The sequence below is a fragment of the Schistocerca piceifrons genome, chromosome 1 (assembly GCF_021461385.2).
Source record: "Schistocerca piceifrons isolate TAMUIC-IGC-003096 chromosome 1, iqSchPice1.1, whole genome shotgun sequence".
Lineage (NCBI taxonomy): Eukaryota > Metazoa > Arthropoda > Insecta > Orthoptera > Acrididae > Schistocerca > Schistocerca piceifrons.
The window spans coordinates 638,662,395-638,734,483 of record NC_060138.1 but is presented as its reverse complement, the minus strand read 5'-3'; the positions used below and the strand labels follow the sequence as shown (position 1 = coordinate 638,734,483).

The following is a 72,089-nucleotide window of genomic DNA, read 5'->3' as shown; positions in this document are numbered from 1 at the left end:
TGTTTGATTGATGAAGGTAGCCCAATTTGTGGTATATCTGAACAATTTAGGGACAAGATCAAGTGTAGTAAGAATTATGTGGAAATGCCCATTGTAAGGTAAAGATAAAAGGAGCTACAGGTAAGCAAACAAATTGGCAAAATCTCAGGTACTTTTAACTTTTAATATAGAAGACAAAATCTTTGAACATGGATGCTAAGTGATCCCTAGTCTGGAAGAAAATATACACTATATTTGCAGGTTCATACAACTATATCATTGTTTTGTAATAGATTTGCCCTTTAAAATTTGATAAATGGATAGATTCTTTTACAATTTTGAAATGGGACAATGCAATTAAATATCTTATTTCTTATTTTAGAAGGTTATTAGTGTTAAATGTTATTATTCCTGTGTACTCTGCAGCAAAAAAAAAAATTAATTGTTGTGAACTCTTTTGGGTAAAGTCATGGGTGTTGTGATAAATTGGGTGAACATTTGTTTTATTCATGCGTGCTGTAAATATTAGGAATAGTATCTTAAAGTTTCATATGAGCAAACCAAACACATATATATGTTAAACACAGAATTCTTACATCAGTACTTCATGGACTATAGTCCATACCTCATTTTGTAGGCATTTTTCAGATGCTCCATCTGTGCAGTCCAACTTGTCTTGCTTGTGTACATAATCTCTTCTAATCTGCTAATCACTAAATAAATGTTACTTTGAGATGTCTTTAGCATACCTGTGTATATTACCTTACTAATTCATTTTTTCATTGCATTTAGCTCTATTAATGTACCATATATGTGAACCCTGTGTACTTCCTTTTTAAATATAGACAGACAAAACATTTGCCGTGTCATGTGAGGGAGGTATTGAACAACATACTTAATACACAAAACAATGTTTCAGGATTCGATGTGAATGCTAGGCAGGAAGTTACCTATCCACTGCAGCATGTGATGAGAAATCTAGGAAGGAAACTGAAAGATGTGGGTGGATCCACTCCCACACTTCTGTATGGCTGCACCCTTGTTGGTGCAGTTGACTTACAAGAGATCATAGGTGCTGGGTAACATACTCAAGCATCTGTCAACTTGAAATATTCATGGAACTGTTTGTTTAGAAAAGTAGTCACTGCCATGAGCAGTGTTATTCCACATAAATGTATGTTTTTTCAAGTGGGAGCATAAATTTCCCAATACATATGTAACTTTAAATAATTGTGTGGAAGGTCGATGTTCAATGACTGATGATTTGTTATGTTCAACACAGAAATGTGAAAACTTAAAAATTCAAGACTACACTCTATGACACACATTGTAAATAATTATCAGAACCTGATAAAATTAAGCACTGTTAGGTTAGTAGTCATACATTTCAGTGCACTTTCTTATCTCAACAGTCAGTATGTATTTTTTTTATCAATAGTAAATGAATCTTCTAGGGTTCTATGTATTTAGGTTAGTTTGTATGAACAATTAGCAGGTTGGGTTGTTTGGGGGGAAGAGACCACACAGCGAGGTCATCGGTCTCATCAGATTTGTGAAGGATGGGGAAGGAAGTCAGCTGTGCCCTTTCAAAGGAACCCTCCTGGCATTTGCCTGGAGTGATTTAGGGAAATCACAGAAAACCTAAATCAGGATGGCAGAATGTGGGATTGAACCATCATCCTCCCGAACAATTAGCAAATAGTGTGAAAGACGTTTACAATTGTGATCATAAATCGAGTATAGACTGTATAACAAGATGTATACATTTCTGATTTCACACACTGATTCTGGTCCTCGAGCTACTCGATTATGTAATCATTCAAAGCTATTTATGACTCTGAATACTGGTATTTATATTGAGTACTGCATTATTGTCTCTCATTGCAACTTGAGCAATGCTCACTCGTCATACACTTGGGCTCTAATTTTTTTCTGCTCTTTTGATGATTTTGAAGGTGTGGCTGTATAGATGTAAACTTGCAATTTGTAACTTTAGTAATTTACATTGCCTCTGCACTTATCTCCATAGTTTAGTGTTGTAATATTGTAGTTTTGACTTTCTATTATTTGTCTTGAGACAGAATGTTCCACAGATGTGAAACTTTGAATGCCATGTTCTCTTACATGAATAGATTATGACTTGTATAGTAGAAATTTTTCTTACATTTTCTGTAACATGTTATTTATCATATACTTCTATACATCTGTATTCTATCTTTCGGCATCATTTTCTACACCATTTGGCAAACCTTATAGTAGGTCACAAAATATTGTAAACACATTGTTTCCATATTAAGTGATGGTGATATTGCAATGGGACATCCTCCTCTACCATTACATTTCCTCAACAGTAGTTGTCAATACCAGTATTATCTTTCGAATTTTGGACTGGTCGATATTGTCTCAGCTGCTTTTCTGAAAACTTTCATGTAATTTTATACTCAATACATTATATTTCAAGCTAAAATTTGTGAGAAAGAATTACTTTATATACAATGTTACTATCGGTAAGTATTAGCTTTGAATGTACAGTTAAAATTATTTTTTTAGAAACATTTGAAATTATGAATTATTTGGCACACTTAAAATTTCTATTGTTAATCACACAAGGAAGTAGGGAGCAGATTACAAGTTGCCCCCACCTACTGCTGGCACCACCAACACTGGTCACTACACTGTTACCAACACGCCAGTGGCTGACGTCCCCCCTGATGCTGTGTCCAACACACTACCAGCCGATGCCACCACTGACGCCACCCACAGCCTGCCCCTGTCCAACTATGTGACTGACACACCTCCCAATGCCTGGAGCCCTGATGTCACTACCACTGTTTATTAGTTTATTTCTGGATTAATTTATGAAATAATAATCGAAATTAACAGAAATTCATTTGTCAAGAAAAATTGTAAACCCTTTGGAATATGGTTGTTACCGCAGAATGAAGAGTAGTAGGCATGCTTCTGATGTGATCGGACATATTGTTGTATTTTGGGAGAACAATGTAATTTCAGCTTTTTTAATATGAAAATTCAAAAGACTGTATGATATACTAAAATGTGACAAAATACACTAATGTAGAAACAAAAACTCTGCAACAACAGTCTTCAAAATTACTTGAATCAGTTCCACCATGAGGACCTAAAGCTCAAGAATCAGACCCTTAGATAAGAAGAACTGGAGCCAACTCTACAAGAAAAGCCAAGTAAATTAAAAAGTTTATTGTAATCGTACTCCTCTCAAATCTTCAGGAAAGACTATGCTTATTGTGGAAAATAGCTGGAATTAGGAAGGAGGGGGCAGATTACAAGTTGCCCCCACATACCACTGGCACCACCACCACTGGCCACTACATCTTTACTGACATGCCACCGGGCGACGTTGCCCCTGATGTGTTGTCTGACACACTAACAGCTGATGCCACCCCGACACTGCCCACAGCCTGTCCCTGTCCAACTATGTGACTGCCACACCTCCCAGTGTCTGGAGCCCTGATGTCACCACCATTCTTCCCTTTTTGCAGCCTCCGGCTGATACGAACGCCACCCTGACTCCACAGATGCCCACCTCTCCTGATGTAATGCTGCCACCACTGCCACTAGCACCCATACCCAAGGTGCAGCAATGCCATTTCACACACTCCCAATGCCACACACAGGAGTTGCCCGTGCTGCTCCCCTCACCAGGAACTACAACACTCGCATGAGACAACAGTGGCGACCTGTCCATGCCCTCCACCAAGCATCCTCAGTCAGCTCCAAACACACCTCTGTGCGATTGGCACCAGCAGTTTCCTCTCGGAAGGGGAGATCTGTATGGCAACACACTGTGTTCATCTCTACTTGTAGCAGTAACAACATGTTGTCATAACCAAAACTCAGTGATCAGCGTAGCTCCTGCCAGCCAAGGTACCACTGCATCTCCCCAGCACCCTGCTGGTCATTTCCACCACAGGTAGAATGCTGACTGTCATACTTTCCAGGCACCATGCACACCAAACCATCACTCAGCCAGTCTCTGCTCCTGCTTTGCCAAGGCAACTTCTCCCAGTGGTGGTCTCAGCAGCTAGTCTCGCAACGCAATGTAGCTCAAATATATTTCTGCTCCAACTCGCGGGACTTCGCACTAACAGCAGGTTTTCACACTTGCATCTGGTTTACGTGTTTTCTCGCAGTCCAGTTAACAGGAGGAGTGCCACTGTGTGTTCTGCTTTGCCTTCCCAAGCCGTGTTCCCTCAAGAACCTTTCCAGGACTGACGCTGCACAAAGTGTGATGCTGGATGCCTGATAGTGGAAATACTCGTGAACTCATATATGAAACAGGGACACACACTGGCTTCACAGCTATCAGACAACTGCATGTGGTATAGCTCGTAGGAACATACTCGACATACAAAATCTACAGGACAGGCTGAAATGAGAACATTCAGTTTATGAGGTGTGACAAAAAAGTAACAGGAATTTTTCTTAAAGAATCTTTACTTGGTCATCAAAGTCAACTTTGTCTCCTTCAAAGTAGTCCCCCTGAGATATAAGAAAGTCATGCCAGTGCTTTTTCCAATCTTGAAAGCACTTTTGGAACTCACTTTTCATTATGGTGTTCATCTCCTTCACCGATTCTGCTTTTATCTCATCAGTGATGGAAAATAATGTCATTTTGTAGTTCTCATCGGCCTCAGGAATAGAAAGAAGTTGCAGAGGGCCATGTCTGACAAATACGGGTGCTGAGACAACATAATTGTTTCATTTTTTTCCAAAACATCATTTTTTTGTGATGCAATTTCAACAAGTGGTTTTACCACAATTCTGGTTGTTTTCTTCAGATTGCTTCACATAAACAATACACAACTTCCAGATAGCATTCTTTATTGGCCATAAGGCAGGAATTCATGATGCACTATCTCCTTGTAATCAAATAAAACACTGAGGAGAACCTTCACATCTAATCGAACTTGTCATTTTCTTCCCCCCCCCCCCCCCCCTCCTCTCTCTCTCTCTCTCTCTCTCTTCATGTAATTTCCATTGAGACGATTGGGCCTTGGTTTTGATATCATATCTGCATACCCATGTTTTGTCGTCTGTTATAATCTTGCTGATGAAATCTTCCCTGGCTTCCATCTGGGTATCTGTGTCGATAATCCGCAATGTTTCAATGAGTGTCATTCTCATCATCTTCGCCAGAAGATGAAGAGAATGACACTCAATGAAACATCGCATATTATCGATGCAGCTACCCGGATGGAAGCCCGAGAAGATTTCATCAGCAGTATACGCTGGGAAAGCCTGCATTCACATATGTTATAATCTTGTTTAGAAGTTCTGGATCGGTCAACTTCACTCAACAATTCCTGAGTGATACCTATGTGACATCATTTTTGATCAAAATTTCACAATTTTGGAACAAGCTTTCCTGCCATACATTTCGTGCTCAAAACATTTGAAAAATTGCTTGACATGAGCCAAAGGATATGCTGACATCATCAGCAAGCTCTCTTCAGCATCTTCTTGACCCTCTTTGAAACATTTATACGACTTGTAAACTTTTGTCTTACTCATAGTAGATCCACCAAAAGCTACAGTCAACATTTCAAATGCAGTATTCCATTTTTCAAGCAAAATTTAATCATAATTCTTTGATCCATCTTTTATGAAAATAAAAATTTGCTTATCACTTGAAAACACACATAAACTTTTTGACTGTCAACAATAAACTAAATATTCAAAACAGCTGAAAACGTAAATACACATCAGCAACACATGTACTAACAAGGTTTTTTTTTAATTGAAAGTTAAAAAATTCCCATTAGTTTTTGATCACACCTCGTGTTTCCATGACATGATGCATGCAATGGATTGGGCTGATAAAACAGATCTGTTGCCAACAAACACCATAATGTTTGAAATGGAAAACCTGACTGAAAAACTGGTGAAAGGATCAAGAGACTGCAATGTGCTGCAGTTTACAACTAGAGTACAGGGCACCTGACCACACTGGCATGCTACAGAGGTTGGCCAAATTAAGGTGAAGACTAAAATGGGTTTAACTGCTCATGTTCTATACAGAATAGATAAGGGTGAAAAATGCCAACAGCAGAGTTTTGGCATCTAGTAAGAGAAATTGTTAAACTTTACACCCCAAAATGAAGGCAAACCAACAGCCGAGAAGTCTCTCTCTCTCTCTCTCTCTCTCTCTCTCTCATTCAGCTGGAAGATTGGTGTGCAGCAGTACACCATTTCCCTCTTCTGTCTGTCTCCTTGTTCATTTCTGTGTATGTAGTGAGTGCATTCCACATCCCACATCATTCACAATCTTCTGTATATATGACATCCCTGTTTGTCCCTGGCAATTTTTTCTGGTAATAGCTCCTTCTGGTATTGTTCCAATGATGTTACTGTGTGTTAACAAATGTTGTAGGAGTTTGTCTCTTCTTTTCCTGTGCCTCCACAGAGATTTAGTTTTTGTACTCTTCTCAGAACCTCTTCATTGGTAGCTTTGTCTATTCAAAGGATCATTGCCATCCTTCTGTAGCACCAAATCACCAAGGCTTCCAGCCGTCTCCTCTCTTGTTTTCCTAATATCCAAGTTTCACAGACATATAGGGGCATACTACAAATACTTTCACAGTCTGTTTCCTTATTTCCAGAGTGATCTTCTTGCTGGTAAGTTCTCTCTTAAATTTAATGCAATTTTGGCCTGTTGTATTCTGCTCACAATATCTTTCAAGTTTCTGCCATCCCTTGTTGTCCTGTTTCCTAAGCAGCTAAATTCCTCTATCATCTCTAGTTCCTCTCTTCCAGTTCTTGTTCTGATAGGTTAATATTCTCTTTTGGCATTGCATACCATTACTTTAGTCTTTCTCTTGTTTATTCTCATACGAAACTTATTGCAGAAAATCCTTTCCATTGTGCTGTGGACCTTTTCTAGTTCTTTTGTCTCCATGAAAACAGCAATATCATCTGTGTAACACAGAATGTCTATCTTCTGTCCATTCATTTTAATCCCCACCTCAGTAGTTTCATGAACTTGGTATATAGTTTTCTTGATGCAAGCATTGAATGTAAGAGAAGAAATACCGGTAGTGCATCCTTGTCTCACACCTTTTCTGATTTTTGATTCTTGTTCCTGATGAAAATTACCAACCCTAGCCACTTCATTCTTATACAAAATTTGTATCACTTGCATAGCTCTGTATTTTAGACCTGATTACTTCAGCAATCTGAATATCTCTTGTCAGATAACATTTTCAAATGCCTTTGCTAGGCCTCCAAAGACTGTATAGGTTGTTTTTTTATTTGTTTTTCAATAAGAAGCCTCAGAGCCACAATTGCTTCTTTTGAAACAAAATTGAGCCTCACTCAGCATATCCTCCACCTTCTTTTACAATTCTCTTGAGGATTATCTCTGTGAGAATTTTTGATGCATGCAATATTATGCTTAAGGTTCAGTACTCATTTTGTAGCTGCCATTTTCTTTTGTATAGGAAACATGATGCATTTCTGGAAATCAGTTTTTGTATCTCTCTTGTGGAGTAAATGAACATCATCAGTTTCAGCAGGATCATTTTTATGTTGTCACCAACATTCTTGACTGGTTCTGCAAGAATGTCAGTGATACCTGATGCTTTGTTCCCTCATAGATCTTTAAGAACTTTCTCTAATTCTTCTTGCAGAATGTTTTCTCCTTAGTCATCTTCATCTGCTTCATGTTCTTTTCCTATTACATCCTCCAGTACAGCTGTTCTGCCATACAATTCCTCAATGTATTCTTTCCATCTCTTCACCCCATCTGCATGAAACATCATTTTCCCCTCTTTATCTTCTACTCTAACAAGTTTGTTGTTTTGCTTTTATTAAAAAATTTATTTGCCGTTATATAGGCTATTTTAGTTCTTCCTTTAGAATTTACTTGGAAACAATTTCCACATGGAAAGAATTGCACATCAATGCAAAGAGACTCAGTTTGTGTGAAGCAAAGTACACTGACAAACCATAACAGTCTATTTTCGATATACAACTAATATTTTGACACCAACAAAAGCTATTAAGAAATCTTGATTATTTTGTCCTGAAGGCTGCCTAGGGACATTTTATTAAGTTTATGGACTTGAAATATAATGTTAAACTTTCAAAGAATTTTCCCTACACAGATTTATTTCCTCAAAAGTACTTGTAGAAGAGCTATCACACTAGCACAAACGAACAGAACATTTCAGGATGAACAGATATTTCATTTCCTACGATCTTTATTTTGTAAGTTATTTGCAAATAACTAAGAATTAAGTATTTCTGTATCAAATCAAGTTCCAGTGCAGGGAGGCAACTATTTACAGTTCATATGAATTAATGTGAAATTAACACTGCTCACATAGTAAACTCATTATAGACTTGTGACTAAGCATCTTATATGAAATTACCAAACTGCCATCATGAAATTCATCAAAGTGGAGCAAACAGTTTTCACTGTAGTTTACACTAGATGATGTACTGGAGTGATATGACAGGTGGGCAGAAAATGCCTTTCACATATGAATGGTGTAACAGACCATTCTAGCCAACAAAAACACTCTAAAGTAAGGTGTGCCTTATTTCATTGTTTCTTGAGTCAGCATAGTAAGGAAAATAGCAGGTATTAATGACAAATAGCTGAGAGGGGACATTGAACTACTCAGAACAATCTAAAGATACACATCACTTTCATCATAGGCTAATAAAATTATGTTGACAAATACAGAAAAGACTTAATTATAGTAAAGAAATTTCTGGCAGAATTTACATAATTTAGGAGTTAACGAGATCACTGACTAAATAAAAGAGACATTAAACTGTTGACAGGTAATAAATGAAAAGCACCAGCTTGCTTTTGTTCTACAGTTCTGTTAACATGGTAACTTTTGGTTTTCAGAATAAATCCCTTGTCACGTCAGAGTATTCTCTCTCTCCCTCTCTCTCTATTTCACACACACACACACACACACACACACACACACACAAACACACACACACACACCTGTGCCTCTACATTTGTATATTTGATAGCTAGATACAGAATTCTGGGTGAAGTTTCTGTCTGATGGGGTGGATAGAGTGAGAAAGAGGCAGGAAGCAGAAAGAGGAGCTTGGGATGGCTAGCTAGTGGCTCAGAGAGAGATAGCAGGTTTGCTGGCTGGGAATGCAGTCAGTAGGATGGCACTTGCATGGGGGGCGGTGAGGTGCAGTGAAGGATGAAGGTGACATGGTGTCTAGGTTGATAGGAGGTGAGAGGTCAGAGGGACAGAAAACTGGTGGGTTAACTGTGATTAATACCAGGAGGGTTGTGGAAGTGAACGATATGTTGCACAGGTGACACCCATCTGCATAGCTCAGGAAAGCTGGTGCTGGATGGCAGGATCCAGATGGCCCAGGTTGTGAAGCAGCCATTGAACTCTGCCACCTTGTACTTATTTGCATGTTGTGTCAATGGTTGGTTAATTTTGTTCTTGACCAGCATTTGGTGGTGGCCATTCATTCTGGCAGACTGCTGGTTGGCTGTGCAGTGATTGCAGCAGAGTTGGTGTATGACATGGCTGCCTTCACAAGAGGCCCTACCTCCAATGGGATATGATAAGCTAATGACAGGACAGGAGTATGAAATGCTGGGTGGGTGGATTCGGCAGGTCGTGCAGCTGGATATTCCACAGTGATATCACTCGTATGGCAAGGTGTTGGGAGTGGGAGTGAAATAAGGATGGACCAGGATGTTGCATGGGTTAGGTGGATGATGGAATACCACATTAGGAGGAAAGGATATTGGACAGGATGTCCCTCATTTCCCCCAGGTGCAAGATCTACCCAACCCAACCATCAAGCACTACATCATACTCCAGTCACATCACACGCTTAGCCTGTCCCATGTGAAAGCAGCCATGTCATATACTAACTCTGCTGCAATCACTGCACAGCTTTTTATTGTGGTATGACAAAAATGGCCACCACCAAACTATGGCCAAGAGCAAAGTTGACCACCCAATGCACAACATGCAGTTGCTCCCAACAATCTCAAGTTCAATGGCTGTTTCACAGCCTGGGCTATCTGGATCCTCCCCTCACATACTAGCTTTTCTGAACCACGCAGATGGGAGTTGTTCTTTCAACACATCCTTCGCTCCTGCCACCTTCCTAGCCTCAATCTCTACTAACACTCTGTCCCCACAATCTCACCCAACAATATCCCTTTCTCCTGTCATCCCCTTCCCCATTATCTTCATCGTATATCGCACCTCACTGGCTCTGGTACCCTTACATCATATGCCTGCCACCCCTACCTCTCACCCACATTCATATACGTAAAATCTGCTGCCTCCCTCTGAGCCATCAGCTACCCATTCTTAAACCCTCTTCTTGCCTTCAGTCTCACCCACCCACCAAACCACCCAAAACAACCACCCACAGCATATCTTTTGCATGTGCCTGCCAATGAATCAACACCTCTGACATTCAGCAAAGATGTAATTCTTGTACAACAAAACAATTTTAATGACTGTGTCAGTTTCTGCAGTAATTCATGCACTAAAAAGCTTCAAAGACAAATGTTTTAGATGTCTGGATAACTCACACACTTACTGAACATTGGAAAATTCAGGATAGAATAATGATAACATTGTGAAAAGGATAGTTGCTACCCACCGTATAGCGGAGAGGCTGTTACGGATAGGCACAACGAATAGACTGTCAAAGCTTTCAGCCAAAGAGGTCTTCATCAGAAATACACTACACACACACACACACACACACACACACACACACACACAACGTTTACACCACACACACACACACACACACACACACACACACACACACACACAACGTTTTTCATTTCAATGACTGCTTCACAACCTGTGCCATCTGCATCCTTCCCACCAACAATGGCTTTTATGAATTACACAGGTGGTAACACTCTCTATGATATACCCCACATTCCCGTAACCCTCCTGGCCTCAATCTTTGTTAGTCATTGTCCTTTACCCACCTATCCCCTTCCCTGTTCCCATTCCAGCACTACACAGCCCTCTATTTGCCCACCCCACCCACAGTCTTTCTTACGTCTGTCCTTATCTGCTGCCCCCCCCCCCTTCTCCCACCTCTCCTCCTAATCTCCCGACTGCGCCTACCTGTCGTACCCTCTCCCCAACTCATCCTTGTATGCACCCACAAGCAGCACTTACCTTCCTCCAGACCTACCCTACTATGCCTCCCCTCCCCATCTTCCTCCTTACCCCCACCACCCAGTTTCCTTCTCCCGTCATGCACTGCTACTCGCAGTCTGGCCTTGGCAGCCAGAAACTGTGGTCATGTGTGTCCAAGTTGCATTTGCATGAGACTTTTGTTGTTTTTGTTGTTGTGTGTGTGTGTGTGTGTGTGTGTGTGTGTGTGTGTGTGTGTGTGTGTGTGTGTAAGTCTAATTCTGAAGAAGGCCTGTTGCGCCTATCTGTGACTCAACATCTCACCACAACATAACTCAGCCCAAGGCAGCAACCAAAGTACAAGCACATGGCTGACCTGGTAGCCAGATAACTGATGTTGAAGCAGCATTCTACAACGTCAGTATCAAGCATGTCTGCAGCAGTCAAATGGTTAAGACTGTGTCCAAATTCTTGTCTGCATTCCAAACTATAATTACATGTCATCTTCACTAAGCCCTTTTTCTCAAAGAGCCTAAAACACAGGTGACATTTCTGAACCTGCACAACATTTTAAAGATGTGGTTAGTTCGCAGTCATTACCTAAAGCGTTATGTACTAGTTCTGAAGAACTAAAGCTGTTGGAAACATCTTGAATCCAGTTATAATACTTGCAAGACATAGTTGTTTTGACTGATTTAGTGAACTTGATTCCAGTTAAGTCTTCCAGTCTAACCCTGATATTAGTGCTGTGAACAGTGAACGGCACTTAACAAATACGTGAACTCTTCCCATGAAAATGCCAAATCAGCCCCCAGTTTCAAGATTAACTACTCTTTTTCAAGCCTTGTGTAGTGGTAGTGATAATCACTGCACAGAAAAAGGCCAGCATTAACTTAGAGTAAGTTGTAGCCCTATTTCCAGCATTAAAAACAAATTCTTCATCTTTATTTCAGTTTCTGGTGATTCTGTTGTAGTTTCCATATTTGTTCAGTTCTATGGTAGAAATAAGTCTCTCTTATTTTGAAGGGAAATCAAAACCAAGATAAACACAAATAATTTCTTTTGCCTATAGAAAAAAAAACATAAATAACAAAATTTTTCAGTCAATTTGAAAGATAACATCTCTGAAAAGACAGTCATTACTGACTTGACACACTTTTCAAGGCCATGCAAGAGTTATTAAAAGCATGTAAATTGATAGGGATGGATCAGTAGTAAGCTCTGGACACATTTTCTATATTCATTGAAAATTTAAGGTAGTGTGCATAGATTTTAGTTCTTAATGTGGCCCTCTGAAAACAACAGCAAGTACAATCATATGATATTAAATCTTGGGGCTCAACTGGTGTTAGCACACAGACACATCATGTGATTCGGGAACATCTCAGACACTAGTAAGAGTAAGCAATAATGAGAGGTAGTTGCCATCCTGTTCTGCTAAGCCTCATATCATTTTCAATTTCATCTGGTACTGATTGCAAAAATTTCTTTACCATGTCACAAGATCTAAGGTTACAGTTGCATTCAATGTCATACCTTCTATCTCCCTTCAACAACATGTACCGAAACAAATCTGGCTACAGTGTACTATTCAGATGCAAGGACCACTGCAACTGCTGCTTCAGAAGAAAGATACAATCTTTTTGTATGCATGCATCCTATAACCTAGTACAGCTTTCTTCTCACACTTTCAGTGGCAATGTTATGTTTCCTAGCACAAGCCTAGAGATAGATCAGCTGAAGGTCACTCTCTACAAAAAAATCATACATTAATTTGTTCTGGGCCTGACAAAGTGCCATCTATTTTAATGTTAACACAGTAGCTCTTATATGTGAAGATCATAGGATTCAGTTTCAATTAGAAGTGAAAGCACAGAAGGATATTTTCATCAGGATCATAGACTTGCTGCTATTCAAAATTAATTCAACAATAAAACTAAAGCATTTGCAAATGAAAATGTTACAATTAAACAATAAGGAAGATTCTGCCATTGTACCTTATGCACAGCCCGACTAATGTGATCCCTCAAAATGTGAAAATCATTTTTACAAGTCCCACATCTATTGAACCATTGCTACATAATTGTATGAATAACACTGTTCCAGGTTCAGTACTAATCGAATTAAAGTTCAAAAATAGTCTTTTTATCAAGAGAGGGTTATAACTATTTCCAATTTTCTGAATGTACCATATTTCAGTAACAATTTTCATATTTCTAGAATTTTACTCAGTAATCTTACTACAATTTGAAAACGTAAAATTCCTCCAGAATACACCATTAACTGACATGAATGTACCACTTGGTAATGAGGACATCAACATGTACAAAAACTGTCATACTACTACATCCACACTTTTGGCACAATGTGGCACCCAGTTGTGTGACACTGTACCAAATTACAGTCCTGCTGTATCATTTTGGTGTCATGATGTATGCAAAAATCGTACTACTTGTGAAGAACAAGACAGCAAATTAGTGGTAAAGTACTGTACACTGTTGGAGATTGCACTGAGTATGCATAACTATTGGCATATGCATTCAGTAAAACAATGTCAAGGTGTGATTTGATGGAATAAGACATTTTTGATGTCCCCTTCCAAAAAGGCCAGTCAGATTATGGTGCTGAAAATACTGATCTCGCGTCATTATGGCAAAGATTCCTCCATAGCAGTGGAAATTTTTGAGGTGTGCAACATCAGGTACCCGATACTGCCACCCAGCAAACAACAGAGTAATGCCTTTACCAGGAGACAGGAAACTCATGCATCACATACTAGAGGTAAGAAAAATAGATTAGTAGTGTGAATTTGACACTACATCACTGTAAAATAATTGAAGGTAAAAGATGTGGCAAAATCTGTAGCATACTGTGAATGGTTTCAGTCATTCATTGTCAATAGAGAGAGGATTTTTAACATGACATGGCCCATGGACAATCTGGTGTCTCATTTATAATGCTACTTCATTTCCCACATTGCATGCATGGCCAAAGCAGGGCAGAGGTACCAGATTTTTTATTTAATTGCTAAGATGTATTGAGTTTTGATCAAATGCTCCATGTATACAACAAAACTAACCCAGTAATGAATCATTTGTTTGATTTAAATTGTGTCACCGTTAAAACAGGAATATTCCATAAGGTCTTGTCAAATCTTCAGTCAAAGCCCTCCGTACAGTATGTATGTCCAATCCTAAAAATATTTAACATATTGACTGAGACAGTATAATATCTGCCATCCTGCACATTGGCTTGGTCTGTGAACTGCTGTGGAGATGAAATGGAACAATGTACAGACCCGAAGAATAATGCATAGTTCTGTCTCCATTAAAATGTGTTCCAGTGTAGGTAAGACAATTAATTTGTGTCCATGTCCAAGATATCATCAGTCCTTTTGTTTCCATACAAAACAAATGTTGTCCACCAATGTGCTCATTGTGGGTAGTTTTGTTAGACATAAGCACAATATATTACCCTTGAAATATCAGAAATAAAAACTGATGCATTATATTCACCTTACATTACTTCTAATTCTTTCAAAAATCAATATTTTATTTCCAATTGTACTTGCACCAAAATTGCTACATTAGAATCAGCATTCAGGGAAGTGTTAAATTTAGGGCAGCTAGAGGTGGAACTTTCATCATATTGAGAGTATTAGAATTGCCTCTCTTATGTTACTGACATTCATTCAGGTACTCTGAGAGAATGAGGTATTGTAGGCTGACCCAATGTGTTGTCATAATACAAAGTTCAGTTAAACTATTTAGTCTATCATTTGAGATTGTCATACAGCAAGAGATCAAAATTTTGAGAATCATTATAGAGCATCTGCAGAATGAGCTCCACTAACAGCGCAGAAACAATTCATACAGTAGAATATCTCACACCACTTGTAAAGAAAATCAGAAGAGGAGGAAGGGGAGGTATATGGGGTCAGGAGAAGTAAAACTGGAGGAGGACCACACAAATCAACATGAACAAAAGCTTTTACACTGGAATGATTTTACATAATATACTGATGCATAAAACTGGACAACTCATTTTCACTCCACATACTTACAATTAGTTTACAGCACAGTCACACTCAACAATTGATGCAAAAAAAGGTTTCAAACACTTTACAGTCATCAGCCCGTCAACTACAAATAACATTTCATATTATTTATGGCAGGACTTTAGAGAATCTATTGTTATTAAACAAACTGCTAACACAAAGGTACAGATGTGTTGTTATTAATTCCATGTTTGTAGTGGCAACTACTATAAATATATAGATCAAATGTCCATACCCACCCAAAACTTATACAGTTTGCATTTTTACGTCTGAATCTTATACTTCTAGAAGTAGAGCATTGCTACTCACGAATTAAAGATTAAACTAAGAATGTAATCTTCTCTTCTCGACCCTTATTAAGAATGCTATTGTTTGTGTATTTTCCTTTCTGTTGTTTAAATTAAAAAGTAATCTGTCTCTAGTTCTAAAAGTTTGAGATTCAGTTTTATCTTTTATGCGATGCTGTCAAATTTGAGTCTAGGTATTTGAGTTTTCTTTAGTACAATTATTTGATTGCTTGCATAACACCTTTGACTCATGGAGTTCCCACTTGGATCAATCAAAACAGGAAAAATTAATATTCTTTGCAGTAGCACAGACCAATAAATTTACAATAATCACATCTCATAGGCTAGCAGTTATTTCACATCAGTACCTCTGTGATGTTAATCCATACAGTAGTCAGCTAGAGTATAAAACAAATTTGGAAAAATTATGTTTTTATTTTCTTAATGGGTTTAATCACAGCGGCTGCAGAAGATGCACAACACAATTGTCAAAGCAGTGCAAATGATATTTGCACGGAAGACACTTTTAAGAAAAGTTAAATAATGAAACATGCACAGTTATGAGAGCAGTCCTTCATTGAACTGCACATGTTCAGCAGGCTGCCACATGCCTATCCTTTTTTTTAAAAAAAAAAAAAAAAAAAGAAAAAGAAAAAAGGAAAATAAAAAGAAAAAAAATTTGGTCACAGTTATGATTTGCCCATGATACAAATAAAATGACTATGATACAGAATTACATTGTGAATGCATAAAATTTGATACACTTGAGGTTTTTACTATTTAATGGCCAAATTTTGATGGCCCCTATTTAGAACAAAATAAGTTCATCATCACAATTTACATTTAAACACTCTTAATAAAATTTTTAAGAGTTGTCAAAATTGTAAATATTGATACAAAAAAGTGATAGCCTTACAACTAAGATAAGCTTTGTCATTTGCTACATGTGATAGTTTTTGTATATTTTATGTATAATTTCTACTTACAGAAATATTTTTATATTCAAATCATTCAGCTAACAAAATATATTTGTGAAAAACAGAGAGAGTGTATTCATACACAACCTTCATGAGTGAAGTGTAGTGATTAATTCCAAGACAGTCAGTTATTACATCACATTTCTTCAAAGTTTAGCTCTCACTATATTAGTTTCAATTCTTGTTTGTAGACTTCCTTACCCTTTGACATTTCACAACAAATACATTGCAGAAATTGTCTCTGTAGACATGATGTGACACATATGTAATAAGTTCTTAAAAATTAATGTGATGTGTGAGATACAGAAATTTCGCCATTAAAGAGATTTACATTCATTGATGCAATAATAAGATGCATGAAACAAAAAGGCATTAAATAATTTTTGTAGTGTATAACATGTAATTAAAAGTCTCGTTATTCTGATACTTGGTAGAAATATAACTACTGTACCTATTGTGGGAGACTGCACAATTCGCTGTTTGAGATGGGATAGTAGGGAGGACTGGTATGCAGTGGGATTAACAGCTCTTGTGCCCTAACATAACAAAAGTTAATTAATGAAAGATGAGTGATGCTAATAAAAAATACCATTTTTTTTTGTTATCTGACCCTCCACAAACGGAATGTTCTACTATAGTAAAAGATAGACAGAAACAAAGAGTGGCCAGCTCTCAATCCACAATGACAATTTTTGTGTATAATCAAACACAAGCAAATATAAATTTCCTACCTAAATGTAAAAGTATTTGATGGAAGATTGAATAATTCCATACCTGGAAGGGGAGGACTGTCAATGAAACTGTTTTTTAAATCCTTGATTCTAGTTTTTTAAAAGTTTCTAGCAAATAATGATAAAAATGAAGTAACAACAAAGATACTGCAATAAATCGATCAACTTCTGAGCTTCACACAGTTATAAAATGTCAGATATATACAATAAAGAAACAACTCCTCCTGTGATAAAGTAAGGGGTAAGCTGTGCTTTCACTGAAGATCAGTACAAAAATATCAAACATAAATTAGGTTCAAAGATAAATTCCTAGCAAAATATATTTCATGGAATATCCTGAAAATCTAATCTCACATAAAATACTTAAAAAGATTTCTGCTACATCATCTATAGATCACTTTGGGTCAAAACATGATACAGGTAATGCAAAAAAAATCATTTGAAATGCCTTATTTTCAAACAGTTTTTGCAGAAAAACTGGTTCATGCAGCTTCTTTCCGTATACCATATAAAGGTGTAATTGACATACATGCCTATTGGATAACTGGTTCACACTATGCAACTTTACTCACCAAGTAAAACTCTCTCTCTCTCTCTCTCTCTCTCTCTCTCTCTCTCTCTCTCTCTCACACACACACACACACACACACACACACACACACACACACTCTTTCTTCTGTTTTTCAAAAACATCTGCTGCATGTATTACATTGCACATCAATTTCATGTGTGTGCAGTGAAGAATTATTTGTCAGTAACGAACATTAAGAAAATTTTATCACAGAGAATGCCATCCCAAACACACATCTGGGTCAATATATCTCTTGACAAATACTATCCAGTTTCAACTAGGAAAAGATATCCAAAAACAGGTCACATCAGATATTTCCCAAATAAGGACAATAAAGCACTAATGTTCATATCTGTATGAATAACATTACACAAAAAATGAGCAACGGTCTCAAGACATTCATCACTATGCTATTGTTTATGGTATGCATAAATATCATGAGTAATAATTTGGCAAACATTATGTTCATTGAACATAATGTGCACAGACTGGTAATATTTAAATTGCATTATCAATAACAATCAGTTTATCTTACTGAATAAAGACATTATATGAAGCTTTTTGAAGACTCTTCACTTCTACCCAACTGCATCAAAAGAAAGTTGTGAATATCAACTCGTCAAAAAAATTTGGAAAATGTAACAAAACCACAACGGATCTGAGCTCTTCTTTAACAATGGATGGTGAGGTGGCATCAGGAAAACACAAGTTCAGCCTATCTGATCCATTGGAAAAAACGAGGAAAGTGTAATAAATTAAGGACAATAATGAAGATGCATGGAAGCTCATCAAACCATGCCCTATTTCTTAGTTAATATTGGGTTTTGTTATAAGTAAGACAATGAAAAAATTATATATATCAAACAAATATGTAATGTAAAATATTATCCTGCATTATTTAACCTCTCTGTTCCAGGGATCTTTTTCCCCCCTTTATCCACTGGTATGCACATAAAGTAAAAGTTATGTAGACATCATTTTCCAAATTAAAAAGTGGCATCTCAGTGTCTGTAATGCATCTAATTTGCCAACATTCCCCTTCCTAGCAATGGAACTAAACAGATGATAGCTATTTTATCATTGAAACTAACTAAGCAAACTCACATTATCACTGGCCTTCTTTGTTTGCATTATTATTTAACTCTTTTCATATATATGCCATTTGGTTTTTCAGCTACTTGTCAATTTTCTCCCTTATCTTCCCTTCTTTCTCCCAATTCTCCTTCCCTTAAATTTGTCTGTTGTTGTTTGTCTTTCATTTCATTCATGAAATTATTACTTTGATTCTGTTAAGCTACTTTACATACAGTGAAGTTCTTAATTGTTTCACAAAGGGATCGCTGAAATTCACATTCACATTGACATTCTTGTAATTATTACTAGCAAGCAGTGCTCTAGTATATGACACTTGTAAAACGTCTAACTTTCTCAGCTGTATAGACTTAAACACACCTATCAAGATGGCAGTTTTGATCAGTTTTCCACCGAAATATCTCTCTGTCCTCAGACTCAATAGTTTCTTTCTAACATGTTCTGTTTACTTCATCTACACTTCCCATATTTTATATCTGAAAAGGTAGTTCTTTTTGTTGCTGGTACAACATTGGTTACCATCATTATTCTGGTTTCAAACCAAGTGAGTAATTTCCCCCTTTTTCCATTTTTTGTTGTTTAATATTAACTTCTGTTTTTCTTATTTGTAGTTGTTAACTGCTAATAAAACAAAAGCTGTCAGGATGTACAGTTGCAATGTCACTGGTAAGAATGAAAAATCATATCATGGTTATAGTAGCCATATTCAAAGGGATAATGGTTAACTCCTGGTAACATACATTGAGTGAGATCATTATAAATTTTCATAATTTTTCAGCAGTTCTGATTCTGAAAAACTACTTAATGCAGATTTTCTTATGTTTAGGGCAATATGTCGAGTAATAAATCACAAAATAAAAGAATAACTATTAGGAGGATTTACTGACTTCATAATGAATATTGATGTACACTACTGAAGAACTGTATCAAAAAATCACTTGAAAGATAAATCAAGTGTTACTACTTCAGTTTCTAGCAGTAATATTGCAACAATACACTCAAATACACCTCTCTCACAAATTGTTTAAAAACATAGATTGAATTTTATTTTTAATTACAGGGCAATGGTGCAACCAGCCAGACACTGATATTTTTTCTGGGAATATCCTACATGCACAATGTTCATCAGGAAATATATAGTTTTATTTAATAACAAGACTAAGTGCATTCACATATCATTTAATAACTCAATATATAAAGAAAACTGGAATAATAAAAAATAATTTGTTCATGTCCCGAGAAAGTTGGTAGCGACATAAAACTTTCATAATGATTTCTCTAATACTCTGAGAAACCACAGGGTTAAGACTTGATCATTGTTATCTACAAAAACAGTAATAAATACAGTTGCCATTTTAGACAGGCTTAATAGAAACAATCAATTTTCTAAGGCAATTATCTCATGTACTACATTCAGCATAACTGCAGCCATGAACACCCACAGCTACACAACCAGGCAAAACAAAACTGCAGACTCATCTCCACTTCTGAAATTTACTCATCTATGAAGATTTGGTGGGTAACCATTACTTTCTTTCCCTTAAAGAGTTGTGCCAAAAAATGCACTACTGAGTCCAGAAGCCATCCCTACGAGAAATGGCTGCAAAGGTAATTTTACATTATTTACAGACGAGATATTAAAATTTGTTTCTTACACACAAATTTGCTCTAATAATATGAAATTAATCAATATGTAACAGATGTGATTCATTTTCATATGAAAAAAGGATCACTTCTGGCCAGGATGAGAGTGTAAAAGTCAGTCAGCTTGGACGTAACACTATATTGCAGCATCACTATCACAAGTACACTCTTCATGAGCGGCCCCTGAATGACACTGGCCCAGTGGATTTCCTTGCCTATACGTTGCTGTCGTCATGGCCTATGGAACCTGAAATAAAAACAGTAAATCCAATTATACATTTCAAGATCCAAGCACTCTCTCAAATAAACAGTGTAAACTAGAAAAAAAGTACGTAGAGGACCATACTCATCAAGTACACAGCAACACACTTTACAGATTAAAGAATTCATGTCTTTGAAACAAATGGTCTTTTCTCATTGAGTTAAAAGGAGAGAAATGAAAGGAAAGTATATGAGTAAAAGGGGTCTTGTAACATGAAACTACCATGTCAGTGAGGCTGGCATCACGAATGAACAACTAAATATAAAATGTAGATGAGCATACTTTTTCAATTTTTTTATCCACAAAAATCTGTGAATGGAGCATAAAGGCAGTTGAACAATATTAGTATTAGACAACTTTCCCTATACAATATGTGTTGTTAATAGAGTTTAAGAACTGATTTGCTTATATATTGCAGGCTGTTCCACAAAACTTAATTTCAATCAATTTAATATTTCAATTATGTGACATTATAGAAAAATAATTTCTTCTACAGATATTCATAGTTCCAAAATTATTAACCATGAAAGAGAGAAAATTCATTTGCTTCCATATAACTACCTGTGGCACGGACTGCTATTTCATGACCTGGCAATTATTTATGAAGTTCATGTGTGCTATCTGTCTGCAAACCACATAATCTCTGCTCCATGTGTTATAGTGTTTTAACAGTTTGTTTATCATCTTTTCTGAACTGCAGATTGAGGACCGGCCAGGCATCTGCCTAAACATGTCTTAGAAACTACCTAAAAATCACACTTGAGCTGGATGGTGTACCAGGCAAATGCTCAGAATGAGATTTTCCCTCTGCAGCAGAGTGTGCGCTGATCTCGGTCCGGCACACAGTTTTAATCTGCCAGGAAGTTTCATATCAGCGCACACTCCACTGCAGAGTGAAAATCTCATTCTGGAAACACCCCCAGGCCGTGGTAAAGCCATGTCTCCGCAATATCCTTTCTTTCAGGAGTGCTAGTTCTGCAAAGTTCGCAGGAGATCTTCTGTAAAGTTTGGAAGGTAGGAGACGAGGTACTGGCAGAAGTAAAGCTGTGAGGACAGGGCGTGAGTCATGTTTGGGTAGCTCAGTTGGAAGAGCACTTGCCCGTGAAAGGCAAAGGTCCCGAGTTCGAGTCTCGGTCCGACACACAGTTTTAATCTGCCAGGAAGTTTCAGGCCAATGACCAATAACACAGTACACATGGATTCAATCTGGGTCTGGCACAATTTCCTGTGTATTAAGCTAGCACAACACACACTTGAGAGCTCTCGTTTCTTATTACATAGACTTCTGCTATAACTCAATAACATAATATTATTTTCACACAATCAGGAAATTTTCTTTACTACGTATCAGTGAGTAAAGTCCGGACAGGTGTGAGTAGGACTTTCATTCTACGGGTTTTGTACACACTTTACATCATGTACATAGTTAATAATGATCATTTTGTGTGGCTCTGTGGCCTAGCAAAAGTCTTTCTACTGGATGCCACTTTGGCAATCTGTGTGTCCCTAACCAACCTCAGTCATCCAACTGAGGAAAGAGAACCTACAGTTTAACATGGAATCTGAACCATGTCTCTGGAAACTCCTCACATCATAGAGGTGAAGGCCAGGTTAAAACGAAGACTGAAAAATTAATCGTCCGATTGAGATTCAATTCTGCGACCTTTCAGTTTCCAGGCATGTGCTTTACTGAAAAACCACCAGGCCCGACATGTGAATAGATGGCTAATCTATAGATTTTGATGAGTGAGTTTGCAAGTATCAAAATATGTGACATATGTGGCTGTACCTTTTGACTGCATTGACTTAAAAGCTTAAATTATTTACACTACCAAAGGAAGATAGGTATAAATTTCAACTTTAAAAACAGGTATTTACAGACAACAGTATCTTTTGGTTGCAATGATTTAGAAGCTCAATTTTTTTACATCCCCAAGACCTTGGTTACAATTGTGTCACTGCCATTTGGATTAATGAAATTACATTTAAATTACATCAAAAGGAAACACTGGCATAAATGATGCAATAAACATAAGATCTTAAGTGTTACCTTGTGAGGTGACGGCTTTCTTCATGCACTTCCATTTCAGAACTTTTGAACTCATTGAGTTCCTTACGGATGGCAGCCTTATCCTTAGGTGTGAGGCGAGTCCATGGTTTATCTGCCCTCCTGTCATATTCGTGTGCCTGTGTCACTTCAATGTAATCATTAAATCGAATGATCTGCAACAAAACGTACACAAATCTTTAACTTAGTCCAATCCTTCACACAAAATACTGAATCCCATACAACATCAGTAACTTTATATCCACTAAGCAATAAGAATATTTCATGTTATGTTATTTTATATTGATAGTGACATTCATTCACAAATGCTCAATAATTTGATTCACGTCATGTCTCACACTTCACTACTTTGTTCTTGACCTCCTGCATGGCATTTAAGAATTAATCCTGGTGTTCTCAACTTCAGAGCCTCTATACCTTCTATGTTATCGGTCCTACAGGAAGTATAGGAGTGCTGCGAGGAAAAGCATGCATAAAGTTTTCTTCTTAATTGGCACTTCTCAGGTGGATATATTCAAAAGAATGAAATAAAGAAAAATCTCTGCAGGATGCAAGAAACTTCTATGCAGATTAATATCAAATGAAACTGTGAAGTACAACTACAGAGTTAAAATGGAGTCCTGCAAACTCCTGGTAGCCCATACTTAAAATAGTTACTTTCAGATGCATACCAGGTTGATCCATTAATGGCATCTTTGTAGTCAATAACAGAAATTACTTGCACATTTCACTTGGCTTCGGAGTACTACATCTTCTTCCATTTCAAAATTAAAATTACTGGAAAGCAGGAATAGTATCCAATCTACACAGATAGCAGAATATGGAGGTAGGATAATGTGGAACCAATACATGTCTGTCAAACATTATAATGACAGCCTGTCTATTGAAAGCCTATAAAAAGTGTCAACAACACTTATCCCATTAAATAAGAATGTGGAGCTATTAATTACATGTCGAAAAGTTAGAATAAGTAACTGCAAGACAGCATAAACCATAATGACAAATTTTCTGGTTCAGCTGCTTCTTGTTATGTCTTTGTGTATTAACTGAAATCTGTTTCATCTTACCCAGCCACTCAGTACATTCGTGATTTTAACAATGGAATTTGGTGTAGATGAGCAGGTAATATGCTGCTACAAAATGGAGAAAAGTATCATTAATCTTCTGATGAATCTTAAGGGATATTCTACAATGTAGGAAAAGATACTGGGTGATCAAAAAGTCAGTATAAATTTGAAAATTTAATAAACCATGGAATAATTTAGATAGAGAGGTAAAAATTGGCACACATGCTTGGAATCACATGAAGTTTTATTAGAACCAAAAAAAAGCAAGTATTGCTAGACATGTGAAAGATCTCTTGCGCGCGTCGTTTGGTGATGATCGTGTGCTCAGCCGCCACTTTCGCCATGCTTGGCCTCCCTGGTCCCCAGACCTCAGTCCATGTGATTATTGGCTTTGGGGTTACCTGAAGTTGCAAGTGTATCATGATTGACTGACATCTCTAGGGATGCTGAAAGACAACATCCGACGCCAATGCCTCACCATTAACTCCGGACATGCTTTACAGTGCTGTTCACAACATTATTCCTTGGCTACAGCTATTGTTGAGGAATGATGGTGGACATATTGAGCATTTCCTGTAAAGAACATCATCTTTGCTTTGTCTTACTTTGTTATGCTAATTATTGCTATTCTGATCAGATGAAGCACCAACTGTCAGACATTTTTTGAACGTTCGTATTTTTTTGGTTCTAATAAAACCCCATGTCATTCCAAGCATGTGTGTGTATTTGTACCTCTCTCTACCTACATTATTCCATGATTTACTCAGTTTTCAAATTTATACTGACTTTTTGATCACCCGGTAGATTGCTACTACCTGGCATTCAAGCCTGAGCTGCGAGAGTTGGTGATCATGTATCTGTGCTTGAGATGTGCTTGCTTCTGAGAATGAACAGTGTGTCTTTTTCTTTTTCTGATGAAGGCTGTGGCTGAAACGTTATGTGTAAGTGTCTTAATCATACCTGCCTGCAACTTGATGTTCGTCTTTACGGTAAGTAGCAATCTATCTTTTCCTACATTGTTGACATTTCTACATGGAGTTTCGATTGTTTAAGAGATATTCTGCATCTTCATACTACTTTCAAGTAATGAAAGTCAGGATTTGATATTAATGGTCGATGTTTTATGTTCTATGTCTTGCAGTCTGTCTTTCAAACAATCACTTGTTGGAAGGACAATTTTTTTTTATAGAAAATAGATTTTTTTGAGAGTAATGAACATTCTAATTTTAGTATTTGAATTTTGGTATGTTTCATCATCATTATTAACAAACCATTCGAGCTATTAAATGATTGTGCCCTGTGCACACATCATGATTTTTTTTATTAATCAAATTACCTTGTGGAGTGGGGGCGGAGGCAGTTTGTGAGTCATACGCCAAATTAATGAAAACAGTAAACAAACTTCAAGCAACACGAAACTGAGTAAGAGTTATTATCATACATATCTGAGAAGGTCTACAACTGATCAAAACTTAACTCTTAACTGAATATAGGAATACTGAGAGTTTTGTTTAATGTGTGTCAATGGGCACTTGTTGTGATCACGAAATGGATTGCATACAGTTTGATGAACAATTTTAGTAGATCAGTTTATCAATATATAAATCCTGCCTAGCTCATTTGTAAATGAGCTGTACCATGTAAAAGTGATAATATATTGCAGATATAATTTACTACAAAAGGAATGTTTGAATTGTAGCATACACTATGAAACATAACATAAACAGTAAAAGATAACAATGGAAATTAGAATAACCTTTTTCTCCTTGAGCTCTTCAACTGTTGGCCTGAAACTAAGCTTTCGCAGAAGCATCCTCTTCTTTTCTTCTTTCATCTTCTTTTCCTCTGCTGCACTTTGTTCTGTACAAGAATATAAATACAAGTTAGAGACAAATACTAAGCCTGTTACATCACTCTTTTCTGTACAGTAACCAAGATAAATACTTTATGTTTTACTTTAAATGTTCAGTTTTTGCCATTGTGAAAACTCAGTAACCTCTTCAAACATTAAAATCAGATTGATATTCAATTTTAATGAGAGATGAAGAATGATGTTAATTTAATTTCAAGAACGATGCTTTTTGTTACTGCTTGACAGCTAGGAACAAAAGAGTGTGTTACTAGTTATACCTAGTTAACTTCTACATTCTGTGTCTGTAGTATAAAGACTGAGCTCTACATACATATTCCAGTACTCTTTTTCGAATGTCATCAGACATTTGATTCCGTATCATCCATGCCATCCCATCTTGTTCTATTATCTTCATCTCTGCATATTAACCAGACTCAAAATCCTAGCTAATCTGGTTTACGCATTCTAATCGTATCCTGCCCCTATAACTTCTTATGCTCTGTTGCTTGTACTAATGCCAAATAAACATTTCTGGATGTGTTATCTCTTGCTCCACTAACTTATCCATTGTTCTGGCATGAGATTTGCCAAGAGTTCTTTCCTGACCAACTCTCTTCTGACATCATCATTTAATTTAACAGCATTTGAAAATATGCTTTTGACAAGTAAGCGTGATGCCTTTGGATTAACAACTCTCAGCTTTTCTCCCTGTTTTTGTTCTATGTTCCAATACAGTGGGTAAATGAATTACATTTAATATTATGTTAAGCACACTTATATTACACATAAACCATAAGGAGGTATTCCTTTGTCTCTTAGAAGAGTGTCACACATGGAAGTGAAATCTCATGTTTCTGGTGATGCTGATTATTACAACATTGAAAAGTTTATTATATACATGAAAACATAGATTTTCACAAGTGCTCTCACAAAAATATAAAAACACTAGCTGTTACCTGCAGCTGTGGTCACATATCATTAGTTGTGATGAGTGACATTGAGTAACTACACTATTGTACATGTAATAACATCAGCTGCCCTCAAATTTTTGCCTGTTTGGGTAAGCATAGTTTGTAATGAGGGCCAACCCTCCTCCTCCCTCTCCCTCCTCTCCCAATGCAGAACAATGAGCTAGCTATATTTTATACAATGTGTACATTATACAACAAGTTTAACAGTTTTTCAGTGTAATTTATTTTCACTGATGTAAAACAGAAGTTACCCTCATTCACTACTTCACCACTTTTAAATATACATACTATCTAAAGTAGCCTATGTTCTTCCTCAGGGTTCCAGCTATACCCATACCAAATTTCACTGAAATCAGTTCAGTGGTTTTGTCACAAAAATGTAACAGCCAAGTTACTTTCCAATTTCTAGCATTAGTACGGATCTCACATGTTTAGGTTGGATACAAAGAGAGAAACATATTTTGGTTTGATTAAATTACAAAATCAGTAAACATCTTAGCATAAATTCACTGGATTGCAATAATGATCTCTACAATGAAGCTTATGTACGTAAAAATACTGTTCAAAGTAAACTGTTTATTTGGCATCTGTTGGGCACAAAGGCTACATATATCAAATGTTACTCTAAACAGTAAGAGAAAACATACATATGCAATGGGCTATTTATTTTAAATAAGAGACTGATAGTATGTAAATAAACTAGGACTGATGATGCTAATTCACAGTATTATAGAGGCGTTTATTCCTATCAACACTTTTATTATTCAGTGAACTGTCACCCTCACTCCTAAATTATTTGGATTCTAAGAGCACTTTATATAAGCAGACTATGGATACTGAATTATAGTTTGCATTGGAGAGCTAAGATACTTACTCTTGCCCTAAAACATTAGCTTTTACTTTCAGGGTCTGCATCAGGAATACAACAGTAGAAATCGACTTATTCATCAACAGACTAAAATGCTAGAAAAATAAGTGTTAGCTAACTTCAAGCAGTTGGTTTTATTTTTCATGCTTTTCTTCCACCAACCTTTGCACATTATCCTGGAAACAAATTTCAACTCGACTTGCATTTTATGCACTGTTTATTGATGTTTGGCTAGCTTTTTACCTGTTCTTCACAATTCTCTAGGCTTTATCGATGCAAATTACTCAATTTTCACATAAATTTTTCTACATAATACTTTCTTCAATATTTCCTCATATATGACCAATGTCCCCATAATTGCCAAAGATAAAAATAAAAATGTATAGACTTTTTTAAACTAGTATCTCATGAGTTTTTGCTTCCTCACTGTATCATCACAGCAGAGATATGAATAAAAAATAATGAATGTGAGTGATCTGCACTTATGGAGATGAACCACTGAACATCTGATCATTTGGAGCTATGTGTTGCAGTATGACTAGCAACAAAATATCTAAAGAATAATTTCACATGGCTAAGAAAAACAGAATGCTCCAGAGATTTCTTTGAAAGCAGCATTCAGTCACTGTAGAAAATACTTACTTTTTAATATATTCCTTTCTTCCAATTCTTCTTGTGTTGGTCGCATGCTCAGCCGCCTGTCAAATGTTTAAATATACATACTTCATTAGATTTTTTTATCTTACTATTTGCCCTAAACAAACAAACAAACAAACTGAGGAGAGAGAGAGAGAGAGAGAGAGAGAGAGAGAGAGAGAGAGAGAGAGCATAAAAAAGTCACTAAGCCTACAAATATTTCAAATTTACACAAATTTAAAACATGCTGGAGAGAGAGACAAAAAGGCTTCCGATGACAGAGATGTAGAAAATTATCAAACACACAATAACACAAAGTAAGCTGCTACTAGATATCTGTTTTTCATAAAGTAATATTTGTTCTTTTTTAATAGAGAGCAAGAAACATAAAAGGATAAGATAGAAATAAAAATATGAATAGTTGGATCAGTGAATCTAATATTTTTCACAGCGCAAGAGAGAAATCAAATGACAAAATTAGTTTTGAAATTTTGTTTCTGCCTTGTACAGATTTTGTCTTTTTATCAAATTTTCTACACAACTTCACTTGAATTCTTATCTGTTTCCAAACTCAAATGATCAATCTGTTCTGACACCTTGATATCAGTCATCAGTTTGTGCATGTTAAGGTGGCTACAATATCTTGTGTTAAGTGGATGCAATCTATTTCTATAGTTTTACAGTATTTCAGAATAAGAAACCCCTGATACATTTATATCGAGTCAAGATTTCATTTCTTTCTTCATTGGTGACACACTAAAAATTCACATTTTAAAACCTTTTATGACAGCTGTGTTTGAATAAAACTGAGTATACACTGATTACTTAAATGCATAAAGTAACATATTATACAGAACATTATTTGAAGTATGACACACCTTATCAGCCGTGCACCAATTGCTTCCTTTGTCTCCATTCGTTCATTTTCACTTTCTTCGTGAATTATGTTGCGAGCAATCAGTTCTTGCCTGTTGGGCCGCAAAGCAAGTTTCAGAGCCAAACTATCTTTCCGTGCAATCTTAGCAGCAAGGCGACCTTTACAGGAGTAAAAATGTTTTTGTCTTATGTAAGAACAAATGTAAAATCACAGTATATGTTTGAGTTTCTTTATTGCTATATGATAAAGCAAGAAAAATTTTAGTGCAAGTAAAATTCCATAATCTGCATTTTTGATGCATGATCATTATCTGTGCAACTTTATAGTATGTATTCAACAAGAAGTAATAATTCTTTGCAGGAACTTTATTCATTGTCTTCCTCACTATGCATATAAGAGTTTTAAAGAAATCTTTACTCTAAGATGAGCTGCTGCAACTTTTATTGTGTCATATCCATTTTCTACTGCTAATTAATATTTTTCATGGCAAAATCCCTTATTAGTTCCATCTGCATTTTTTTCAAAATCTGTTAAGTTGATCATTAAGGACAACAAAACTGAAGTTGCAAGCAATGATTAAAATTACTACTGGAAATTAAGATTGCTATATAAAGTGCTGAACTAGGAGCATGTCAACACCGAGTACTATTTATTAGATATCACACAGAACAGCATCACTTAACTAGCAGTGTTAAATGTGAGACAGTATTTTAAACAAATATAAATAAATTACAGTATGGTCAACCAGCACTGACATTACTGCTTACCATTATGAATTCTGTATTAACAGACTCACTGTATTTATTTTTTCCCAGCTGCATTGGAAATATTTCTATATTGTGCAACAATGTTCTAGTTGGTTGCATTTTCCTTCAACAATCTTTAATCAACCCTTTCTCAAAATGCAGCTGAACAGAAGAAAATTGATATCAAGCAGTCCTTACAGATACTACATACAAATGTTCTAATGTTCGTAAAATACGTCCTTTCCAAAAGCCTCACAACCATCACATAACACGAATGATAATGTAATTGTGGTATATATTGTGACTCACATGGAGGAGTCTAAAGAGAAAATCAGAGAATCAACTGAAGAGGGATTTCTGACAGCATAGGAGACACATCTAAATGGGCAATTGCTTCACTGTCACAAAACAACAAGTGTAAAAAATTTCCCTATCGAATAGCCTCAAGCTGCAAGGCTTCTAAACCAACCCTCCTAAAACCAAAATACAGGATATTTCAATGATTGTGAAAATAGTGTGGATTTAATTATAAAAACAAAAACACACAGTGACTAATTAAAAAGAGCTCTGCTGTGTTCTGCACCGAATCACAGCTGCCTTGCAATTCTGAAATAATGTTTTTCAGTATAAAACTGTAACAAAACGCAATATGTTATTGTTGGATTACTAATGTGTAACAAAAATTCAGAAATTATTAAAAATTTATAGAAACTTAAAGAGGTGCACAATATTATGACAATAAGCCTTTTTTTATTTTTTGATACATATTTTCACGTGATTGATAATAAATTACACTACAGAAACAATGAGATTAAGTTCTTTACCCAGCTATATTAATCCATGCTTTGTTAATTACACACATATGCTTTTTTATTTCCACTTAAATGTCAAGCAATATTAGAAAAAGTAATAACACAAATTTACTTTATAACAATATCCTCTTTCATTTTAACATGAAGCATATCACATACTTTCCTCATCACTGTCAGCATCTTCTCGATAAAGGACTGGTCCATCAGCATCCTCTCTTATCACATATGGCCTTGTGTTCTCCTTATTTTCCATTGTACATGGCAGAGGGATTCCGAATCTCACAGGACGAGCACTGAAACATAATGTCATATTTTTTTAGAAATATTTTTTTCTATGTTAACTGTTATTGTCTGACAATTTAATTTCAAATTTAAGTGTCAGCTATGGGTAATGTTGAAGCATGTGCAATATACAAGACTATGACAGTTTAAAAGAAATAATATTTATTTAGGATTAACACTTCTTCCTTCTTATTTTTCTGAAATTTCCTAACAACTCTTTTATTCTAGAATTGTGAGAATTAGTATGTAGACTGCAGAAAATTGCAGACAGAAGTTGTTGATCTTCTCCCAAGAATAAGGATTGAGAAAACCAAACCCTCCCAGTCAGCATAGTGTTACTTGCCTGACACCATGAAAACAGTTTATCAGAATAACTTCCTACAAAAACTTGTGTTCCAATAAGTATAACCTCCTGGTAGTTGTTTCTAAATCAGGCTCTCACAGTAGACTTTCACTGTAATAATGATCAAAATGGGTATCAATAAAAACACTCTCTTATTTCATTTTCATCACATTTATCATATCTTTATTGCAGGGTCTCAATTTCTGCATCTTTGCTTATCAGATGTCTCCCACATGATTGTGGGCAGGTGCCCTTCGTGATGTTGTAACATTACTTAATTTAACAGAAAAAATACAATGTAATTCTGCAGCCAATAAGCTGTTTTTCAACTGCCTTTATGTTTTTTCTGAAGTGTGAATAGACAATTAGACTAAAATTGCGTGTGGTCAAAGTTACGAGGTATCAGACAAAATGTCATTAATCCAGCACTTTGACTCTATCTGGTTTTCAAACACAGTATGTCTCACAGGTTAATGTTCTATATGTCACACTAGACAAGAAGGGCATTTAGATTATAAATAATCAAAGAAACGTTTCTCCAAGTAGAACTTCTATGTAACAGGAAATATTAGTCAGCAGAACATACTATCATCCTGCAAGGCATTGACTACCATCCAACTGGCCCTGCTTCTTCCTCTGCCAAAGACTTCACTGGAAAGTAGTACTGGAGGGACAACTGCTCAGTACAACATTCTCTCTCTTTCAAGTAGTCCATAAATTGACATCTCACAGATGAGTGAAAAATATTCCAGTTCACTCAGAAAGGCAAAATCCTCAGTGGAAGCACTGACTGAAACAGTCTATTTCACTTGACTGTCAAACATCCCAACTACTCATCTACATCTACAGCTATATGATTACTCTGCTATTCACAATAAAGTACCTGGCAGAGGATTCAATGAACCACCTTCAAGCTGTCTCTCTACCGTTCCTCTCTCAAACGGCGCACGGGAGAAACGACCACTTAAATTTTTCTGTGCAAGCCCCAATTTCTCTTATTTTATCATCATGATCATTTCTCCCTTTGTAAGTGGGTGCCAACAGAATGTTTTCACAATTGGAGGAGAAAACTGGTGATTGAAATTTCATGAGAAGATCCCTTCGCAACAAAAAATGCCTTTGTTTTCATGATTTCCACTCCAATTCAGGTATCATGTGTATGGCACTATCTCCCATATTCAATAATACAAAATGAGCTGCCCTTCTTTGAACTTTTTCAATGCCATCCATCAGCCCCACCTGATGCGGATCCCATACTGCACAGCAATATTTCAGTATAGGGTGGACAAGTGTATCTTTAGTAGACCTGTTGCACCTTCGAAGTGTTCTGCCAATGAATCACAGTCTTTGGTTTGTTCTACCCACAACATTATCTATGAGATCGTTACAATTTAAGTTATCTGTAATTGTAATTCCTAAGTATTTAGTTGAATTAACAGCCTTCAGATTTGTGCAACTTATCACATAATTGAAATTTAGTAGATTTCTTTTAGTACTCATATGATTAACTTCACACTTTTCTTTATTCAGTGTCAATTGCCACTTTAAAGATATCTTATTCATATCATTTTGAAATTCATTTTGGTCGTCTGATGACTTTGCAAGGCGGTAAATGACAGCCTCATCTGCAAACAATCAAAGATGGCTACCGAGATTGTCTCCTATGTCATTAATATAGATCAGGAACAATAGGGGGCCTGTAACACTTCCTTGGGGAATGCTGGATATTACTTCTGTTTTACTTGATGACTTTCCATTTATTACTACGAACTGTGACCTTTCAGATAGGAAATCATGAATCCAAGCCACACAACTGAGGCGATATTCCATAGGCACGCAGTTTGGTTAGAAGACACTTGTAAGGAACTGTGTCGAAAGCCTTCTGGAAATCTAAAAATATGGAATCAGTTTGACATCCCCTGCTGATGGCACTCATTACTTCAAAGAGCTAGTTGTGTTTCACAAGAATGACATTTTCTGAATCCATGCTGACTATGTGTCAATAAATCATTTTCTTCAAGGTGCTTCATAATGTTTGAATACAGTGTATGTTCCAAAACCCTACTGCAAATCGATGTTAGTGATATGGGCCGGTAATTCAGCGGATTACTCCTACTTCCCTTCTTGGGTATTGGTGTGACCTGAGCAATTTTCCAGTCTTCAGGTACGGATCTTACTGTGAGCAAGTGGTTGTATATAATTGCTAAACATGGAGCTATTGTATCAGCATACTCTGAGAGGAACCTGACTGGTATACAATCTCGTCTGGAGGCCTTGGCTTTATTGATATAAGCTGCTTTGTTACACCAAGGATATCTACTTCTATGTTTCTGATCTTGGCAATTGTACTTGATTGGAAATCGGGAAGATTTACTTCATCTTCTTTGGTGAAGGAGTTTCAGAAAACCGTGTTTAATAACTCTGTTTTAGTGGCACTGTCATCAGTGACTTCAGCGTTGTTATCACGCAGTGAAGGTATTGATTGCGTCTTGCCACTGGTGTGCTTTATGTATGGCCAGAATCTCTTTGGGTTTTCTGCCAGATTTTGAGACAGAATTTCATTGTGGAAATTATTAAAAGCATCTTGCATTGAAGCAAGTGTTACATTTCCAACATATGGAAAACATTGACAATCTTGGGGATTTTGCATTCTTTTAAATTTGGCATTCTTTTTTCGCTGCTTCTGTAACAGTGACCTGACCCGTTTAGTGTACCATGGGGGATCAGTACCATCATGTATTAATTTATGTGGTATATATCTCTCAATTGCTGTTGACACTATCTTTTTGAAATCATTCCACAACATTTCTACGCTTACATGACCAGATCGTAAGGAGTGAAGACTGTCTTTTAAAAATGCATTAAGAGCATTTTAATCAGCTTTCTCAAATAGATATACTTTGTATTCTTTTTGATGGTTGTAGGTGTTATGGTATTCAGCCTAGTAGCAACTGCCTTGTGGTTGCTAATCCCTGTATTCATCACAGCACTCACTATTTGTCCAGGATTATTTGTTGCTAAGAGATCAAGCATGCTTTCACAACCATTGATGCTTAAAGTGGGCTCATGAACTAATTGTTCAAAATAATTTTCTGAGAAAGCATTCGGTACAATTTCGGATGACATTTTATGCCTGCCGCCTGCTTTAAACATATAATTTTTCAGCACATTGAGGGTAGATTGAAGTCACCACCAACTATCATTGTATGAGTGGGGTACCCATTTGAAATGAGACTCAGGTTTTCTTTGAACTGTTCAGCAACTGTATCTTCTGAGTCAGGTGTCAGTAAAAAAATCAAATTAATAGTTGTCTGATTGTCAGGTATAGCCACTACCCATACTATTTCGCAGGAACTATCTACTTTAGTTTCACTGCAAGGCAAACTACTTCTGACAGCAATAAACACTCCACTACCAACTTTATTTAATCCATCCTTTCTGAACACTGTTAGATTGTTTGAAAAAATTTCTGATGAACTTATATCTGGCTTTAGCCAGATTTCTGTACCTACAACTATTTGACTTCAGTGCTTTCTATCAGGGCTTGGAGCTCCCTTTCCCAACACAGCTACGACAATTCACAACTACAATACTGATCGTTTCTGTAACTACCTTACTGTATTTTACCTGCCCCCTTTTAGATGGATGCCCTTTCTGTGGTTCCCTGAGTCCCTCTAACCTAAAAAAAACTGCCCAGTCCCTACCACACAGCCTACCTGTGTAGCTGCCTCCTGTGTGTAGTGGGCTCCTGGCCTATTAAGCGGAACCTGGAAACCCACCTTGGCACAAGTCAAGGAATCTGCAGCCTACATGGTCACTGAACTGCCTGAGCCTCTGATTCGACCCTCCACTCGACTCTGCACCAAAGGATCACAGTCGGTTCTATTGATGATGCTGCAGATGGTGAGCTCTGCCTTAATCTAATCTCTAAAGCAAGACAGGCAGTCTTTACCATTTCCACTAGCCACCCGAAACCATAGAAAATCTCCTCCAATCCAAAGCGACACACATCATTGGTACCGACATCATACAGAGACTTGGGCAATATCATCGTCACTGTAAGAAAATAATGTTCTCGGCAATAATATTAAGCCAAGTTAGTTCACTCTAAAAAAAAAAAAAAAAAAAAAAAAAAAAAAAAAAAAAAAAAAAAAAAAATCAATATCAGGGATCATTATTCACAGGCTCCCTGTTTTGCATGAAAGTTATATTTCAGAAATGTCTAAAACATCAAAAATTTTCCACTCTGCAGATGACATTTTGTTTCATGAGTCTGTGACAAAATAACGGGTAGCAGCAATTAAAATTATAACTGCTGTTTTATCCTGTCTTATTTAATCTCATTTCATATGGGATTTTGAGTGATATTTTTAAATGTAGTCTTTTAAATAATTTTACATTCACACCTCTACCTCACCTAACATTTCTTCACTCTAGAGGGAAATCCTTATAGAGGAAGATTGTCACTCATTGTTTTTTTATGTATGGCTGTAATTACTCTTCCATTTACCTTTTCATATACATACACTACGTGTATTTATCTAAACTGTGCAAACATAAAAGAGGATAGAAATTAATTTAAAAAATAAATTCTCCAAGTTACTATAAAATATCATTTTAGCTAATAAAACTACAGATAAAAGATTTTAGTCCTTTTTCAATCAAAAACCAGCTCTCATGTTTATAATCCAACTTACTATTTTGATGGAATACAATGCATTTAACACATGATCTCTTGAATATTTATTTTATTTAGGCGGGTGCCGTTTTAGAAGTTTTTAATGCACATTTGTTTGGAATAAGTTTATAATTATGTTATCAAGGCAGTTACCTTATCCTTGTTCGTGGTCTAGAAGATGGCCTTCTATGCAAGCATAAGAAAAGTAAGAGATATATTACAATCCAATCACTAATTAAGTGCAAACATTAATACCTAAATATTTCTTTGAATGTCAACAAAAAACTCAGTATGCAAGTGCTGTAGAACCACTGAAACTAAAGTAAAAGTTGTTTTGGAACATCCAAGAAAACAGTGACCTATTAAAATTATAACTAATTTAATAAACACAGTTGTGCTCACATTTCAGTTGTTAATTTTTATTTTCAGATGACTGGTTTCGATCTTCTAAAGAGATCATTGTCAGATATACATTTCTTGATGACAATAGGAATCGCTGACCCTGGAGCAGGTCCATCCATGCTTGCATGGAGAACACCCCACGCCAGCATGTATGGGCCTTCTCCATGCCAGCAATTCCTACAGTCATCAATGAATGTATATCTGACAATGATCTCTTTTAGAAGATCAAAATTGGTCACCTAAAAATAAAGGTTAACAACTAAAAGGTGACCATGATATTACAGTAAAAGTAATTTTTATACTCATATGAACTATCCCATATGGTTTTTTAAGACTAAGATGATGATGGCTGAGACTCATTTGTGAAGGCAGAGCTATTTGTGAAAATTGCAGCCTTGTGGTGGAAACATGTAAAATATGAGACCTTTGTTAAAAAATACTTCAGTCACAATTTAATGATACACTATGTGATCAAAAGTATCCAAAAACCTGGCTGAAAATGACTTACATGTTCGTGGCATCCTCCATTGGTAATTCTGGAATTCAATATGGTGTTGTCCCACCCTTAGCCTTGATGACAGCTTCCACTCTCACAGGCATACATTCAATCAGGTGCTGGAAAGTTTCTTGGGGAATGGCAGCCCATTCTTCATTGAGTGCTGCACTGAGGAGAGGTATTGATATTGGTTGGTGAGGCCTGGCATGAAGTTGGTGTTCCAAAACGTCCCAAAGATGTTCTATAGCATTCAGTTCAGGACTACGTGCAGGCCAGTCCATTACTGGGATGTTATTGTCGTGTAACCACTCTGCCACAGGCCGTGCATTATGAAAAGGTCCTCGATCGTGTTGAAAGATGCAATCGCCATCCCCGAACTGCTCTTCAACAGTGGGAAGCAAGAAGGTGCTTAAAACATCAATGTATGCCTGTGCTGTGATAATGTCATGCAAAAGAACAAGGGGTGCAAGCCCCATCCATGAAAAACATGACCACACCATAACACCACTGCCTCTGAGTTTTACTGTTGGCACTACACATCCTGACAGATGACGTTCACCAGGCATTCGCCATACCCACACTGCCATGGGATCGTCACATCGTGTACCGTAATTCGTCACTCCACAAAGTGTTTTTCCACTGTTCAATCGTCCAATGTTTATGATCCTTACACCAAGTGAGACGCCATTTGGCTTTTACAACATGATGTGTGACTTATGAGCAGCCAATCGACCATGAATTTCAAGTTTTCTTACCTCCCGACTCACTTTCATAGTACTTCCAGTGGATCCTGATGCAGTTGGGAATTCCTGCATGGTGCTCTGGATAGATGTCTGCCTATTACACATTATGAGCATCTTCAACTGTCAGTGGTCTCTGTCAGTCAACAGACGAGGTCAGCTTGAATGCTTTTGTGCTGTACATGTCCCTTCACGTTTACACTTCACTATCACATTGGAACAGTGGACCTAGGGATGTTTAGGAGTCTGGAAATCTTGTGTACAGACATATGATACAAGTGACACCCAATCACCTGACCACATTCGAAGTCTGTGAGTTCCGCAGAGCACCCCATTCCGCTCTCTCACGATGTCTAATGACTACTGAGGTAGCTGATATGGAGTACTGGCAGTAGGTGGCAGCACAATGCACCTAATATGAAAAACATATATTTTTGGTGGTGCGTGGATACGTTTGATCACATAGTGTACATCACTACCTATTTTGGGACCTAAATTCCTATGGCAGCTGATCCTCTGTGCTGACGAAGGTAGCTTTCCACCAATACACAACTGGTCAGCAGTTGTTTGCTGTACATTCTTCAGTTTATTATTATTCAGGAAATAGCAGCTTTCAAGGAGCATAGTGCGACAACAGTGTGAAAGAATGAGCAGATGGGAACTAGATAAGTCAGATACTTGGCAGATGACTGGAAATTGCAGTACCGGCACATAATAAGACAGTCGGTTCATGAACATGTCACTGATCATGTGCCTAAGAATGTATTAAAGTCCAATGTGATATAAACAGTAGTTATTTAATACACAGGAGGAAGAAGCAGCTTCTTTCATACAGCAGATTCACACTGATTTAGACATCTTAAATTTAGCTTCATTATGTACAAACATTTCACAGCAATAAACTGACAGTTAATATGCTTCACTTTGTTAACATATACCTTAACCCGTTACACAGCCCTGAAGGATCTCTTTTTAATAGAATGTATGAAACATAATGAATGAATGAATGAATGAAAAACATTAGAGGTTCATCTCTAGTATCAATGTAGCAGCACAAAACAATTATATATGTGCCCTTCCCTCCTCCTGGAGTACCATACAAACCCAGGCAAATCAATGGTGTCCTACATCTTCAGTGCCCCTACACTTTCATTCAGGTAAGTCTTTTCACTACATTTAATTAGAGACCTGACAGAAAGAATATTAACGTTTAATTGTTATCAAAATCAATGTGATCACAGACAAGAGTTCTAGCTCAGATGTAAAATCAAATCATAATAAATTGATCTATTAAAGGGATCTCTTCAATAATCACCTGAAATATTTTATTGAAAGCACCTTAAATGTGAATAACGATATCTGAATAAGAATTGCAACACTATTTTACAGAATAGGAATCCACTAAGACCCAAAAGGTATCCAGAGAAAGTGGCCATGTGTGAGTGAATTGTTCTTGAGTGAATGTGTGACAGTTTTCTGCCTCTGAAGAAGGACTTTGTCCAAAAGCTGAAATATTTCTAGTATACGCTTTCATTGTACCTGTCTGTGACTCAACCCCTCTATGTGGTGAGTATCAGTCTGTGTTTTCCATATTGTTATTACTTCTTTTTATATTAATAGAACATAGCTACTTTGAAACAACCACTGCTCTTCCTCTTACATTGCTCAGCAGCTGTTTTTAAGTACTATTTCATACCAAGTACCTATGGAGCCAAGGACATATACAAAAGCTGAAATGGGAGGATGGCATGGGTGGGATGGGGTGGGTGGGGAAGTACTCACAGTAATATGTGACAGGGGGAACGTAGAGAAAATGAAGCCCAGTTTCTTACAAAATAAAATTCAAAGCCACTGAAAAACTGTAGGCCTATTTTTTAATCAGCAAACATATTTATGATTTTGATGTTTCATGACAAATGGTTTTTGTTTACTGATTAGATCTTACATCAAGAGCTGTACAGTTACTAAAAAAAGTTAATATCCATTTAATACGAGAATTAGAGTTACACAAATTTACTTCTCTGAGTACAAACATTATGATGAATTATAGAAAGAAATGTGAACATACAGTCCACCGTCTCATCTCGCTGTTACAGGGGTTCAACAAATCAGAAAAATTAAAACAAAATAGCTGGCACCTTGACACAAATAATGATGTGTTTATTGGCAGTGAATGGCCTCCTCAGATGTCTCCTTTCAGTATGAACTACAGTAACAACCACTGCTGTAGAAAATTTTATATATTTATATACCATATGCTTGAGTGTGTCATCATGTCTTATGTAGACACACCTCATTCCCTTTCAAAAGTGTTAAGTCTTGAGTTTCTGAAGCTGAGATAAAACCATTTTCTGGTAACTACTTGTCAGTGAGATTTGGGAACTTACGAGACATATTATGATATGTACCACTTCCCAGATTTTAAAAAAAGCTACATTTTTCAAAAAATAACAATGTACTGTTTTAAAAAATATTTTTGTTGAAGCAATGACACTACTACCAATTGAAAACCACTCAAAAAAATTGTCAGTGTCCCTATTACAGAACTATGGTGGCTGCAGACATTGTTGCAGTGCAATAGACAGAAATTCCTGGATGGAACAAAGAGCTTGAAAGGTAGTGTAAATACTATTTTCTGTCACATGTTTCTATGCTCCTAACATCAGTCCATTATAGATGAGTGGTTGCCTTTCCCTTATTTTACTTGATATTGAATACAAATGAGCGTCGGATTTGGTTATAAGCTACGCACAATGTCATTTTTCATCGTCACATTTAAGCGTTTTTATATGGAATGTCTTGACACAAAGCAACTCCTATCACACTTGTGACAACACTGCCAAAATTTTGACGCTGGGCACAAACATTTTTCTATTGCCCTTAACATTTAATGGTTTCTTTATATCTCTATAGGAGAATACACATGTCACTCATTTATGGCAGTTTGTTGATTTTCACAGACCTCTTTGATTCAGTTTCGTCACCTGATTAAAAACATTAAGAAACTGGCCAGTAATAGATAATGAATACTGAATCTTATTTTTACTGTATATCACATAATTGTATGCTTTAAAATTTATTTAAAATACTTTGTGAATGTGCACTTGGTGTGGTAGCAGTATCTTTGCCTCAAGTAGCTGCCATCTAGAGAAACTATATTACTTTTCAAAGTCAGTAGTGCCCAAGGGCAGTGTGACAGGATCATATACATAAATGATATGGTGGACACCGTGGGCAGTAATCTGTAGTTGTTTCTGATAATGCTGTGGTGTATGGTAGGGTGTTGAAGTTGAGTGACTGTAGGAGGGCACAAGATGACTTGCACAAAATTTCTAGTTGATGTGATAAATGACAACTAGCTGTAAGTGTAGAAGAGCCTGGGTTAATGCTGATAAGTAGGAAAAACAAACCCCTAATGTTAGATACACCATCTGTAATGCCCTGCTTTACACAGACACATCATTTAAATATCTGGATGCAACACTGTAAAGTGATACAAAATGGGACAACCATGTGAGGACTATGGTGGGGAAGAAGAACGGTTGACCTTGGTTTATTGGGAGAATTTTGGGAAATTGTGGTTCATCTGTAAAGGAGACCACATATAGGACACTAGTGCTACTATTCTAGAGTAATGGGAGAGAGTTTGGAATCCACACTAGATCAGCTTAATAAAAAATATCAAAACAATTGAGAGGCCACCTGGTAGATTTGCTACTGGTAGGTTCAAATAACATGCAAGTATTATGGAGATTCTTCAGGAGCTTAAGTGAGAATACCTGGAGGGAAGGCTAATTTCTTTTCAAGGTGGACAATTGAGAAAATTTAGAGAACCGGCATTTGAAGCTGATTGTGGAACAATTTTACTGCCACCAAAATATGTTTCATGTAAGAACCACAATGATAAGATACAGGAAATTAGGGCTCACACAGAGGCATATAGACAGTTGTTTTTCCCTTGCTCTGTATGTGAGTGGAACAGGACAGGAAATGACTAGTAAAGTTACAGGGTACACTCTGCAATGCACTGTACAATGGCTTGTGGAGTATGTATGTAGATATAGATGTAGAGGGATTCCTTGCTACTTATGGCAGTCAGTCACTGATTCATTGTGGATTATAAATGTATTGCAATATTGCTTAAGATCCCACTCTCTCTCATTATCTCTTTCACATCACTGATGTTTACTGATTGCTCATTCTTTTCAGGTATGATGTGTTTTTATGATACAATAAAAAAGTATTATCCTGATCATGTGTTCTCTTGAGCATTCACAATTAAACCTCAATCTATAATTAGAAGATGAACTTTAGATCACCTTATGTGATATGTAAATTTAATTAAAGTGCCTTCAGCACTATTTTGTTTACATTTTATAGTTTGTCATACCTTGTTCATATTTGGCATGCAATTTCAATTAACATACAAATAACTATTTATTCTTTTGTGGCTCAATTTAGAACCTGCATTTTAATTAATGATGTCAAATTAGTGGCTTTATCTATATGGTTGTAGAATATTCAGTAAACAGGATTGCCAGCACATAGGACATGGTGCATAATACTGATTCTGTTTCATATGCATCTGTGTAACAGTTCTGCACACCATAACATACCAGTAACTTGAGATGAAACAAATTGAAGCAACTTCATACAATAATACAAGAGTTAAAATTGTATTAATAAAATGGTAATGGAGTTACTATCTCCTGGGTAATAGGAACTTCTGTCAATGAATATAACAGAAGTGAACATCCTGAAGATTTAGAGAATGAAGAAAGGAAAGAAAATTAGTACAGAAACTGAGAAGATATGAGTTTCTTTACCCCAGTTTATAAATGGTTTAATGCTTTCTGCTGCTTACATGTTCAACATTAAAACACTCTTTCAAACATTAACTAAAATGAAAGGAAATATATGCACATATGTGCAACCCCCCCCCCCCCCCAACTCCATTTTCAATCTTACATCTCTCACTAAAATCAGAAAATTTCCCGAGTATCTATGATATATTGCTTCTAGCAAGTGTTTGAATGATATTAGCTACACACAGACTTACTTGAAGGACGTATGGTCCTGGCGCAGAGTGAGAGGCCTGCTTTCTTGTGTTGGTGTGTTCTGTGGAGTACCTGGACCGCTCCCTCCTGTATTACTGCCTCCACTACCTTTCTTTTTCAATGCAGACTTAAGTGGCACAGCATGGAATTTTGGTTCTTTTGCCGGTATCTCCTCAACACGTGTCGTGTCTATACTTGGATCAGGCTGTGGAACACGGAACAGGTAGTGTGCATCGTCTTCATCACCTTCATCATCTTCATCCTCACCTTCATCGCAGCACGAGCCCTCATCTTGATCTGATAAATAATTTCAGTATCACAAACACATCAAAAAATACACACACACACACACACACACACACACACACACACACACACACACACACACACACACACACACAGAGAGAGAGAGAGAGAGAGAGAGAGAGAGAGAGAAAATAATTACATTTCATCAGAACCCTCAATTAAAAAAGTCAGCTGCAATATAATGGGTATGTGATATACACAGTCAACTATGCAAACAATGAGTTATTCTTTGATACATTGTTTATTTTATTTACACAGGCTCATTTTTGCTTCCTTTTAATGAGGTAAACAAATACCTCTTATAATTTATTTCAAATCCTTTCCACGCAAAATAATCAAACAGAATTCCATATTGGGATGGAAAAGAGGAGAAGGCAGAGACACACAAGGTAGGAGAGAGATAGGGGATAGGAGAAACAAGATGTAATCAAACTCGGGACCTTTGCCTTTCGCGGGCAAGTGCTCTACCAACTGAGCTACCGAAGCATGACTCACGCCCGGTACTCACAGCTTTACTTCTGCCAGTACCTCATCTCCTACCTTCCGAACTTTACAGAAGCTCTCCTGCGAATCTTGCAGAACTAGCACTCCTGAAAGAAAGGATATTGCGGAGACATGGCTTAGCCACAGCCTGGAGGATGTTTCCAGAATGAGATTTTCACTCTGCAGCGGAGTGTGCGCTGATATGAAACTTCCTGGCAGATTAAAACTGTGTGCCCGACCGAGACTCGAACTCGGGACCTTTGCCTTTCGCGGGCAAGTGCTCTACCAACTGAGCTACCGAAGCATGACTCACGCCCGGTACTCACAGCTTTACTTCTGCCAGTACCTCATCTCCTACCTTCCAAACTTTACAGAAGCTCTTCTGCGAATCTTGCAGAACTAGCACTCTGTAAAGTGTACAGAAGCACTAGCTTCTGTAAAGTTTGGAAGGTAGGAGACGAGGTACTGGCAGAAGTACAGCTGTGAGTACCGGGCGCGAGTCGTGCTTTGGTAGCTCAGTTGGTAGAGCACTTGCCCGCGAAAGGCAAAGGTCCCGAGTTCAAGTCTCGGTCGGGCACACAGTTTTAATCTGCCAGGAAGTTTCATATCAGCGCACGCTCCGCTGCAGAGTGAAAATCTCATTCTGTGAAGATATAATCATTTTGATACGAAATATTTCAAGTAACAGTTAGCAAATGCCCACCTACATTTAGTGATTTTGAAACAGACATTTATTGCACTATTCTTTTCTTACATATATGTAAAATAGTGTGCATAGTTATACAATTTTATTAAAAAAAGTGTTTCTTCTCAGCACAGTTCCAAAACCAAGCATGAAATTTGCTGAGTTTATAAGCTAGCAGATCAGACTACTTTAAAGAAGAAAAAGAATGCCTGTAGCAAACAAGTCAAATGAACTGAGGAAATAAAGAAACTGTATTAAGTTATAACATTAGGTTATCATGCTTACACAGTCAAAACTTAAGTTTCCAGTAACTTGGAATAAACATTTTTTTCCAAAATCATTGCTACTTTTTGAAACATTTGCCTCCTACTGGAAGCAAAACATTACTGCCTCATTAATAAAAATGTGACCTCCTGGACTGATGTGAGCAGTCAATGATTTTTTCCATATTTGCTTCACTGCTAGGTCCCTTTCACCTCAGGAGCACTTTAGATGCTGTAGAAGGTTTACGTATATTGTTGTGTTATCTAATGTGTGTGATGGATGCATAAGTTACTTAGCTTCCGCATAGTTCTTCTTGCTACATGGGTCTTTGCACTGCCCTGATTATCATCACTGCTACTAGACAATAAGCCCAAGTTTTATTCAGTAACACACTTCTCCCAGATGTGTACAATACACTTCAAACTGCATTGTTTCAACAGTTTTCAAGAGGTAATAATCTAGAATAAGCATGGTGCACTTCCATAGCATCACATATAAAGAGTGACTTACAGCGAGTGTTCTGTACCTCAACTTAACCAGCTATTTTACTTGAACGCCTGAGATTGTACATTGGTGATACAGTTCAGTCATCAACTATTGCCAAATACTGCTTTCCTGTGTGGCCTAGTAGTAGCAGTAGTAGTAGTGATTTCCAATTAAATGACACAAAGAGAATAATCACTGATAAGTCAAAAACATCACCACTCTCTAGCCTCACGTCTTCTTTATTTTTTCACCACCCAATCTCTAATGACAACCTGATGGGGTTGAATGGGATCTCAATTTCATATCTACAAAGGTTGTCTCTTCACATTCTTGTACTGGTTTCAATATCTGATGTCAACCATACATTACATATTCTTGTTGTATCCTGCTACTAGTGCAAGTGAGTCTGAGTGTGCCAAGTGTAGTGTTGCTGTGTGTGTGTGTATACTTAAATTAACTGCCAACTGTCTCAGCATGGGCCGCCCACCAGTCTGTCTGTAGGAAGCATGCACACTGCACAGTCTCCACTATGGCATCTACTGGTGACTCGCACCTATATAAGTGCGGATTAGTGCAGTCTCATGCTCAATAAGTTCTTTTAGTTTGTACCACTCACATCAGATGTTCTGTGTATTGCTTATGTTGCAGCTTCTGTATGATTCTTTTGTCTTGTTATGTGTGGAGTTTAGAGAGTCTTATTTTCGCTATTATTCAGAGGTTTATTCATAAAGACATATTTGTGTTACTTACATCAGTTTTGTGTATTTCTTGGTTACTACACATTGGCAATGAGGATGAAATAATCTTTTAGTAACAAAGTAACACAAATATGGCTTCATTCATAAACTTCTGAACAATAATGGAAATAAACCTCTCATATCCCCACACATAAAAAAAAGAATCACACAAAAGGTGCAACATAAGTGATACAAAGAACAACTGGTGTGATTGGTACAAACTAAAAGAACTTAGTGAGTGAGAGTCAGCACTGCTCCAAGCATACGTAGGTGCGAGTCACTGGTAGACAGCATGGCAGAGACCATGCTGTGTGTACATTCCTACAGGTGCCCTTCAGTGGCCAGCTCATGCTGATACAGTTGGCAGTTGATTTAGGTTCACACATGCAGTGACACTACACTTGGTGCACACACACACACACACACACACACACACACACACACACACACACACACTAGTAGCAGGATACAGCAATTCTTGATGTTGCTTTTCTCTTTTACAACATGCCTCTGGCTCTCTCTCAATTAAGATGTAATCTGGATTGACCAGCATAATACATGGTTGCCTATGATGTATTCCTCAATGGAAATTTTCTTGCTCTTAACACTTTCCTATTTGTTATTCTCAGAATGTTCCAGTCTTTTTTTTTTTTCCTTAACAATCAAATTCGAGTAATAGATATCTACATTCCAAAAGAAACTATCTTACAGCTATGCTTTCTTGCAGCCAGTGATATTATATTTTCAATTTTCATTTGCCAATCTTGTCCTTTTCTTTACAAAAGACTCATTTGCTTGAGTAATTCTTCTTTATGTAACTGTTTTCATGTCTGCTGCAGCAGTTATAAAATATCATAGGAAATCCTGCAGCAAATGGAATTTTCCTTAAAAATGAAATTCATTCTATTTCGCATCACAACCTGCTTCTGTGTTACATGGCAAGCATAAACTAAATTCTAAAAAAACTTGCATATTTTGCATGTGAAAAGACAACTCTCCATATCATGCAATCAACAGCCAATCTCTAAAGATCCAGTATAACAACACAGTCTGAAAAATTAATAACCCCCAAGAGACATCATACTAATGCTGTGTATCATCATCTCTAGCCTTGATATTTCTACAGGTATCCATATAAAGCTGAAGCCAGCTGTTGTTTAGATATTATAGAGCCACCAACTTTGGAGATGTTGATTGCTTTGTTTCACACTGTTCCAGATCATCCCAGACATTTCCTGTAGGAATAAGACTTAGCGATTTAGAGGGCCATTTGAGGTGCAATAGGGTGTCTCATTGTTCCTCAATCTATAAACTTACACATGATGCCCTTTGAAAACAGTTGTTGTCACCTTACAAGATGGGAGTGTCCACAGCATACTCGTCATGAATATGTAGGAGAGGGAACAAGTGTTCACCAAGAAAACTAAAGTAAGCATCCTGGTTCATATTCATGGTAACCTGAATGAGTGGACCCCAGTCATTCTACGCAACATAGCCCAAGAACATCACAGAACCACCTTCAAATGTCCACTGCATAGCTGCATGCAATTCATCCAGACAGTGGTCAAGATGGATCTGCATTTGCTGAGAACATCAATTCCTCTATCATTTACCATTGACAAAGCATGACACTCATTTCTGATCCCTGTCAGTTAGGATCTATTAACAATCACTGTTCTCATGTCATGTTACACAGTTATGAGACACACCCCATTCCTTGTAGACACTTTGAACAATCTGCACCAATACATCAGCAAATAGGGCACTTCGGGCGCTAGTGACCGTAGCAGTTTTGCGCCCTAAAATCATAACCAAAAAAAAAAAATATAAATAAATAAATAAATAAAAAATAAAAAAAATAGGGCACTGTCATTTACTGGATGGTCATAGGTACATCAAAACATGATAGCTCCTTTCCACTATGTTACATTCCCCATCAGTCTATCCTACTGTGCTATTTCCATGCAACTGACTGGCATGTACACATCACTTCACTGCCACAACTTATGTCAGTGATAGAAGGCCACAAGACTGCCTGGTATAAGGTCTACAACATCTACTGTGCTCCAAAGTGCCATTTTAAAGGTGATCACTGTGTCATCCTCTGCCAGTGTCATCACTGGATAGGGTATGGAGAAGTCATAAGGTCGGCACACTGCTCTCCTGGTCATTGTCAGGTTTCTTGACCTCGAAACCACTACTAATCAGTCGAGTAGTGCCTCTGTTGACCCCATGACCATGAATGCGCCCCATGCCAGTTTTCCCATAAAGAGAAGATCCACGTGGCAGTCAGCCAAGCTGACCACCAGCTGCAGAGGTGGAAAGCAAGCTTATTACAAGCATAATATTTGTGGACATGCAGTACTGTGAATGATGACAGCAGCTTGTTTTGATGGCAACCATGCACTGGGAATTATTTCAAATCCATTTATCTGTGGTCATTATTCCTACAGCTTCTGTTTCTTTTCATTTTGATGTGCTGTTATGACTCAAATATCGACGGTAACACACATCTTATACTAGCATATGCTCTGACCTGCCAAAAGATGTGGGCTTACCATCAAACAAGAATGTGGGCACAGGCATGCCAACAGAGGTGGGTGGTGGCTGCGGAGACGAGCTGAACATGGGCGGCGGCGGGATGGGCCCGATCTCGGACACTGGGATGGGCGGCTCGGGCAGTTCAGACAGTGTGAGTGGTGCAGGGCGATCGCCGGGGCCCGTGGGCATGCCGGCCGTGGGCGGCACCGACGACGTGGAGGTGGCGACTGACACGCTGCCACCAGGGGGCGGAGGGGCCGGTGGGGGCACATCACTCACTTCTGGACCACCTGCAACACAACGAGGCCACACCTCTTACTTGTCCACTCTGGTTGCAACTCCTTGTGTATACAGTACGGCGGGTTCAGATAACTGATTTTTCAGATAACCATTTACAAAAGGATGTTGCAAGCATGCTCAGACGAATTTGAAACAAAGAAACACTAATTTCATCATAAAATGGTACACACACATTATATATCATATCTCTCCTGAGTAACACAGAGAACCAACAACTATTCTGTTCGTAATGTCCTGACACAGTTCTCACTGGGAAACAGAGCAAGATCCAATCACTGATGCGCTACATGTTGACACGCAGGGGGAGAAAGATGTTGTGAACAGAACAAATAGCAATTTCATCAATCCACTCCAGGGAGTTCACATGTACTCAATACTTTGATACTGCACAGCTTAAGAATCACATGTTGTAATGCCTGCTATATGAACCAGTAGTGTATCTTAATATCACTAATGTTGGCAGTGGCTGGACACAAAACACTTGTGCTACAAGTTGAGTGAATATCAGCTTCTATAATCTGCAAATTACTGTGAAGTGCATGACACAGGTTATTGAACATTGCATCAGTTACTCGGGCTACTTCTCATTCCATTCAAATATGGGGCATGGTAAGAATGCTTGGTTAATCATCTCTCTGCCTACTGTAACTGCATTTGCATTCTCTACAGGAGTGATATGTAAGATTGTAGTATTTGATTAGATTCCTCACTTAAATCTGCATCTTGAAACTTTATAAGTAGGCTTTCATGAGATAGTTTGTGTGATGCTCTCCCACAAGCAAGGCCATACAAATGGGGTGGTGAAATAGGCCCAGTCAAGGACACAGAGTTGGCACAAAACTAAAATATTGTTACATGAGCACTCCTACCCCCCTGTGTTCCTATCCTCTGTCTATGAGGAGAATGCTTTCCCTTCACCCGCAATTGCAAACGCATGCTAGTATCACAGTGTCATTTCGTCCAAGCAGTATAATAAAGAAACCACTACTACAGAATAGATGTCCATCGCAAACATGATTTCAGTGGCAACAGTGCACTTGGTTCATACATTTGAAGCCTACACAGCTCATCAATATTCAACAGTGGAGTTTTTGCTGCTATTCGGATACTGTATTATAGAACCTCAAATGTAAGTGAATGGGTGTTGAAGGAAATATGCTATTTGACCAAGAGGTTCTGATTTTTGCCAATTTCTGCTGACTGAAGACTGGACCAAGACTGTTAGGGTTAGAGTGCTTCAAAGTATTTGATAGAATAATAAGTGAAATCAAAAACAGACCGCAAATATCTCACACCAGTTCATTTCATTTTAATTTCCTGTCCTGAATCACACTAAATGAAAGCTCTGTAATTTATCTTGCAAATTGTGCATCTGATTTTGTCACCAAAGCTGGAGATATTGATACAGGGTGATAGTTAATGAAACTAGAGATATTGATACAGGGTGATAGTTAATGAAATGTCCATTTTTAAGTTCTAGGTGAATTGGGTACTGACACAGCATACCATTTGGATATTTAGAAGGTTTTTCCTCAATGCATGGGTTAACAGACTCTTATCTAAACATCAAATGGCTTTGAGGATATTTATGAAAATAGCAAAGGCTGTGACATATTGTGAATGTATTTTCACCCAATTAAAGCTCTAAAGAAGCCTTTCCCTCGGCCCGAGACTGTAAACGCACGCTGTTGGCACAGCGTCATTTGCTCCAGGTAGAACCATACAGAAAGAATTACGAAATAGACGTCACATGGGATATGTGTCAACAGTGCGCTTGGTTCGTGCAGGTGACGCCTAACAGCTAGCTCATTTTTAACAATGGAATTTTTGCTGCTATATTTGCTACAGTATTGTAGGATCTCTAATGTTGGTGAGCGGGTGTGGAAGCAAATATGCTGTTTAACGAAGCCTTTGAGTTTTGCCAATTTCTGCAACCTGAGGGCTGCAGGGATCATGTTTACGCTAGAGTACTCGTAAGTATTGAATGGAATATAAATAAAATGGAAAACCGACCTCACTTATAACTCACCATTTCATCTCAATTTCATTTTTTTCAGGAACACATTAAATGGAAGCTCCGGTAACTTATATTGAAATATGTGAAGCAGATTTTCGTGGAAAATATAGCAGAAATATCGATAGAGCTGAGCTAGTTAACGGATCAACGTCTTTCAAAATTCCGCGAGAAACAGCTGATGAGTAGCACTCACAGAGCTTCCTGTTTGGATATTTTAAAGTTTTTTTTCTCTTCGGAGTACAGATAAGGAGATGCTTATTGAAACATTGAAATTACCTTAGAGGATATGTACGATAACTCCAGAATGGCAGCATCTTGTCCACTTGGTTTCAGGAAGTTAAAGATGATGTAAAAATTACCCAAGGTTGAGTAGGGGTGTAGCAAACTGTCACATTCAGCTGTCTTGTCGACAGAATATGATACACTCGCTAAAATTCTTAATGAAATAATCAATGAGTGTGCTTCGCTGAGAGCAAGGAAATGGAATGTAAAATTATAGTAGAAACACAATTCTTGCAAAGGAATGTCTTCTGGACACTTAATCCTAGCTCTTTCTCTTATTTACAGTTACTGATTTCTGCGCAATAAATAATTCTGTTCCTTATTATACATCACACTAAAACAGTATGACATACATTGTTTTATTTCTAGCTTTTTTAGAAAGTTACGCAATTGTTTTGTTAACTGCAATGCTGCATTTAATTTGTTGTATGCAATATTTCTTATCTCGATAGATCCTTTAAGTATTATTATATAAAATGACATTACATTTAAGTTACAGATTAAAAAATTTTGTAAATCTTTGTAGAAGAAACTGTGAAAAGGTAGTTTTTCTCGGAGGGATGGGGAGAGGGGACACAGCTCTGACAGTTCCGCAAACAGCACACGATCTCCTCAATACGGCCCTGTTTCATAGCAAGGACCGTTAATTTGATTGTGCTGTATCTTGTACAGAGAGACAGATGTCTAGTTTTCCTTCATTTTCTGCTGGAGTTTCAAACACTGAAAACTTTATGTAACACGACAGGAAAAAAATCCATTGTGGACACATCACAGGCTTGCAGGTGTTTCTATAAACAGAAGCAGTGTATAAACACATAACATGCATTGCTCCTTCCATACATTGTATTGCCTGGAACATTCAACTCGCCATTGGTTTCTTATTCTAAAATACTCGGCTTACGATCCTCCTCCGCCCATACAATTTTCTCCCTAAACTTTTGAGGCAGGCTCTAGAACTGAGAAGTATTACAACAATTTTACGATAATATGGTATCTATGAGCTGAAATGCCAATATTTGAGAGACATTCGTAGTGAAATTGCATAAACTGAGACAGAATGTCTTCATCGTAAGGTAGTCGACCAGGAGTGACGTTTCTCCTTATGTTTTTATTTGTTTAAACACAATTTTCATGTAGTATATGTTTATGGCTATAAGGATAGGCACTTCATTGACTCTTTATCATTTATATTTAATCTTCTCTCCAGGTTTCACACACAAAGCTAAATTTTCAGTTTCTTACATGTAGAACAACAAATTATCTTGGAGGCACAACACATTAGATGTTTTTTGGAGCTACCTCCCAGGCAAAGAACACACCAACGCCTTCCGACACAACACATCACACAAATCTGCAATAACCTCCCATATAAAAGATACAGGTCATCCATCTGACAATACAGAAAGCAAACTTGAAATACTACATACACTGAACAGACAACACAGAATGTCTTTATATGAAGAACGAGAGATCAGTATACACAGAAAGAAACTTGGGGAACACCTACTCAATGACATCAGTGAAACAGGCACAATCAACTTTTGAAAAAGCTTTGATAAAGTACTTAAAGAATTTTCATAATTTACAGTTTTAATGTACAGCAACTAATGTAATCACTCCCATTCATCCCTCGATAAGTTCAACCTACAGTGCATATACATGATCTGTTCAAATATTTTTATACATAAGAAATTAATGTAATAATTAAAAGTGTGCACAAATCTATATTCAAGAGCAACCCATTAACATTTTTTAAAAACAAAATGAAAACATTTTTGTGTACATAACCATTTAATGATGGTCGAAGTAAAGAGGATATAAAATGTAGACTGGCAATGGCAAGGAAAGCGTTTCTGAAGAAGAGAAATTTGTAAACATCGAGTATGGATTTAAGTGTCAGGAAGTCGTTTCTGAAACTATTTGTATGGAGTGTAGCCATGTATGGAAGTGAAACATGGACGATTAATAGTTTGGACAAGAAGAGAATAGAAGCTCTTGAAATGTGGTGCTACAGAAGAATGCTGAAGATTAGATGGGTAGATCACATAACTAATGAAAAGGTATTGAATAGAATTAGGGAGAAGAGAAATTTGTGGCACACCTTGACTAGAAGAAGGGATCGGTTGGTAGGACATGTTCTGAATCATCAAGGGATCACCAATGAAGTATTGGAGGGCAGCATGGAGGGTAAAAATCATAGAGGGCGACCAAAGACATGAATGCACTAAGCAGATTCAGAAGGATGTAGGTTGCAGTAGGTACTGGGAGATGAAGAAGCTTGCACAGGATAGAGTAGCATGGACAGCTGCATCAAACCAGTCTCAGGACTGAAGACCACAACAACAACACAACCATTTAGTCATTATTACTGCATCCAATGTAGCAGCACTTTCACAAAAAAGTATATGTTGCTACCTAATACAGTAACTGAGTTGTGTACATGTCATTATTTGGGTGCAATCCATTCATGTCGTTAAAAAAGAAAAACATATTTTTGTAGAAACCATTTAATCCTGTATCTCTGTATCCAATGTAAACAAACATGTCTGTAACACGTGCAACATCTTTGAAATGACAGTGTAAATGTAATATGCAGTGGAGACAGCATGCAGACCTTTTACACTCTACTGGCCCTGTAAATACAATTCCCTGCCAGAAATTCATGTTTTTTTTAGCCTTTAAAGTGTCTTTTCTAAACAAAAAGATGTAAAATAACCTACACTACCCTTGGCCTGTGACTGTGAAAATATGTCTGTACTCTTCACCAACATCAGCCGTGTGTACAAACAATTCTCCACCTGAAGATGATAAGGTGAACCAAATGCATAGAGCAAAAAAAAAACCTGTTTTATTTGTTTTGAAAGTTTTCCCGTCATTGAAGACAAATTTGCACGCCTCTGTGTAAAAGTTCCATTGCAAATGCGCTGGCCAGTTTGGTGATTTCTCCATTGCTCTGAGTATGTGTTGTACGAACCTTGGGTTGTGGCAGATCATGATGTTGTTTTGTCATTCACAGTGTATACTAAATGTAAATGCATTGTTTATAGTGTTTCCAGTAAGCTTAAAATAAAAGTCCTGTTGTAGGAAGTTGCTGGTGAATAAAGCTAGCTCATGAATATGTAGTTGGAAATACAACAATATTGGACATTAAAAAGAACAGTAATGCTCTTACAAAAAGTACAGGTGTACTTGACAGTAAACAATGAACTTTGGTTGGGAAAAACAAGGGAATGACAAAAAACAGTATTCAAACTCTGCACGAAGCTTGAAATAAGCTCCTTCCTTCAGGTGAGTCCGTTACTGCAACTGAAGATCCACATTACAAACAATTTTGTATCCAGTCTGGCTGGGCTGATTATAGAGTCTTCAGAATTTGATGAATCTGATCAGCTCTACTTGAATGATCATTTTGAACTTTTCATACTAAACTATGTATTATTTCTTTACGACGTCATCGCCACAGGCTCCATAGTTGTGTCTTTGCAGATGTCGGTAGAAGTAAAATTGTGCATTTCACAAAAAAGCAATATCCTGGGACTATATCATCAGTGAGCTGCAGTTACAATTGCTCAACTTGTACAAATATCTGGTTCTTACAGTCTGTAGGGAAATGAAATGGAGCAATGAAGTAAGCTCACTCATAGGTAGAGTGGGTTACTGAATTCCGGTCCATTGGTATGATACTAGAGCAATGTAATCATTCTAAAAAGCAGACCCATCCTAGAATATTGATCAGCTGTGTGGAACCCATCTGAAATAGAACAAACAGGGAATGCTGAATGCATGCAAAGAAGGACAGCATGTATTGTCACAGGTTCTTTTGACCTGTTGGCAGAACCATAGCGAGGTGATATACCACACCTACAGAACTGCCAAAGCTGTGCCCCCTCCCCCTCCTCCTGCCACCCCCTTCTCTCCCCCACCCCCTCCCCAAGGAAAAAACTGAAATTTTCCATTTTTTTCTAAAAAGTTTTACAAAAATTTTATTATTTTATGAGTAGGGTTCATAAAATGGTGCAGTATTGAAAAATATCAGTTAATTGAACTATACTGACACTTATTTCAAACAACAAATTAAATATTTCTTTGTCATAAATAAATTACAAATTGTATCTACTTTCTAAAAAATTAAAAGTAAAACAAAATCTGTCTCGTACTGTTTAAAGCAGCTATGGTGCATTTTTGCATGATGTATAACGAAGAACGTATTTCATTTCTTCTTAATAAATGATTGGTAATTCATGAATCATTAATAATTAATGATATAAATACAAGAAAAGTGGCTAAAGTTAAGCCTTGAGAAAAATATCCCTTTGCACAAATTTTTATTATAATTTTACTTTGCATTTTCTTGCTTTGGGCGAAGCAGACTTTTTGAGCATGTCATTGAACTCACATTCAACAGTTGTGTAGTATTCAATTGAGATAATAGCTAAATTTGACTGCTTTTACCCATCTTTCACCCCTAAGTACGTGTGTCTATGGGTGGGGAGGGAGTATCTCGAATACAGCGAAGCTGGTCAAATGTTGACATGCTACTGTCGTGAGCATCCACGGAAAGAGATGTGAGGACGGTGAAACTACCACTAGGCGCTGAAGGGTTGGACATCCACGACTCTTCACAGAACGTGCAATTCGGAGGTTTGTTCTGTTACGTAAAGTAGGATGGGGGGGGGGGGGGGGGGTGATCTGTGGCACCTCCGCCGAAAGAGCACAATGCTAGTGCATGCACAAGTGTTGCGGAACACACCACTCTTCGGGTTCGGCTCAAAACGTGCAATGCGCCACGAAAGCAGGCTGGTGGGAGTAGTATTACGCTATGGGACCTGCGGTTGCGTTGGACCTGTGGCAGTAATCAAAGACACGCTGACAGCTGTGAACCACCTTCATCCCTTCATGCTTTGTGTTTTCCCATCGACGAAGTCATCTTTCAGCAGTATAACGGTCCTTGTATCGGAGTCAGAACCGTGCTACAGTGGTTTGAGGAGCATTATAGTGAACTCACGCTGATCTCTCGGGGCCAAAGTCGCCTGATGTAAATTCTATGGAACCCATCTGGGTCACTATCGGGCGCCATCGCCACGTACGCAAATCAGTGGCCTGTTGTTTACGCCAATTACTTGACCCATGCATAGACATCTAATGCCTTCACAAACCTACCAACAAATTGTCGGATCCCTGATACGCAGATTCAGTTATGTTCTTCGTCCCAAAGATGGGCAAACAAGCTATTAAGCAAGTGATCATAAATTTTGACCCATCAGAGTATTTTTCCAACCCTAATTTGAGACACCCGTTCCTTTACGGGAGCCACTAATGCACAATATGGATTGGTGCAAATAACCGTGTTACAGTAGGGAAAATTTCTGAACTGAAAAAAAAAGGAGAGAGAGGCTTTCGCTTACTCCAGGCCGTAGTATATTAAAACGGGATACGACAAGATGGCTACAGATGAAGTAACTACCATCTTTGCATAGCAAACAAAGAAAATTCTTCGAATTTCAGATGCACTCAAGGGGAAAACTATACAGTGAGAACCGATGTTTTTGACCAGCCACTAGATTTCGTGAGATTGGTTGCAAGGGGCGGCAAGACCGTAACACTTACAAGCTTAGGGAAAGCACTTAGGTGACCGGCAGCTCGTGGCATCGACACCAGGAATGCGTGGCCTCATCTTCCACGTCCTTCGATACCATATTCTCACGAAGCGATGAAAAAGTTATGATCGCACGGCATTACTGGCCAGAAGACCTCATCTGGGGTTGTTTGGACACCTGGTGCAGAATAGGCCATGGTAAACGAACGAGAAACGAATGAGACTCGAGTGAGTAATGAATGAAGCGAAGTTCTGTGTATCCGGCCGTGCGGTGTGCTTCCATGGCTAACGTAGTATACGTTGCCAACCCTGCAGAGAAACTGCGCTGGCCTACCCTTGTTAAGTTGGGTTGGATTGTTTGGGGGCAGAGACCAAACTGCGAGGTCATCGGATTAGGGAAGGACGGGGAAGGAACCCGGCGTGCCCTTTCAAAGGAACCATCCCGGCATTTGCCTGGTGCGATTTAGGGAAGTCACGGAAAACGAAAATCAGGATGGCCGGACGCGGGATAGAACCGTCGCCCTTCCGAATGCGATTCCAGTGTGCAAACCACTGCGCCACCTCGCTCGGTCCTTGTTAAGTCCTAAAGATGGGGGCGAAGACTTACGCGAGGCCAATTAGAACATCTCCGTCGGCGACAATGTGGGCCACGAGCAAAATTTGAATGGAAACAGATTTGCCAAATGGTCAGTACCGTACAGGGATTTTTTTAATAAACATGATTTATGGTGGTCACATAGTATTCTGACATTATTGTTTGATAGTCTATCCTAGTTTCAGAAAAATGCGCATAACTAATTTATTGGGATGGATTTTTTTGCTTAATATACGTGTAATCGACCTGTGATTGCGGTCATTCAATTAGTACTTTCATCAACTGTCAGAATGTGTGATCAAAATTTAGGTGAACTGATTTGTAGCACACTCTTTGTTTCTAATGGCTGGATGTAACCGAGCGAGGTGGCGCAGTGGTTAGCACACCGGACTCGCATTCGGGAGGATGACGGTTCAATCCTGCGTCCGGCCATCCTGATTTAGGTTTTCCGTGATTTCCCTAAATCACTTCAGGGAAATGCCGGGATGGTTCCTTTCAAAGGCCACCGCCGACTTCCTTCCCCATACTTCCTTAATCCGATGAGACCGATGACCTCGCTGTCTGGTCTTCTCCCTCAAATCAGCCGGCCAGCTGGATGTAATGGCTGAATTGGCCTTGCCAGTGTGGGCATGAAAAATCCTTTATGTACACTCAGGCTTAATGCTTCTCTCCATAGCTTCTTTTTATACCTGCAGATCGCCTATTCAGCTACTCTATCGTCAAAAGCCAGCACATCGATTTTGACCAAAATCTAATAGTGACTACACCCCATTTTACGCAGTGCATATGTACACACCGTCCTCCTGCCACCATGACGGCATGAAGTACGACGTGATATCCAACAGTTCTCGTACACATTAATTAAAATTATTGCGTCTAGATCTGATTCTGTGCAATCACCTTCATACTCGTAATAGTCCCATTGGCAACGAATACACCGCTCTGCCACTTTTGAAATACATCCTCGCAGTATTTCTTTGTTAGGGTGATCAGTACCCTCAGCTATTTCGCTTGAATATCCTTGACAGTATCAACTATTTCTCCCTTAAATTTTATTTTCATATCTGATAAGAGCAAGAAATTTCAGTTCGCGATGATACGAAACCTCATACGTGAGCAACAGATGTAATACACGGGCTAAAATGGAAACCTTCCGTCGTGATACACAAGCCCCATATTTATCACACTTGGTTGCGATGTTGATCACAGAACAGTTGTTAAATGATTGAACTTTAATTCCATTCGGAATTGATGTTCACCATCAACATGAGTATGCAGTGTGACACTCAGGAACACGAATGTTCTCTTGTATTTATTGAGGCATGGAAACTGACAGCCTCCAAATGTCATCTTGAGGAATTTGTTGGCATGCCTGAAACAGATGCTATGTCAGTCCAGGTAGATGGCTGATGGAGGCTGACATGACAGTATACAGGGGCTGGCAAAAATGTGGAAAAAAGATGCTAGCCAAGCCTGCAGGTTGCACTGCTGTATTTGATCGCCGCAATGTCATCAGTGCATTGCAAGTGTCAGTCGTGGTCAGAACAGTGTTCTGTGTAGTTGTGAGTGCGTTATATCAGAGCTAAGAAAATTTGAACGTGGGCAAATTGTTCGTACTCCTATGGTAGGTGCTTCCGCAAGCAAGGGACCCTCAGTGTTTCAAGAGCACCGTATCGAAGATATACACCGCATACAGGGAAAGCGGAAGATCATTATCCGAAGTCACAGCGCGGTTGAAAGTGTGTGTTGAGTGACAGACGTTCACTGAAGAGGACTTGTGACGAAAAATAAGCTGCGAAAGTCACTGCAGAATTGGATGTCGCACTCGTGAATCCTGTCCGAATCATAACGACACGAAGAGAGCCCCATAAGCAGGGAAACGCAGGACGAGCTGAAATTCCATAACCACTCAACAGTGATGCAAATGCCAGTTAAAGGAAAACATGCTGCAGAAGCCATAAAACGTTAACTATGGAGCAGCTGAAGGAAGTCTTTTGGTCAGATGAGTCTCGTTTCGCACTATTTCTAACTTCTGGACGAGTTTACGTCCCAAAAGTGAAACATGGTGGGGGTTCGATGATGATTTGGGCAGCCAAATTGTGGTATTCCATGGCGCTCACGGTTACCCTGGAAGATCGCATTACTGCCGGGAATTATATAACCATTTTGGCTGATGAGGGTTATCGCCTGGACAGCATTTGTTCCCCAAAGGCGATGCTGTGTTCCAAGAACACAGGGCTCTGCTCACAGATCTCGAATCGTCCAGGATAGTTTTGAGACCACGGGAATGAATTGTCGCATCTCCCCTGGTCACCAGTCACCAGATCACAATATTACTGAGCCTTTGTGATCTACTTTGGAGAGAAGGGTGCATAATGCTCTCCACCACCATCACCGTTACCTGAACTTGGCACTATTATACAGGAAGAATGGTATAAGAATCACTTGAAAACCATACCGGACCTGTATTTGTCCGTTCCGAGACGACTGGAAGCTGTTTTAATGCCAGTCGCTTTTTTATACTGTGTTACTTATGGCAATGTGCTGTGTTTTTGGTGTTTCCATAATTTTCTCCAACCCCTTGCGTTTTCCCACCGTATCCCAGACACGTTCCGTGGGTGACAAATCTAGGAACTGGGCTGGCCACAGAGCTGTATATTCTTCATGATATTTATGGTATGAACTACTGTGTAGGGTCTTTTGTTATCCTGCTGTAATATGCTATCTGGTAGCTGCCCATGAAGGGCACCACAACAAGGTTTAACATTCTTGCCACATAATGGCGAGCATTCAGCCTCCTTTCAACACTCACCAAATCATTGCCGGTGTCATGTCAAATAGATCACCACACCATAATTTCACCGAGTTGGAGAGGTGTGGATATCAGTAATCACTGTCTCCTACGATCCTTAACCGGGTCGTCTGCGGACATTTTGGCGTTGATTTGGCCGCTACAAATAGAATCGAAACTCAACGCCGAACAGCACAGAATGCCACTCAATTTCCTAGTTGATTTGGCTCTACAAGATGCGTGTTTCTGTTCGTCGTATGGCGTTATCCGTAAAATATGCGTGGCAACTCAAGATCTCGAATCACTTTCCAGTAATATGCACCCGACGTCTCGCGGTGACACACCGCCTGTAGTGTCTGCTCGGATTTCACCTGTCGCCATTTGCTGTTCTTCAGAGCCAGGTGGACAATCCTACAATATCCTCTTGGTTTAGTCCTTCTGGGACGACGTGTTCCAAATCTTCTTGACACACTGTCGCCTCGAGTCCATCTCGGGTCACGACTCGTTCATAGCCACTGCATTACAGCCCGTTGTCTGTGCGTTCTGTCGGTACAATGCTCCCGCGTTCCTCGTGACAATGATTCGACGTTTCTCAAAGTTCGAAAGATGGGCGATGAGCTTCACTTGCGAGTCATATAGTCTTGCAATGTTACAATCTCCACCTTATAACTTCCTGTAATGTTATACTTCGAATAGCCATCATATTCCCACACCATTCTTCATATGCAGGAATGCCATTTTTGTCTACTGAAAAGAAACCCACATAAGGATGAAATTTTAAACAACGTATCTCACTGGCTTAGAAATACTGGTGTTTTTAATTTGGTAGCGTTTGTCGAGATGTTCATGTTGTAACACTTTTAACATTTTCAGTATCTGTCATAATATGTAAACGTAAGAAAAGTCGAAGCCATGTAAGAAAGGTGGTTCGAAGACCATAGCGGCAAATGAGATAGATGGCGTCGTCAAGAGACACTGGACTCGCGTTTGGGAGGACGAAGTTGAAATCCCTTCCGGTCACCCAGATTTTGGGTTTTTTGTAGTTTTCCTATTTAGGTGATGATGAATGCTGGATGGATCTTTTGACAAAGACACGCCTGATTCCCCCTCTCCACTCCTGTCCAATCCGAGTTTGTGCTCCGACCACAATGCTGTCGCCATCGGCGGGAGGATGACATCGACGATCTTTCTTTATAATAATTGCAGTACAAAATCAGCGAAGAGAAGGCTGTGGTAGACGTATATGAAAGGAGATAGGAAGAGGGCAAGGAATGAAAATCTTTGTTTGGCTTTGGGTGAACATAGTGAAACGTGGGTTGTGATTTACATGGACTTAATACAGGAAGTATACAATTATGTCAAGAGTTAGTTAAGCTGTTACTTTATATCGGTTTATCATGAAAGCCTTAATTAAGACTTTTTGGTAAGTCAGTTTATTGTAAAACAGTTACCAGCCACTTATTGATGGAACAGTTAAATCACGTTTTTTATTGCCATTGCCTATTTCGAACAGTCAGGTTATCTTCGAATGGCTTCAGTACGTGTTACTAATGGTCTGTTCCATTGTTTTCGTGTCATAATACTGCTTTAAGTCCGACAGACTGAAGACGAAACTTAAGAAACAATGGTATTAGACCTACTATGTGATTCGAAAAAAAAATGGTTCAAATGGCTCTAAGCACTATGGGACTTAACATATCAGGTCATCAGTCCCCTAGACCTAGAACTACTTAAACCTAACTAACCTAAGTACATCACACACACACACACACACACACACACACACACACACACACACACACACATATGCCCGAGGCAGGATTCTAACCTGCGACCGTACGAGCAGCGCGGTTCCGGGCTGAAGCGCCTAGAACCTCTCGGTCACAACGGCCGGCTATGTGATTCGTTTAGTTACAGTAAAAACGCCCCAGACGTTGTGTACAAATGTAGCAATGAAGAATTAAAACATGGTGAGACATGTCTCTGTTCACAGCAGGATAAATCACTGAATTTTGATCTTTCTAGCTGACCACTCAAGATAATTTTAGAAAAAGATCTTTAGTGTAGCGTCATAAGAATTTTTTACTCTGCTACTCTTCTAAACGTCCACTTCTCCCAATTTGTTACAGCTGCCAGACTGAATTCTCCCACTATTACCATAGCACGATTGCGGAATATACATGACCCAGTGTTAACCTTTTGCAGATGGTGCAGGTTCTTAAACACAGTACTCTAACAAACTGACATGGTCGGAATTGAATGCGGTGTTTAACTGTTTTTTAAGTTCATAGCACGGGCGTACCGAGGTCATGGCGAGAGAAGCACCGGCCGACGGCGCAGGCACAGAGGGGGCGCAAAAACTAACAAAAAAGGGACGATTTAAGGATTAACGGGGAGGTACGTGAGTTCTCCTGCCCCAAGTGTCTCTCACCTCTTCCACTTGATTCATCACATCCCGTCCCTCTTCCACTTGCCTCCTCACACCCTCCTCCTTTTCACCTGCCAAATACCGCTCTCGGCCTTCCATTTGCCTCCTACATCTCCCCATTCTCTCCCTCTCTGTAGCAGAAATCGTGCGATGGCGTTCGACTGGGGTTCGAATCCTGGTGGTGGACTAAATTTTTATTGCCAATATTTGGTGGACAACGGGAGGAGAGGTGGCGGCATAAAGTTTTTAATCATCAATCTAATGTCGTGGATTTAATTACACACACACACACACACACACACACACACACACACACACACACCATTACAGTCAGCAACACTTAACAGATACATTAACATAAAGAGCTCTCATACTCTGCGACGGAAGGGGTCTACCAATGTGGAGTTTAGGGAAAAGACTTCCTATTCAGTGGCTCAACGTGCCCTCAGGGGCTTCCCAGCCCATCATGCTATATGGCTTTACTTTACTTTAACTCTCCCCTTCTCTCACTCCGATTCCTTCTTCCCTGCCTCTCTGTCCATCCTCCCCACCCCAACCCCTCAATATCTCTCTCTCTCTCTCTCTCTCTCTCTCTCTCTCTCTCTCTCTCTCTCAAAAATCGCCATCTCCTACTCCCCCCTCTGTCTGTCTGTCTGTCTGTCCATCTCATTCTACCTCCTCCCTCTGTGTCCATGTCCTGTGTCATCCCATTTTCACCACTACCCTCAACCCTAATGGGAGATAAGTGGTTCTTACCCCCATGGTAATTCTTTCCAGACAATAAATGATGTGTGTACCAAATTTGTTTGAAACCAATCTCAAGGCTTGGAAGGAGATGTGAAAAATACATAATACATACATACATACATACATCGCTTTTTATTACGTATTAACTTTTCAGCCATCACCAAAATACATTTACCACACATATAATGCACACATATCTCCCTCCCCTCTCTCTGTCCCACTATCTGTTGTCCTCCTCCTCCTCCCTGATTTTCTGAGTTCATCTCGCCCTCCCACTCTCACTATCCATCACCTCCTCCCCCCTCCATCTGCTCAGCTGTGCCCATCCGCATAAATACCCATCGGAAAGTATCCAATACCACCCACACGACACACTAGTTGTGCAGGGCAGCCTACATGTCAGATATTAGCAAACCTTTTGATCCTCCCCACCTCTATTGGAGTTAGATGGTTGTTACCCCCACAGTATTTCACTCCAGACAATAAGTAGTATGAGTACCAAAGTCGACACATACACATACATACATACACACACACACACACACACACACACACACACACACACACACACTACGTTAAAATTCTCCTGTTTCTTGTCTGTAGCTGTCCCACCTGTCCAATTTATTCATACAGCAAATTCCAGCAGAAACACCTGCAATATGAAAAGGAATCCGACACAATCACTGTCACGGAGACAGGATAATTTCTCTAGGGGTAAGAAATTGATTTCTGGGAATAGGAAAGAAAGCGACAGTTAGGAAAAGACTACGAGAAGAGTTAAACGAGTTACAACTTCGCGATTAATGTTTCGGGCAGTGTCGATTCGTGCACTGCCACTGACTGCTCGGTAAAGCGAGGCGCGTGTTGTGATACGGGCAGCCAAAGAATGGAGGGAAGCGAGCAGTAAGCGGGCTGTGAGCACCTGCGTGGGGCGGCGAGCCCCGCGACGCGCAGTGGTCGGCGTGGTAGCAGAGCAGGCGGCGCGTGAGGCGGCCGGGGCCCTGGCCGGCGCCCGCCCCCGCCCCCGGGCCCAGCGAGGACGGCCGCTCGGGCCGGGCGCCCGCGTCCGCCTGCTGCGGGGGCGGCGCGGAGGCGGCGGCCGCCTGCTGCTGGCTTTGCAGCCCGGGGGCGGCCGAGGAGGAGGCGGTGGGGGCGGCCGGCGCACCCTCGCCGTGCGACGCGACCGGCGCCGCCGCCGGCAGCGACAGCGATCCGTTCACTTGCTCAGTCTTCTCCTTCCTCGGCTCTGCAACACGACACACACGCCGCTGGCTCAGAATCGCGGCCTCCTCGGTACTTCCGTCCGAATCAAAGTACACTACAGGCCATTAAAATTGCCACACCAAGAAGAAATGCAGATGATAAACGGGTATTCATCACACAAATATATTATACTAGAACTGTCATGCGATTACATTTTCACGCGATTTGGGTGCATAGATCCTGAGAAATCAGTACCGAGAACAGCCACCTCTGGCCATAATAACGGCCTTGATACGCCTGGGCATTGAGTCAAACAGAGCTTGGATGGCGTGTACAGGTACAGCTGCCCATGCAGGTTCAACACGATACCACAGTTCATCAAGAGTAGTGACTGGCGTATTGTGACGAGCCAGTTGCTCGGCCACCATTGACCAGACGTTTTCAATTGGTGAGAGATGTGGAGAATGTGCTGGCCAGGGCAGCAGTCGAACATTTTCTGTATCCAGAAAGGCCCCTACAGGACCTGCAGCATGCGGTCGTGTATTATCCTGCTGAAATGTAGGGTTTCGCAGGGATCGAATGAAGGGTAGAGCCACGGGTCGTAACACATCTGAAATGTTACGTCCACTGTTCAAAGTGCCGTCAATGAGAACAAGAGGTGACCGAGACGTGTAATCCCGTACCATCACGCCAGGCGATACGCCAGTATGGCGATGACGAATACACGCTTCCAATGTGCGTTCATCGCGATGTCGCCATACACACATGCGACCCTCATGGTGCTGTAACCAGAACCTGGATTCATCCGAAAATATGACGTTTTGCCATTCGTGCACCGAGGTTCGTCGTTGAGTACACCATCGCAGGCACTCCTGTCTGTGATACAGCGTCAAGGGTAACCGCAGTCATGGTCTCTGAGCTGATAGTCCATGCTGCTGCAAATGTCGTCGAACTGTTCGTGCAGATGGTTGTCGTCTTGCAAACGTCCCCATTTGTTGACTCAGTGATCTAGACGTGGCTGTACGATCCGTTACAGCCATGTGGATAAGATGCCTGTCATCTCGACTGCTACTGATACGAGTCCGTTGGGATCCAGCACGGCGTTCCTTATTACCCTCCTGAACCCACCGATTCCATATTCTGCTAACAGTTATTGGATCTCGACCAACGCGAGCAGCAATGTCGCGATACGATAAATCGCAATCGCGATAGGCTACAATCCGACCTTTATCAAAGTGGGAAACGTGATGGTACGCATTTCTCCTCCTTACACGAGGCATCACTACGTTTCAGCAGGCAACGCCGGTCAATTGCTGTTTGTGTATGAGAAATCGGTTGGAAACGTTCCTTATGTCAGCACGTTGTAGGTGTCGCCACCGGCGCCAACCTTGTGTGAATACTCTGAAAAGCTAATCATTTGCATATCACAGCATCTTCTTCCTGTCGGTTAAATTTCGCGTCTCTAGCACGTCATCTTCGTTGTGTAGCAATTTTAATGGCCAGTAGTGTAGTTGGCATCTGACAGCGAGCGGGCTGAATGCAATGGCATTGTCGGTTTCCACTGTGTTGCCAATTTCGCTGCGCAAATAATTGTACCTTCCAGATCTGAAGTTGGAAATTTTTGCTGGTACGAAAAATCCGCATATTTCAAGAAAGAAACAACTACGGCGCTAATTAAAATTAAGAACGCGTTTTTGACCTGCTTAGAGACACTGTACAGACCTATACCGTAACTGAATTGCAAATTGTTCGCGTGACTTTTCTAGGAGGTAGATACTGTAAAGTGATTTCCTATCGTCGCGGAAAGCGGAATACGGTGGCAGCGGCGATGTCGCAACTTCGGACCTTAACCGCCAAGTGCCAACTAACTTAAATCAGACTACAGTACACTTCTCACCAGAAGAAGTAAGATCTGCCGCTGGCAGTATTCTGTTACAGCCAGAAAAGCCCGGGAAAGACCAGTTAAGCGGAATGGATGGTGTCTTGAAAAGAGGTTACATAGTGAATATCAAGTAATACAAGGATATTGGAGAGTAATGGAATAAAATGAAAGAAAGCTTAGGGAATGAGACACTAAAATTACTTGATGATTCTGTTATCTAGGTGGATAAATAACCGAAACTGGCAGACAAAGAGGATACAAATGCAGAACGGCAATAGTAAGGAAAATGAGTGAGAAAAAGACAAATAGCTACCATCGAATTTAAATTTTAAGTTTTACCAAGTACAAGGGCAACCCTTTGTCGAATTGAAATGTGGACAATGAACAGTACACACAAGCAGAATAGAAGCCTTCGAAATGTGATGCTACAGAGTGATGTAATGGAAGGGACGGAGAGATCTGGAATCGGAGCACATTTGCGACTGGATCCAAGACTTCCTTGCAGACGGAACTACAACGGTGAGTCAAATGAAAACCTTAAATTTGGAATAACAAATCGAAATTTCGTGCCGTTATCCTGTAAGCTGGTAAACGTGCTACAAACAGTGTGCAGAATGGCCTGTAGGTGGCAGCATAGTGAAGATGCATACATACCGTCGCATTATCAGTATGAAGATGGCCGCCCCACTTGCGACTAGCACCAGGGAAGAACAGCGTTCTGTTATTCGGTTTTTGCGTAGTGAAGGTGTGAAACCTATTGAAATTCTTCGACGAATGAAGGTTCAGTACGGTGATGCATGTTTGTCACAGCAGCAAGTCTACGAATGGAATAGGAAGTTCGCAAATGGTGTGACTTCAGTGGAAGATGCTCCTCGTCCAGGTGAGACACAACGAGTTGTGACTCCACAGAACATTGCAGCAGTTGAAGCCCATAGTGATGGAAAACCGCCGAGTGACACTGAATGACATGGCAGCATGTTTACAGATTAGTCATGGGTCAGCACACCACATTTATGGATGACGTGCTCCAGTTTCACAAAGTGTCTGCAAGATGGGTGCCACGGCAGCTGACTCCTGAAATGCGAGACCGACGTGTTGATGCTTGTGAAGAAATTCTTCAGTGCTTTGAACGAGAAGGCGATGGCTTCCTTGCAAGAATCGTTACTGACAGACCTGTATTTTGAGTGTCTTCCTCATCCACCATACTCACCAGACCTTGCCCCAAGTGATTTCCATATGTTTGGACCACTCAAGGACGCAATGAGAGGAAAGAAGTTCCGTTCTGATGAAGAGGTGCATGAGTGGTTGCGCGGACTACCGAAAGAATTTTTTTCTACAGGGATTTATCCACTTTGAAAGCGCTGGGGGACTTGCATTGAGCGTGGGGGAGATTATGTTGAAAAGTGATACAGCTTTATACCACTTCTGCATAATAAATAATATTTAAAAAAATATTTAAGGTTTTCATTTGACTCACCGTCGTAAATACTTCGCTCTTAACGGAACAAAATCGACCGATGTAAAGGTAATGTCCGGTGTACCCCAAGGAAGTGTGATAGGGCCGTTACTGTTGACAATATACGTAAATGATCTAGTAGAAAGCGCCGGATGCTCTTTAAGATTGTTCGCAGACGATCTGGTTGTCATTTGCAGAATGAACTCCAGAGAATTGATGAATGGTGCAGGCTCTGGCAGTGGACCCTGAACGTAAATAAATGTAACACACTGCGCATACATAGGAAAAGAAATCCACTACTGTAAAGCTGCACTATTGATGACAAACCCCTGGAAACAGTATCTGCCGTAAAATATCGAGGAGTAACTATCCGGAGCGACCTTAAATGGAATGGCCATATAACACAAAGAGTGGGGAAAAACAGATGCCAAACTCAGATCCATAGGAAGAATCTTAAGGAAATGTAACTCATCCACGAAGTACGTGGCTTATAAGGCGCTTGTTCGATCCATTCTTGAGTATTATTCGTCTGTCTGGGATCCCTACCAGATAGGACTGATAGAAGAGATAGAAAAGATCCAACAAAGAGCGGCAAGTTTCGTCACGGTATCACTTAGTCGGCACGACAGCATTACGGAGATGCTCAACCAACTCCATTGGCAGACGTTACACACGAGGCGTTGTGATTTAATACTGAAACAGAGAGCACTTTCGCGGAAGAGTTGGACAACAAATTACTCCCCCACCCCTACATACGTCTCGTGTAATGACCATGAGAAGAAAATTTAAGAAATTAGAGCCAATACAGAGGCTTACTGACAATCATTCTTCCCACGAGCTATTCGCTAATTAGTGATACAAAAAGGACCCTCCGCCACACACCATTAGGTGTCTTGTGGAGTATGATGTAGATGATGTAGAAGAGGTGCTGAATCAAATTGCGAAGAAAAGAAATTAATGGCACAATTTGACTAAAAGACGGGATCGATCTGAGGACACATGTGGGGCATCATGAAATAATTAATTTGGCAATGAACGAAATAGAGTGGACAGCTGTATCAAATCTGTCTTCGTAGTGAAGATTACAACAACACACTCCCTCCCTCCTCCTCCCTTCCCTCCTTCAACCCTATCACTAATTGTCAAATTTCATCACACAAACTGCACGTGACACACACAACCTGTTCATTGCCTCTCCACAACCACAAGTTTTGGATGGATGCGGGAAAACCCGCGACCGCGACAAAATTTCGTGTTTACAACACCATCCCGAGTGCTGCTTCTTCTATTGGATGGTAGCAGATTCGATTCTGAGTGCACCGGACATCCACTCAAAACTTAAAGAGGCATCTTTCGATGAAAGTCACGCAATGGACTTAATAGCGGAACTATAGACTTGCGCGAGCTATAGGAAATCAAGAGACAATGTTTTTACCAACAATCTCGACAAGGCATCTTTTGTTTTTTAAATGTTACAGTTTCTTCTGTAGAATTTAATGTCGATACAAGCGAAGTAGTTAATACACTTGTGCTATAGCAAAAGCACATGCCCTCTTTACACAGCAATGTATTTGTAATATATTTGTGCTGCATTCTTAAGTGACATTGTATGTGTATGCGGTTCTGTCCGATGAAGAGTGCAAAAAAAAAAAAAAAAAAAAAAAAAAAAAAAAAAAAAAAAAAAAAAAAAAAAAAAAAAAAAAACCGCCCTGGGGTAGTCTACAGGAGGACTGTAATTAATCTTTCACTTCTTGAGACAGTGTAGACAGAAAACTATTTACAGTATGGATATCAAACTTTATAGGAATAATATTCAGACTGTGCGCTGCAGGATTTGCGTTGTTAGGAGTGTTAGTGTCTTGACCTGCTGTTGGATTGATACTGCGACCTAGGGTTGAAACACGAACATTAGTATGCATTACAGTTGCAGGTAGTGAACATGGGTCAGGACAAGGTGAGCAGAGCTTTACTCGTGAATCTGTTTTATCAAAACAAAAGTAATAGTGCCTGCACTCTTCGCGAGTATCGACGCATTAAGGGAATATGGAGAAGTCTTCTTTCCGCTCAGGGATTGAAAAACATGATTCGCAAGTTCGAATTAACTGGCGATTTGGGAATTGTTCCTGGGAACGGCTGACGGCCGACTGCGCCACAAATATTTGAAGTAGTTACTATTGCCATGACTGAGAATGCTGGACGCAATCTGCGACCTTCAAGCAGAGCACGAGCTATGTCTCGTCAGCTGAACATTCCATGGTCCATCGCTCGAAAAGTGATGCGAACAAGTGTGAAATAGTTTCTATAGTGCGGATCCAGGCTGTCGTGGATGCATATGGTCGTCACATTGAGCAACATTTGTAACCCGGAACGTAAACGAGGTACGCAATTAACAAATGCTCCCTCTCATGTGGAAATTAAAACGTGTTTCACTGAACTGTTTATTCGTTACTTCTCTTGACAATGTCCTTACAACTGTTTCCACAAAATTTCATTGTCGTACAATCACTCGTTTCTTTATAGGTGCCTATCAAGTAACGGAAGTTTAATTGCAGTAAAACCACCCTGTATATTACTAATGTAAGCGACTATCCTGGGATACGGAATCGAATACCAGTTGCAGGTTGCCTATCTAAAGGCTTCCAGCGGCAACAAAAATTTGATATTTCATATAAACAGTGATCCAATTTAAAAACTGAAAATGCTGAGATAATGCACCCAATAAGAGGGACTGCATAATCTTATGTGAAAGGAGAACACTGTAAGACAAGTACTATCAGGGTTGCCACAAGTTTCCCCAAGTGAAATTCCCTGACATTTCCCTGATTTCCAGACAAGTTTTAGCATGGTTCCCTGACAAATTTTTAGATCTCAAGGATAAGTTAAGACGTAAGTTGACACTCTCTCTTTGCAGCTACGGTACAAGAAACAATAATGCAAACAAGGAAATATCTAAAATATACTTGCAAGCAGATGGTATTTCCTGATTTGAGCAAAAATCTTAAGTACTAACATCAACATCTTTTGTAATGAACTGTTTTTAGACGGAAAACGCTAGCTAAATGATATGTGTGTTTCATTAAGACCACAGATGTTATTTTATTTCAGTAAAACGAAACACATTTGATGACAAAAATACGCATTTCCTTGGAGTCGCAAGACAGATTTATAATACCTCCACTGATTTCACAAAAAACCTCAGAAAAAGTAGGCCTCTTGAAAGACGTGTATAAGGTGGGGAACAATTGTGTAAACCAACACTGTAGGTGGCCGCCAATAAAATGTTGGTTTTACTATGTTCGTTATTGTCGGTTATTATTCACTATGCTATATCTATTATTTTAAAGGTATTATGTGATTTTTATTTCGAGAAATATATGAGTACATAGTGTACAAACCACCAGCGACTGAAACAATTTTCTTCTTCTTGCTGTCGATCTTTCTAACATATGAACTACTTTTGAAGTGCCAAAATATAATTGAACAAATAAAATGTCTATAAAACGCCTCACTGTACAATGTTCTTGCGGTGAGAGAGTCCCAATTCCTGAATTCCATCGCCCACGGCCTCTGGCCTACTGAAGAGCACCGCAGACCTGAGTTCATGGATAAACCATGAAAATTCGCTGCATTACGCTAGACACAAATAGACCCGGCCTGTGGGCATATCGGTGAGACTAAATCCGACGGACAGGGCCTGCACATTATTGGGAACGGATTGCTTCAGATCGGCAGGCTCAATCCATTACAGATACTCGCAGAAACGGCCTGTGTTGTTGACCCGTCACGGAAATCCCATCATGTGGGCAGCTATTCACGAGCCACAGACAGCGTTTTGATGAACTGAGGCCATGGTGATCAATCCATGCAACAGATAGTGTGTTCAAATACTCCAATACAATCAATAATAATAAGGATACGTAGTAACTCACCGTAAAACCGTAAAGATGATTGCTGAGCTGCAGACAGCCACATGGAAAAGACAATCACACTCTCACAACTAAATTTCCAGCCATAGCTTTTGTCAGAAAACAAGGGCATACACACATTCACACAATTATTCAGACACAACTCATGCACACATGACTGACGTTTCCGGCCGCTGCGTCTACAGTCTCTGAGGATCATATCCAAACGAACCACTGCTATTGCCTCCCTGCCTCCCGTCGGCAGCTGCTAGGCTAGCGGCAAGAAGTGGTGGCAGCACTGGCTGCAAGCTGAGGGGAGTGGTAGGAAGGGGGGAAGCAGTAGGAATGAGGGAGTAGGAAAGCGGCGAACGTACTCAGATGCAACCAGCCAGGGACGATGCAGGATACCTCAGTAAACAAACCATTTCGTCTACCGAGACAGAAACGAGATTTTTCCAGTTTTTTTTTTTTTTTCAAATTTCCCTTATTCCACTGGCGTGTTTGAAATTCCCTGATATTCCCTGCTTTCCAGAACCTGTGACAACCCTGATTATAGTTATAACTGTGTATACGTTTTGACGCAGCGTTAACTCACCAAGCGCAAATATGCAGACTACATTCATCCAGTATCTGAAAATGACAGCACTTAGTGGCTTCCGACAAACTTTTAACATAGTTTCACCAAGCGCAAATATGCAAACTACATTCATCCAGTATCTGAAAATGACAGCACT

At 39.0% G+C, this 72,089-nt stretch overlaps 1 protein-coding gene across 1 annotated transcript; it reads right to left on the bottom strand.

The window, feature by feature from the left end:
- Positions 1-14,666: 14,666 nt before the first annotated feature.
- Positions 14,667-63,952, bottom strand: LOC124759253 (phosphatase and actin regulator 2-like; the record flags this gene model as incomplete). The annotated part of the gene is made up of 9 exons (XM_047249090.1): positions 14,667-20,741; positions 22,807-22,979; positions 25,648-25,751; positions 28,225-28,280; positions 29,097-29,253; positions 30,813-30,946; positions 42,654-42,948; positions 48,171-48,443; positions 63,832-63,952. Coding segments are annotated over 9 exons (1,329 nt in total), but the record flags the coding sequence as incomplete, so codon positions are not given.
- Between the last annotated feature and the right edge of the window lie 8,137 nt (positions 63,953-72,089).